The 60948-nt window shown below is 38.4% G+C and overlaps 1 long non-coding RNA gene across 1 annotated transcript; it reads left to right on the plus strand.

The window, feature by feature from the left end:
* Nucleotides 1-24196: 24196 nt before the first annotated feature.
* On the plus strand, nucleotides 24197-60477 carry LOC136170833 (uncharacterized). Its single transcript, XR_010663694.1, has 3 exons — nucleotides 24197-24303; nucleotides 32003-32108; nucleotides 60345-60477. It is a non-coding gene; the product is annotated as an uncharacterized lncRNA (long non-coding RNA).
* The last annotated feature ends 471 nt before the right edge of the window (nucleotides 60478-60948 follow it).

The following is a 60948-nucleotide window of genomic DNA, read 5'->3' on the forward strand; positions in this document are numbered from 1 at the left end:
CTGTGCATATAAGTTAAATAACCAGAGTGACAATCTACAGTCTTGATGTACTCCTTTCTATATTTGGAACCAGTCCATTGTTCCATGTCTGGTTGTATCTTGCTTCTTGACCTACATACAGATTTCTCAGGAGGCATGTAAGGTGGTTTGGTATTCCTGTCTCTTAAAACATGGTCCAGGTTGTTGTGATCCACACCTGAAAGCATGTGCATAGTCAATGAAGCAGAAGTCGATGGTTATCTGGAATTCTCTTGCTTTGTCTATGATTCAGTGGATGTTGGCATTTTGATGTCTGGTTCCTCTGCCTTTTCTAAATACAGCTAAAATATCTGGAAGTTTTGGATTCATGTATTGTTGAAGCCTAGCTTGGAGAGTTTTGAACATTATTTTGCTGGCATGTGAAATAAGTGCAATTGTGTCGTAGTTTGAACATCTTGGGGATTGCTTTCTTTGGGATGGAATGAAAGTTGACCTTTTCCAGTCCTGTGGCCACTGCTGAGTTTTCCAAATTTGCTGGCATATTGAGTTGAGCACTTGAACAGCCTCATCTTTTAGGATTTGAAATAGATCAGCTGGAATTCCATCACCTCCAGTAGCCTGGTTTGTAGTGATTCTTCCTCAGGCCCACTTGACTTCACACTCCAGGATGTCTGGCTCTAGGTGAGTGATCACACCATTGTGATTATCTGGGTCATTAAGATCTCTTTTGTGTAGTTCTTCTGTATATTCTTGCCATCTACTCTTAATATCTTCTGCTTCTGTTAGATCCATACCGTTTCTGTCCTTTATTGTTCTCCTCTTTGCATGAAATATTCCCTTGGTATCTTTAATTTTCATGAAGAGATCCATAGTCTTTCCCATTCAATGGTTTTCCTCTATTTCTTTGCACTGAACACTGAGGAAGGCTTTCTTATCTCTCCTTGCTGTTCTGAGGAAATCTGCATTCACCGGAGGATATCTTTCTTTTTCTCCTTTGCCTTTCACTTCTCTTCTTTTCTCAGCTATTTGTAAGGCCACCCCAGACAACCATTTTGTCTTTTTGCATTTCTTTTCTTGGATATAGTTCCACCTCCTATATAGTCTTACGAACTTCTGTTCATAGTTCTTCAGGCACTCTCTCTCTCAGATCTAATCCCTTAAATTTATTTGTCACTTTTACTGTAAAATTATAAGGGATTTGATTTAGGTCATACCTGAATGCTCTAGTGGTTTTCCTACTTTCTTCAATTTCGGTCTGAATTTGGCAATAAGGAGTTCATGGTCTGAGCCACAGTCAGCTCCTGGTCTTATTTTTGCTGACTGTATAGAGCTTCTTTATCTTTGGATGGAAAGAATATAATCAATTGGATTTCGGTATTGACCATCTGGTGACCTCCACATATAGATTCATCTCTTGTGTGGTTGGAAGAGGGTGTTTGTTATGACCAGTACATTCTCTTGACAAAACTTTGTTAGCCTGGTTCATTTTGTACTCTAAGCCAAACTTGCCTGTTACTCCAGGTATCTCTTGACTTCCTACTTTTGTATTTCAGTTCCCTGTGATGAAAAGGATATCTTTTTTTTTTTTTTGGTGTTAGTTCTAGAAACTCTTGTAGGTCTTCATAGAACTGTTCAATTTCAGCTTCTTTGGCATTAGTGGTTTGGGCACAGACTTGGATTACTATGATATTGAATGGTTTGCATTGGAAACAAACAAAGGTCATTCTGTCATTTTTTAGATCACCTCCAAGTACTGCATTTTGGACTCTTTTGTTGACTGTGAGGGCTACTCCGTTTCTACTAAGGGAGTCTTGGCCACAGTACTAGATACAATGGTCATCTGAGTTAATTTCACCCATTCCGGCCCATTTTCGTTTACTGAATCCTAAAATTTCACTGTTCTCTCTTGCCATCTCCTGTTTGACCACTTCCAATTTACCTGGATGTGTGGACCTAACATTCCAGGTTTCTGTTGCAATATTGTTCTTTACAGCATCAGAATTTACTTTCACCACCAGACACATCCACACCTGGCTGTTTCCACTTTGGCTCATCCTCTTTATTCCTTCTGGGGCTATTACTCCGCTCTTCTCCAGTAGCATATTGGGCGCCGAGCAAAATGGGGAGTTCATCTTTCAGTGTCATAGTTTTGGCTTTTCATATTGCTCATGGGGTTCTCAATGCAACAATCCTCAAGTGGCTTTCCGTTCCTTCAGGGACCACCTTTTGTCAGAATTCTTCACCATGACCCGTCCATCTTGGGTGCCCTACACTGCATGGCTAATAGTTTCATTGATTTAGACAAGGCTGTGATTCATGTAATCAGTTTGGTAAGTTTTCTGTGATTGTGCTTTCCATAAAGAGAACTTTACCTCCCCAAACTATATATTTACATTCCAAAAGGGAAGGAAACCTGGAACCTTGGGTGTATACCAGGATATATAAACCTGGAGACACTTGACTTACAGTTGGTCTAGAGACCACTACTTACTTCCCACAAGGGAACTTCCCTTTCTCTACCCTAGGAGAATTTGTTTGCATAAGGGAGAATCATTTCTCTTCTCAGGAAGGAAGGATGTTAACTGGACAGCATGTGTATTGAATCCCTGATTCTTAATTTCATGGCTTCTCTCCTGTTATGTGACACCCAAACACACCAGCTTGTCCATATAGCATCACCCCAGAAGAAGGTAGAAATTGTTGTGTAGTGAACTGACACAAGTATTACTGTCAGTAATAACAATCTGTCTTGATCCAGAAACCTCATGTTTGAATTGATGGTAACATAAACAAATATAGACATTAAAAACTTAATCGTCTTTTCCTTCTTTTTCATGAAAATCATGCCATTTTATTTACTACAGGGATAGTGAATAATTTTATTATCATTTCTTTTGTTTTTTTCTGGTATCGTTCTTCAAACACATAGAAAAGGGACATTTGAATCAGGGCAAACTTGAGTGCTCATGGGTTCCAGCTATATGACAGGTTCCCCCTGGTTACTCTGAGAGCTGAAAAGAATAAATTTCTGCCACTTGTAGTCTGCGTGCCACATCTAGATGAGTGCCAGCACACTGGCTGTAATCTTGGCTATAGAAACTCATCTCGAATCGTATTTATTTTCCCTTGTCGTATGGAAATTTCATAGCTCACGTCTTTGTTGTTATTGTCATTTTTCTTTGTGACACCAGATTCTTGAAGCAATCCATCCAGACCAAATGCTTTCCCATGGACAGAGTTATGTGTGTTCTCAGTCTGCTGTCTCCTGCCACAACTACAGTGCAGCCCTTGTTGATACATCCCTCAAAATGTATTGCACCAGTAGTGGCCACCGCTTTCCCCTTGAGTTTCTTCCTTTCTCCCTTCAGTCATTTCTACTTTGTTTCTTGTGTGTGTGTCCATGTCCATCTGTCTCTCTTTCTTGGGCAGAAAGTCAGAGCATCAAAGATCAGAGGAGAAGCATTAAACTTTAAGACAGGCATAGACAGCATTCTTCCCCCCTCAAGAAACTGACCATCACATGAAAGGATGACTTTCCTGTATTTTAGGAGAAATAGACTGAATGGTTCTAAACGAGGAAGAGAAAGTGAAGAGGAACATGGTAATTTTCCTGCTTTGATTAGTTTTTAAGCATTAGTAGACAAAAAACACAGAGAAGGGATGGGGATGTAACTCTTCAAACATTCTTTTATTCCAGTAAAATTATTCAATGAGTAGTTCCCTTATTTATTCTCTTCAAAACTACTTGACTGGAAGAATTCATATGGACCACCATCCTACCAATGTGGAGCTCCAGGTTCTTAACATCTCAGTGTTTCAAATAATCTAAATGTGGGATATATTTTGGCATGTTGTTTTCCCAACTACTTTGAAGCATAAATATTTCTAGTTGACATTCTACTATGCCTAAAATTAAATGTTAACTGATTTTATGCTCTGTAGGAAGGGTCTTGGAGGGTCTTAAAGAATTTTAATTTGTCACAATTTGTTTTGAAAGAATCCAGAATTGTACTTGAGTTATATCCCAATTTTCCAAGTATTGAATGAAGTATTTTAAAATCAAAATGCAGTCTTATTATTTTAAAATGTGTCCTCATCAAATTAAGAATAGATAATTTAATGATTCTGCTTAGTGTTGGTGGGGAATACGTGTAAGTCTATGGCTGATTCATATCAATGTATGACAAAACCCACTGAAATGTTGTGAAGTAATTAGCCTCCAACTAATAAAAAAAAAAAAAAATTTTTAATTTTTTTGAATGTCTTCAATATTAGAATTGGGGAGGACAATCTGTTAACAAAGAAAAAGAAGTTGTAATTATTTTATAGTAAGCATTTTTTCAGGTATATTTATTAAGTTACTACTCTGAGAAAGGCAGTATGCTAGCTCTTCTGGTATATCAAAATGAATATATAAGTCAAAAGGGAAATATGGGCTTCTCAGATGACTCAGTGGTAAAAAATCTGCCTGCCAATGCAGGAGATTCAGGAGATGCAGATTCGATGCTTGGGTCAGGAATATTCCCTGGAGAAAGGAATGATTATTCCCCTGAGTATTCTTGTCTGGAAAATCCCGTAGACAGAGGAGACTGGTGAGATACAGTCCATGGGGTCACAAAGAGTTGGACTAGACTGAGCACACATGTATGCAAAAGAGAAATATAATCTCAAATTATTTATTGAAAAACTACTTTGTGTGTGTTGTTACTTAATCTTAAGTTTATTTGAAGAAACTAAATATACACAAAGAATTCATATCCATTTAAAGTCACATAGGGGATTCCATGGCAGGATTTTGGCTGCTTTAAAATCAGGTCATGGTGGAGAATTTTGACAAAATGTGGCCCACTGGAGAAGAGAATAGCAAACCACTTCAGTATTCTTGCCTTGAGAACCCCATGAACAGTATGAAAAGGCAAAAAGATAGGACACTGAAAGACGAACTCCCCAAGTTGGTAGACGCCCAGTATGCTACTAGAGATCAGTGGAGAAATAACTCCAGAAGAATGAAGAGATGGAGCCACAGCAGAAACAACACCCAGTTGCGAATGTGACTCATGATGGAAGTCAAGTCCGATGCTGTGAAGGGTAATGCTGCATAGGAACCTGGAATGTTAGGTCCACGAATCAAGGCAAATTGGAAGTGGTCAAACAGGAGATGGCAAGAGTGAACACTGACATTTTAGGAATCAGTGAACTAAAACAGACTGGAATGGGGTAATTTAACTCAGATGACAATTATACCTACTACTGTGGGCAAGAATCCCTTAGAAGAAATGGAGTAGCCATCACAGTCAACAAGAAAGTCCAAAATGCAGGACTTGGATGTAATCTCAAAAACAACAAAATGATTTTGTTCCTTTCCAAGGCAAACCATTCAGTATCATGGTAATCCAAGTCTACGCCCCGACCAGTAATGCTGAAGAAGTTGAAGTTAAACAATTCTATGAAAACCTACAAGACTTTCAGGAACTAATACCCAAAAAAGATGTCCTTTTAATTATAGGGGACTGGAGTGCAAAAGTAGGAAGTCAAGAGATATCTAGAGTAACAGACAAGTTCGGCTTGGGTGTACAAAATGAAGCAGGCTAGTGGAGTTTTGTCAAGCGAACACACTGGTCATAACAAACACCCTCTTCCAACAAGACAAGAGGAGAGTCTACACATGGACATCACCAGGTGGTCAAAACTGAAATCAGATTGATTACATTCTTTGCAGCCAGAGATGGAGAAGCTCTTGTTAGCAAAAACAAGACCCGGAGCTTACTGTGGCTCAGATCATGAACTGCTTAATTCCAAATTCAGATTTAAATTAAAGAAAGTAGGGAAAACCTCTAGAACATTCAGGTAGGACCTAAATCAAATCCTTTAAAATTATACATTGGAAGTGAGAAGTAGATACAAGGAATTAGATCTAATAGACAAGAGTACCTGAAGAACTATGGATGGAGGTTCTTGACATTGTACAGGAGGCAGGGATCAAGAACTTCCCCAAGGAAAAGAAATGCAAAAAGGCAAAATGGTTGTCTGAGGAGGCCTTACAAATAGCTGTGAAAAGAAGAGATGCAAAAGGCAAAGGAGAAAAGGAAAAATATCCCCATTTGAATGCAGAGTTCCAAAGAATAGCAAGGAGAGATAAGAAAGCCTTCTTCAGTGATCAGTGCAAAGAAATAGAGGAAAACAATTGAATGGGAAAGACTATAGATCTCTTCAAGAAAATGAGAGCTACCAAGGGAATGTTTTGTGCAGAGATGGACACAAGAAAGGACAAAAATTCCATGGACCTACAGACACAGAAGATATTAATAAGAGGTGGCAACAATACACAGAAGAGCTATACAAAAACATCTTCATGACCCAGATAATCAGAATGGTGTGATCACTCACCTAGGGCCAGACATCCTGGGGTGTGATGTGAAGTGGGCCTTAGGAAGCATCATTATGAACAAAGCTAGTGGAGGTGATGGAATTCCAGTTGAGCTATTTCAAATCCTAAAAGATGATGCTGTGAAAGTGTTGCACTCAATATGCCAGCAAGTTTGGAAAACTCAGCAGTGGCCACAGGACTGGAAAAGGTTAGTTTTCATTCCAATCCCACAAAATGCTGACAGCCACACAATTGCACTCAGCTCATATGCTAGCAAAGAAATGCTCAAAATTCTCCAAGCCAGGCTTTAACACTACATGAACCTTGAACTTCCAGATGTTCCATCTGGATTTATAAAAGGAACAGGAACCAGGGACCAAATTGCCAACATCCGCTGAATCATCGAAAAAACAAGAGTTCCAGAAAAACATCTATTTCTGCTTTACTGACTGCACCAAAGCCTTTGACTATTTGGATCACAACAAACTGTGGAAAACTCTTAAAGAGATGGGAATACCAGACCACCTGACCTGCCTCCTGAGACGTCTCTATGCAGCTCAGGAAGCAACAGTTAGACCTGGACATGGAAAAAAAGACTGGCTCCAAATTGGGAAAGGAGTACATCGAGGCTATATATAGTCACTCTATTTATTGAACTTATATGCAGAGTACATCATGAGAAACACTGGGCTGGATGAAGCACAAGCTGGAATCAAGATTGCTGGGAGAAATATCAATAACCTCAGATATGCAGACGACACCACACTTATTGCAGAAAGTGAAGAAGAACTAAAGAGCCTCTTGATGAAAGTGTAGAGGAGAGTGAAAATGTTGGTGTAAAACTCAACATTCAGAAAACTAAGATCATGGCATCTGGTTCCATCACTTCATGGCAAATAGTTGGGGAAACAATGGAAACAGTGAGAGACTTTATTTTGGGGGGCTCCAAATTCACTGCAGATGGTGATTGCAGCCATGAAATTAAAAGATGCTTACTCCTTGGAAGAAAAGCTATGACCAACCTAATAAGCATATTAAAAAGCAGAGACATTACTTTGCCAACAAAGGTTCGTCTAGCCAAAGCTATGCTTTTTTCCCATCAGTTCAGTTTAGTTTAATCAGTCGGTTATGTCTGACCTACTCTTTGTGACCCCATGAACTTCAGCGCGCCAGGCCTCCCTGTCCATCACCAACTCCCGGAGTCCACTCAAACCCATGTCCATCGAGTCAGTGATGTCATCCAACCATCTCATCCTCTGTCGTTCCCTTCTCCTGCCCTCAATCTTTCCCAGCATCAGGGTCTTTTCCAATGAGTCAGCTCTTCGCAGACATGTATGGATGTGAAAGTTGGACTATAAAGAAAGCCGAGCACTGAAGAATTGCTGCTTTTGAACTATGGTGTTGGATAAGACTCTTGAGAGTCCCTTGGACTGCAAGGAGATCCAACCAGTCCATCCTGAAGGTAATCAGCCCTGAATAGTCATTGGAAAGACTGATGCTGTAGCTGAAACTCCAATACTTTGGCCATCTGATGCGAAGAACTGACTCATTGGAAAAGACCCTGATGCTGGGAAAGATTGAAGGCGGGAGGAGAAGAGGATGACAGAAGGTGAGATGGTTGGATGCCATCACTGATTCAATGGACATGAGTTTGAGGGAACTCCGGTGGTTGGTGGTGGACAGGGAGGCCTGGTTGCTGCAGTCGGTTGGTTCGCCAAGAGTCAGACATGACTGAGCGACTGCACTGAACTGAACTGACAATTCCTAATGAGGTAATTGTTATGGGAGTAGGAGACCACAGGGACCACAGGCGCCAGTGAAGCCTTTGTATGGAGGAAATAAAATGAATTAGACTTGAATAGGCTGAAAGGGTGGAGACAATCCAAAGAGGGCTGAGACTGATGTGAGAACAGAATTTTAAAAGCTCATTTGGAAACTTGCTGTGAGTAGAGGAATGAAAGTGGGAAATGGGGGACAGATTGACCATGAATGAATGAAAGAGTCTTGCTGGAGTGACTAATGGATAGAGTTTGCTTCCTGATGTTGACTGTTTTTAGAAAGGATGAGCCAAAATTCCAAAGAAAGAAAAATGTGGGCTTGATGCATCTATCTTTTAGGGATCATGGCTGCTGGAAATAACTAATTAAAAGTAAATTTTTATTCAAGCAATTTTGCATTTCAGCTTTTCTTCTATTTTCTACTTTAATATGATGCTAATAAATCCCACCTTCATTTAATTCTTTCTGTAGCAGCTCCCTCTTTCGTGTATTCTTTTAATATTGATTCCGTGAGCCACTCCTAATACCAGTTGAAAGATTTGAAAAGGAATAATTGGCTAAAGGCAGAATTAATGAAAGAGTATATTAAATAATCCCAGAAAGTAGTGATTACAGAGGTTGGAATATCTGGACAGCTTGAAATCCACAAAGATGATTTCAACATTTCATTTTTTACTGTGTGCCAGTTTAAAAAGTCTTCTATAGGTATTTACCTCTAATTTTCGTTAAACATTAAACCTTTTTTTTGTTCTAGATATTCCTTCCTAATCCTTTTTTATATTTCATTCCATTTTCTCCTCAATGCTTTAGTTTCTACTCCATACCTTTTCTAAATTTTCTAAATTGGAAATATTTAGTATTAGCCACTTCTGTAATTTCCTCCTGTTTCCCCTTTGACTTCCTTGTGTATGAAGTTTTTAATTAAGTTTCTTTTTCTCTCATCATTTTCTTTTGTTTGCAATTTTTAAATGTCTATTCCTGGTTATTTTTTCTGAGACAGTAAATTAAGTGAAAGTCTTTCTCTTAAAGGGAAGGCTCTTTATAATCTAAAATACACAAATACATTAGAAAATTATTAATACTGTATACATTCTCTTGATACTAAGAGCATGAGTATTATAGTGAGAAAAATTATACACAGTCATATATTATACTATTATTCTAGCAGATGTATATAGTTTTCATTAGACTGTTCTACCCATATCTTAAGCATTTGGTTCCATGATCCTCAACTGGGGGCAAGACTTGTTGCAAACAAATATCCCCTTTTTAATAAATTAATGCTAAGCCCTCTTTGCTCTTTGGGAATGTAGTTTTGTTCAGAAAGGAAATTGACCTTGTTTATTGCTTTCTTTCTTTTGCTGCCCCGAGTGGATTTTCATGCTTGTGAAAATGAGATACTGGCAGGGGCCAGATTAAAAGGAGGAGGATATTGGGCCCATTTCCTCCTCTGACTCTGCCAAACCAACTGCACTCTTATAAGTAACCGTCCTGCTCTTCCAGGCTTGAGCCTCTCCTGTGCAGAAAATTAAGACAGCATCTGAGGAGGTCTAGGACAAGGACAACCGTCCACCAGGGACCAAGCTAAGATTGGCAGACCAATTTTCACTTGTGAACAATGCCAGAATTCAACCCATACGTCTCCCATGGTGAAGCACTGTAGCATGTCATTAACCCACTGAGCCACTTAGCAGCTTCTCTCTGCTTGCTGTCTTGTGAATTAACATCTCAGCTGCCACCACACAAGACCCCGGGTTGATTTCTTTTAGGAGTGTGGCTGAATGAATAGCAGTTCTCTGTAACAAGTGATCAGGGCATAGCACTTTCAAATTTTCAACTGAAAGCAATAGCAATTTGCCATTCAGTCCTATCTTGTCATCATCATTAGGTTGGGAAATCGCAATCCTAAGGCTCCTTGCAATGTGCTGTCAACCTGATATCTTGTAATTTTAATATGTCTCTGGTTAATAATTAATTACTTTAACTCAGTAGGTGGGATCTGAATTTGGCTTCGAAAAAGAAATCCCTCTGAGCTGAAATATTCTTTGAGACTCCAACATCTTTTGAAGTTCCCCCTCAATCAGCCTCCTTGCCTTCTTATTTAAATGATCTGCCATATAATAAAATCTGCATCAAAAGCTCCAAGCTTAAAATATACAACAAAAAGCTGCTTCTGGGTGAAGAGTTTGGATCTAAATCAAAACGTTTCTGTGTGCTGGCCATTATCACATGCAGTTAACTGCTGGGAAATACTGATGTTCAAAAGATATGGGGGAAAAAGGCATCTGCTTTCTCACGCTGGTGTATATTTGTCGTCTTGATAAAAACGCAAGGCAGCATATGCAGAACTTGTGCGGAAACGCCATTCACAGGTCATTCCTTTGTATTTGAATAATTTCTTTCCAGGTGCTGGAATGAATAGCAGACTCGGGGAGGGTTTGAGCACCTCCCTGTCTTAAGTTCTTCCATGACCATATTTTAGTGTCTCATTCATTTTTTGATCAAAGTAAACCACTTTGTCAGGTCTTCAGAATGAAGGTACTGTCCCTTGACTTTCCTGGATCATAAGCTATAATGTAGAAAGGTTTCTCACATTTTTGTCTGATGAATTACTGAAAATATAGCCAAGGTAAGAACTTACTAACTCTTTCTCTCAGCCCAGATATTTGGTCTACTACATTTAACAAGTGGAAGGATATGTGGGTAAATTAAACGATGCCTACCATAAATCAAGCCTGTGATAAATCTGAGTGATATTTCCACTTGCAGGTTCCAACTGTGCTCTGCATTCCCATAATATTAGGTGCACTGGCTGCTTGCTCTCATATATACCTGCCCAATGTTGAAATTCAGGAACTCTGAGCATTATTTTATTTCTATCAAGAAAAGCTTAAGACTTTTCAAAAGTTATTCTGGAACTATACAAAATCCTTAAAAAGTCTACAGCATGTTGAAAACAGAAAAAAAGTCTATATGTAAATGTCTATGTGATATTATACCCAGAGATGGTCCCAAGGCTTAATCTCATATTCAGTTACAATTAAGTACTAGTGATGTGCTTGAGGATCCACGTTGAGGCGGACAGGCTATGACCAGCCTCTGAAAGTGCAAGTTCATTGGTAAACCAATGGTGTTTGTTATTTAATAGAAGGTGGAACTATAGCTCATACCCCACAGCCTTCACTCGGACCCTAGGAAACTGCTTGTGATAGACCTGTGGTGAAGTGCATATGGTAACCAGCTGGCAAAAAGAGAATTTCAAAGTCTCAATACATATTTTTTTTCTTAAATTCGTCAATACCTCCCCTCAACCAAGTCTTCTCAAATCTCAAAGACCCTTCAGAGGTAGCCAAATTGTTCTTTTTCTGCAAGAGGCACTTTTATGACTACGTATATTCTTTTTTTTTTTTTATTTTAATAAAGATATATTAAACATTAAAATATCTACATTAAACATTACATTAAAGTATCTTATGAACTCTGGTAAGAAACATGATTCATCATCATCCTAAAAATGCTGACATAAATATGACAGTAGTGATGATAAAAAAGATTAAGATGAAATTTCTTCTATAGAATTCCTTTACATATTTGATCTGTTGAGAAAAGATTAGAGATCAATTAGAATTACTCTGAGATTTAATTTATGACAATTTAACATTTTAATATCTTTGAACTTTAATTTTGTGAACAAAGTTTTAATTATACTGTTTGATCAATTTGCATTTATTGAACATCTACTATATAGCAAGTACTATACCAGGCTCCCACAAAAAGCTTAAAAGAAATGACCCCTGAAATCTTAACTCACATTAAAACATCCCACAAAGTAATTGACAAAGGCATAATATGGGGGGAAAAGTTTTCTACAATGGAATATTACTCAGCCATAAAAATAATGAAATAATGCCATTTTCAGTAACATGGACGGACTAGAATTTGTCACACGAAGTGAGGTAAGCCAGACAGACAAAGACAAAAAGTCATGTGATATTGCTTATATGTGGGGTCTAAAAAGAAGTGATACAAATGAACTAACTTACAAAACGGAAGTAGAACCACAGGCATAGACAACAAACTTTTGGTTACCACAGGAGAAAGTCGGGGGATAACTTAGGAGTTTGGGATTAACATATACACACTACTATTTAAAACAAAATACTGCTAAGCATCTTTTGCAGCACAAATACTGCCAAGATAATAACAAGAGGATATAACACAAGAAAATTAAATGCCTTTTTAAGTGGAAAAATTCAGAGAACTCACAGTAGCATATAAACTCTACACAGGGCTATTATGTTTTCTCCTGCAACGTATAATTTTTACAATGTGTACAAACCCACAAGTGATAGTTTAAGGCAGAGAAGCTGCTTCCAAAATGAGAATAGTAAACTGAACTGAGATTTACTACTTTGGTAGTCATAATGCTGAGGTTAATGCTGCCTGGGATGAAAGGAGTGTGCTCAGTGAACCTTCCAGGATACCCAGGATGCAACGCGGCTTTTTACAAGAATGTGCACAGTGCCTCTGATGCTAGGAAAAGACAGACTCACACCACGTGCTTTACCTATTGGCGCTGACACATTTACTGTTTTCCCAAGCACTCCATATTTATAAATACAAATGGTTTACAAGAAGACTCTCAATTAAATAAAACATTTCCTATCTGGAAGAGTAAATACTACAAACAATCTGAAGCCTTAACTCAAATGGGGACAAGCAGAGGTTACTTGCTGCAGTAGCAGCTAGAATTCTGGGGAGAGGCTCCAGAGCAAAACAGGAATACATGAAGAAGGCAGGAAATAGTAGGAAGGCAAAGAAAGGGATGTGGAGAGGTACTGAAATTCCATGGATGAGGCTGTACTGTTAGCTCTTCCTACTTCCCTGTTCTCTGACAAAGCCCTGCATGTGATGCAAGGCCCAGCAGAGATTTGGTGCTGCCAGGCTGCTCCAGCCACTGTGGCCTCATCTTTTCTCTGCCATCACTGTGGCCCTCACCCAGATTCCTTTCTTGTCAAACTTGTATCCAATCACCCAAGCCCTGTGAGTCTATGACCTCTTGGTCAAACTGTCTGTTACCCAGGACACAAATAGATTGACGGTGTCAGATAACTTGGTAATTTGGTGAGGGAGAAGACAGTTGGAGCACAGTAATGCCCCTTTCCCCCACCATATGCATCCTTTAAAGTATCAATAAATGTCCTTTATCCATCTATGTTTCTCTGTATCTCCAAGTCACCAGAGGGCAATTGAGTGTGATTCCTATCTTTTAAAAAATTCATTTCCTTTGATCTGTTCATTCTCTCTGGGAAGCTAATGGCTAGAACATTTGAGTCAATTCTCTTTGTCTTGGGGGAAGAGGAGTAACACAAAGCTGGGTGATGATAAAGTGGGCTGTATTGCTCGATGGGCATCACAAAGAATGTCGTGTGCGCTGAAGTTAGAGCTGTGACACTGCATGAAGCAATGGACATCCTGCAACCACATCTTAAATTCAAAACCATTTCTTCTGGAACTGATTAGTACCCAACTAATACATACACATAATAATACTCCCACATGCTTGATGCCTGCTGACTCTCTGAAAAACCTTGTTCACCCGTGTCTCAGCTGCCACCCTCCCCCACCCCTGGAAACTCTCGGGATCACTATGAACACACTGAAGGAGAAGCAGTGGCCTTTCACGAAGCTAGGACACGACCGTGAGAGTAATGGAATGATGCAGGGTTCACCCCAGACACCCAAACCACCACAGCCACTTTATCACACACCCAGACACAAAGATTTGGGTGAATGCTCTCAGTAAAAATTATGAGCTCATACGGTGGAGGTGGGGAGGGGAGGGAAGTTTACCTGTTCAAAAAATATTTTCTGAGAGGTTATTATGGGTCAGGCACTCTATTTTGAGTAAAGCAGCTATTTTACATAGAAATAAACCAATCTTCTTAAGAGGTTCAAGAACTGTTGTGCACGTTGGTTGGCGATTCCTGAAAGCTTTTGTAACATCACATCTTTCTCCTGCTTGTACCCACTTTATCTCTTTCCTTGAATCGGGGAGAGAGAAAGGAGTCAGAGAGTCAGAGACAGACATACAGAAAGGGAATCACCTTTGCATTCAGGGATTTGCTAACGTTTTCAGGTGAGGGCACAAGAACTCAGGAGGTGCACCGCTTCTCCAGCTCTTGTTATCTTCTTGCAAGTTCTGTACATTGGACTGGGCACGTGGATCTAACACGCAAGTCAGTACCCTTGTAACTTTCTATCATGTATGTTTAAAGAAACAAGAGGTCTGAGTAGGAAAACGGCAGGACCGGGCGAGTGCGGCTTGCGGTGGGACCTGAACTTGGGATTTCAGCCCGAAACCTCTGGCCAGGGCTTGCGCGGTTTCAAGACTCGGGACCGGACACCCGCCCCTTGCGCCGCCCACTGCACGCCTCCACTCGGGCCCAGCTCCCGCTCAGCTCCCTGCACACCCAGCCCTGCCTCCGGGGTCCACCTGGAGGCGCCGGAGCTGGGGCTTGATCTCCGGAATCAACCGCTCAGCCTGGGCGGTCCAGATCCCCTGGGCTGCGGCTCCTCCTGGAACCGTAGCTGCTCCCACTAACCTTTGGAAGAGAGAAAAAACTGTTCCAGACCTTTCTGTGTACCTCAAGTGTGGGAGGAAAGGACGTGAGCTTGTGTTAGAAGGTGTAGACATTGGGCTCCTCAAGGAGAGAGACTGATCCGGGAACTCTGAGCCCTGCAGCCCCCACTAGACCCCGGCCGCCGGCAGCCGTCCTTGGGGAAGTGGCCGCCAGGAGGGTCGGTGCGTCGGACCGGTAACATGGCCGAGGCAGCACTGGACGCCGAGCTCGCTATAGGTGCTCTTTCCCAGGATCTGATAGATGATTCATTTTTATACGTAATGTTTTACCCCACTCTATAGCTCCGACTGGTTAATGTTCAACCCCGGGGCTTCGAGGGGCAGCTTGGAGGGAGGCAGCCAGGGAAGACCCATTCAAGGAATTGGCCGCTTGGGAGGAAGGCGAAGAAGCCCCAGAGAGGGTGAGGGGGATGCGGTGTGGCGGGGTCGGGGGGCTCTCCTCCGGCCAGGGCCTCGCTAAGCCGCCTCCCAGAGGGCAGACAAGCAGGCGGATCCGCGGTCAGAGCCCAGCGCGCATCCCTGGAAGCGCAGCCGGGAGGCCGCGCCCTGGCCGGCCCGACCGCCCACGACGCCGCCGCCCAGGCCCTGAGCGGCGCGTGCAGGGGCGGCGGGCGCTTCGGCCCAGCGGGACTCTGAGGGCAAAGCTGCGGCTCCCGGGCCGCCTGGGTCCGACGCTCGCCCCGGGCGGCAGGCAGGCTAGGCACGCCGCGGGAGGCGGGGTGGGGGTGGGGGGCGGCGGCAGCTGCGGATTAGATTCCGGTTTTGTTGTCGGGAGGGAGCCGAGAAGAGTCCCCGGAGGTGCGTAGGTTGCCCTCTGGGCCGCCGCTTCTCCGGGTGCCTCTGAAAATACCGTCAGGGTCGTGCGAGGCGGCACGTCTGGCCACCGCCCTTCTCCCACGTCGCCGGCCAAAAAAGTGGAACATCAAGATAAAGCAGCTGTTGTGGTCAATAGCAAGTGGTGCCGGAGCCACAGTTCGGGCGGCAGGGAGGCCCAGGGTGATGCCGCCCCCCGGCGCGCGTTCGGGTGGAGCGGCGGCTCCGCGGGTCCCCCGCAGGGCTGGGCCGCGTGGCCCTGCAGAATCCAGGGGTCCAGAAGGCCCGGGCCAGCTGTCCAGGCTGGCACTCCGGGCGCGGGGCGCTTGAGGCAAGCAGGCTCCGGGCTGGGGAGGGGAGCTTCGCGCCGGGAGCTGCAGCCCTGAATTTGCAGACCGGAGTTTTTCGCCCCTGTCGGAGAATCTGACAACCAAGATCCTGCCTCATCAGATAAGAGTGGCTCCTGTGATTTCACGGGTTTTAGGCTGGGGTGGAGGCATTGAGGTTAGGAGAGCCCTGTGAATGAACATCCCCCGGAGGCCCAGCGCCCGCCTAAGAAGGGTTTTATTTTACTTTCTTTTGTTGGATATTATCTTATTTCCTAACAAAGTGACCTGTCCTCTGTCGCCCTGGGCTCTGGCAGTTGGCAAATCCCTTTCTGTGGCGCTGGGGACAGCCGGCAGGGTCTCCACCTCTGCCGTGCCCACATGCAGGGGTGTATCAGTCAGACTCACGGTCCATCCAACACGGGCGGCCGCGTGAAGTGACATTGGAGAAGGCTGTGCCAGTTCATCCGGGAGGACCGAGAAAGACGCCATCAAGTTGCATCTGGGTGCAGTAACCCCACCCAGATATCCGCCCAGAGAAGCAGGGTTGAGTGGGCTGGGTTGTTGATACTAACCAGAACGGAGAAAGGGCCCCCAAACCAGGTTACCATTAGTCGTGGTTCCAAGTCACGTTCCATATGCTGTTCCACCGACTTTTCAGGGACAGCACAAATGACTCCAGGTCTCATCTCCCCAAAGGAACGAAGATAAAGCTTCCTGCCCAGGACTGCCTGCAGGGGGGACTGCGGTAATAAATGTTGACCTGCAGCAAAAATCGATTGAGTGGGACCGAGGTGGTGGCAGTAACGATGGTTGGGGGAGTGGGGGGAGACCCGCGTGGAAGCGGGAGGGGCGAGGGAACCGACTCCGGCAGCTTGGGAACTAGACTTTTCTCACTTGAAGGGAAAAGGAGGTGCAGAAAGGGGCTGAAAGGCGAGCCAGGGTGGGTTGGGAAAGCGAGGTGAGGAGGGTCATTCTCCCTTCTGGGAGTCCTGGGAAAGGCCGACTACGTATATTCTTAAACTGTAATCAGACTGAAGTATTTGGGTTTTTTAATTTTTCTGTGTAAGGTTTAATGTTTGAGGCTATTAATTCATAGCTAGATTTCCAGACAATAAAATATACTATCAATAGGGCAGTGGTGTGTCTCCACTAGGGGCTCAAAATCAAAGCTCAAAGACTTCAGCTAAAAATATGGTTAGGGTGGAGAGGGAGGTGGGAGGGGGGATCGGGATGGGGAATACATGTAACTCCATGGCTGATTCATGTCAATGTATGACAAAACCCACTGCAATGTTGTGAAGTAATTAGCCTCCAACTAATAAAAAAAAAAAAAAAAAAAAAAAAGATACTCCTCATACATCATAAAAAAAAAAAAGATGGTTGGGGGATGAGAGAAGTGATGAACTGGAGCTACCTTATATCAGTCTTTGAAAGCACATTGTTAAATTCTCAGTACTCTCGTGAGCAAGTTGTTGCACAAAGCCATTACTAAAATTGTATAAACTTACAGTTAAATAATCTTAAAAGCAAAAGAAATGCATTCTTAAAATTCATCAATTCCTGATTTAACTACAATTTGCTATTATCTGTGCTGCGAAGTTACTTATAGGATTTATAACTATATAGTAAAAATAGAAACAGCAATGTGTGGATTTGCAGGTCTTTCCTGCTCTGACTTCAGTGATTATCACATTGGTGTCTTGTAGTTTGCATGATGTAGGCATTTACATCACAATAGTTGTCAAATGCTAAAATAAGAGCATGATCTATGAGGTTAGCTGCCTAGATCATGGAGCAACAAACTTTTCTGTAAAAGGCCAGATAGTATATATTAACAGCATGTAGAACTTTAAATATATACTTTATAGTTTATATGCAACTAGAGAATAATGACTGACCTTTAGGTTGATAATTATTGAAACACTTTTCTATGTGTATGTGTTTAAATATTCTATAATCAAACAGAAATAAAAGGAATGCAGACTCTAATGCTATAGTACAGTTAGGCTTCTTAAAATTCTCTCATCTTGAGAAAGGATTTTCTTTAACTAGAGGCAACTTTTTAAATAATGTTCAAACCAATTTGCTAGGCAGCCATAAAATATATGTCTAGTTCGTTAATTCTACTTTCTTCCAAAAATTTTTATACCTTATCCTCTTTCCTCCTTTCCCATGCTTACTCTCGGGTTAAAACATTTAGAGCAATCAGAACAGATTTTCATTGGCATCTGTCCTCATATTCCCCACCTACTCTTCCTTCCATGTTTCTAAATACAGTTCCTCAACTTGTAGCCTAGATAATCAAACCCCTTATGTCTACTCAGAGACATTTTCCCATCAGTTTTCTCCTTTCTTTCTTATATTATCGTCTTCCCTCTCTTCTTGATTACTCTTGTGCTATTATTTCTCTCATCTTAAACAAGAACTTCTCTTTTTTATATTTTTTAAATCGAAATATAGTTAATTTACAATATTGTGCTAGTTTTAGGTATAGCAAAGTGATTCAATTCTGTATATCCTTCAGATTATTTTGCATTACAGGTCATTACAAGATACTGAATATAGTATCCCCTACTAAGCAAAGTAAGTCAGGACAAAGACAAATATTATATGATAGCACTTTTATGTGGAATCTAAAAAGATAATGCAAATGAATCCGTGTATGAAACAGAAACAGATTCACAGACGTAGAAAACAAATTTATGGTTTGTTTTATGTTTATCAAAGGGGAAAGGGATGGGGGAGTGATCAACCAGGAGTTTGAGAATAACAGATAACAGACTACTGTGCATAAACAAGAACTTCTCTTAACCACACTTCCCCTGCCAGCTGCCATCACATTTCTTTGCTCCCCTTTATACTAAGACTCTTAAAAAGAGATGACTGTATGGGTTTCTCCAACTTCTATTAATATTTTACCAGTCTCCACTACTCCACCAAAAAAAAATGATATTATGGAGCTTACACATAACCTTCATTACAGCTAGATGAGTGGCTGGTTTGGGGTTCTCATGCCATTTAGTCTCACTGTATGACTTGACAGTGTTGATCACACCATCTTCCATGATTAGATGGTCTCATTTAGCTTATAAGTCACCACACAGTTTGCTTTCTCCTGCCACCTCACTCATTATTCTTTTCCCCGTCTCCTTTGCTGGCTTCTCCTTATCTCTTTGATTCTCATTGCTGTGGTCCTGAGTTCAAAATTTGATGTTCTGATTCTTTACTTACATTCACTCCCTTTAAGATCTCATCCAAATACTGGCTTAAATATCACCTACATGCTGACAGTATCCAAATTTATGTCTTTAATAGTCACCCAAATAAGAAAATGATTTAAAAAATAAATCTACATTTCATTGAAAATTTTATTATGTCTTTTCCCAGCAAAATTAAGTTTCTCAGGTAAGAATTTAGTCATTCATTAAAGATTTGGGTGTATTTTCTGTGTACCTAGTGGCTGGAAGTCAGAGAAGGGAGATCAGAAAAAATTTAAATTATTGGGGAAGACATGATTACAGAAAAATTATATGTCTTAGGTATTTGACAAGCAACAGTCTATGTAGGAGAGCCTTACGGTGCCCTTAAAAATAGGAGTGTTAGAGCCTGAATTAGAGAAACAAGGACAAAATGAATCTCTAAAGTCATTTCATCTGTCATCTCTCAATTCCTCTGGAGAAACTTCTGATTGCAATAGTTTTCAATGACTCAAGGGTTAGAAGTTCAAATACTTTTCTTGTAATGTTATGTCACAGTTATAAGTGACATAATCATTCATTTAATTTTAAAGCTCTCTTCAAAGTCTTTACATTACATTTTGCTAGAGAGTCTTATTTATCCCATAGTCAACTACTGCAAAAAAATAAAATAATAATAAGATCTCACTGGGAAACATTTTTTCAATCTTAAATAGGTTAGGACTAAATCTGAATACAGGAGTTATTTGATAGTCTAAATGAAGAGTGGAGTTGATTGTTTCAAGGTACTATCTATAATTGAAAATGGAGGCTGATACTAATACTGAAACAATTTTAATAAAAGTTCTAATACTTGTAAATTCTTTAGTGGGATATTTTCCCCTTACCATACATTTGTTATCTCTTTGGGATACTGGTCAGACAAGTTCTAAACAGGATACCCACATTTAACCACGTATCATTAGATCTTATACACTGTAAGAGATTTGTTGGATACCAAGCCACTTAGCAAGCGTGTGGTCAGCCAAGCTGAATCACTGAAGATGCTGTTTGGTAACCGCCGGGCCACTGTGGTCTGGGGACGGTTATTTAGGCTTTGGCTCTCCATTCCTAATCTCCTGGAGAAGTGTTTACCTTCTCTGTTTACACTTCTAGTTCTACACCAAGTTGTGGCTTGCATTTTAGATTTTAGTGTCTTCTGGAAATCGGTTGGTTTATCTTTTTCAAGGTTTGCCTTGAGAGTCTGTGTTTCATTGCCAATTAGATAGGTTTCTTAAACTATAGTCTAAAGGGGAGAAAAAATTTCTAAAAACATTAACCATAATAAATAGGTTTTATAAAAGTTTTAAATTCCACTATAGTTAATCAGTTTGAACAAGACATTTAAGCTCTAAATAGCATTTTAAAGTAAACAGAGCTTCATACAAAGTGACAGTTAGAATTATATTTTCCGCTTCTGAGTGTGAGAAAATTAATGTACCAAAATAGTGCCTACTGTTTAAAGATGTCTTGCTCCAGACATATTTAACAACTGAGATTCGCAGTGGGTAGACCACTGAAGTGTCTCGTCATTAAATTATGCACTGTACATTAGAAACAGATGTACTCCTGGAAGTCTTGCATGACAACATTGTTTTGCAATTTCCCGATTAAGACATTGCTAAAAGTGAAAATGGAACCGAACTAACAGGTCAGCTATCTTACTTTAATCATGGAGGAGAGCGGTTGGCTTTGAGAAGGCCTGGTGCCTTTCCTTGGCAGTTTGATATAAACTCTAAATGCTATTTCTTTACCTTGTTTTCCTCTAAAAGCTAAGGAATTAATGAAATTACTTATTTTAAATATTGCTTGACCTTAAAGTATTTAGATTTTAATAGGCCAATGTCACAACTACTTAATATATTGAGTCACAAAACAAATCTTACAAATCAAGTGGAAAAAAAAAACTGGGAAAAATGTTATAGTCATTCTTTCTAATCCATGGAAAAATAGCTATGTATCTCTCTGGAAATAAATTGTATTGAACAATATATAAAAGAAAGTGAAATTTCACTGAAGCATAGTTATGTGGATGGACTTGGACAAAGTCAAAAGATAAGAATGGAGGGTCGTACTTCTCTGGTGGGTCAGTGGTAAAGAATCCACATGCCAATTCAGGAAACACAGGTTCAGGGTCTGGTCTGGGAAGATCCCACCTGCCAGAGATCAGTTAAGTCCATGAGCCACAACCACTGAGCCTGTGCCCGAGGGCCCTGATGCTGCAACTACTGCATCCTGAGTGTCCAGGGCCCATGTTCTGCAACAAGAGGAGCTACCACAATGAGAACCCTGAACACCGCAATGAGAGAAAAGCCCGTCCAGCAGCGAAGACCCAGCACAGCCATATGTAAATCAATAGTAAGGTGTTCCCAAAATTAAAAAAAAAAAGAAGGGTTATTATCTGGCACTAAGAGGTAAAACTGAAAATCACTGACTGGTTCTAGTCTAGGAAGTATTTTTGAAAAGAATAGATGTTAACTATAAAAATCTATCAATTTATATTCCAATGTGTGATATATTTTCCATGGAAATTAATTTAGGAAAAAACTTCAAATTCAGGTCATATATGTGGAAATTCTTTCTTTTAAACTTAACCGTCCTCGAAAGTGTTAGTAATTACAACTTATAAAAGAGTCAGAGTTTGCTGGACAAATAAATTGAGATCAGTTTTGGAAATTTTATTTTATGAAATGTTATACAATGGAGGCTTCTGTTTGAAGTGTCGTAAAATTAACAAACCAAATATTTGACAGAACTGGGGGAAAAAAGGCTTCAAATTGTCTTTATCTGTGGTTGCCATTCTCGAATATGAAACAAGAACAGTAATTTTTCCCTATTTTTTTAAACTGTAGGCCACATATTTTTGACCACCATCTATTTATTCGCATATGTATTTCTTCACTAAAAACGTTTTGTTTCAAAAAGTAAATCTACAGTTGTTCTATATCCACAGTTAATTTTCTTGTGTCCAGATACACACATTTTTATTCCAACAAGATAAACATTCCAATGAGATAAACATTTTCACTAAAAGGTTGCGACACTTCAAAGTGGCCACAGATGACTGATTCTTTCTTAGTTACTGCCTCATTGTAAATCTTTGAGCAAGAAAGAATTTCTTCGTACATTTCTCATTCCTTACAAATACAGGTTAGAATAGTGTGACTCTAGGGAAAATAGCCCCAATTCATATTTTTCTAACCTTAATTTTTAAATAATGTCCAATGAAAAAATTACCCATTCAGTTAGTTTTTAGTAAGTTTGTAGTTGTCTCAATTTGTTTGGATGACTGCAATTTCATTAGTTAAAGATACTGTTATATATGTAGTGAGGTTTTACGGGGATGGGAAAAATGCATAATGTTATGAAAGACAGACACATGTTCAAAATGTTGCCATTTGTTTTACATGAATTAGAAAATGATGACACGGCTCTGTTTTGAAATCATCAGTCTTCATGAATTATTTTATAAATAATATAGTTGAAATAAAACCTCAAACTTATTTTTTTACCACATTTCCCCCTGTGATCTTTAAATCCAGGCATATATTTAGGAAAGTTAAATCCTTAAGTTTTAAAGTTATGTATACTTCATGCACCAAAAAGAAATTCGAAGGCTTTTTTTCCCCTCTTTTTTGGCTCCCTAAATCTTTTGAGTAGTTTATGTTTCTTTGTTATAGAGAGGGCTGTAAGTCCTTTTTTTTTTCCTGGTAGAAACTGGGAATTGTGCTTTGCTAAATGTAAACAATATCAAAAACTAAAGTATCTTCTGGATTTGGATTGGATCCCTAAGTCAATGCGATTCAGTAGCTTCTTATATTGGCAAACTATGCTCCCATCTACCAAAGATGAAAAATGGGTCAACAAGTAGCTTAAGGATTTTTGCCAGATATTTACATATGAATCAAAGGTGATGTCTCCTTAAATTGTACTTAATATAGGAAACAGTCTGTTTGATTTCAAACTTAAGTGGTATTTGATGTAGTCATTGCCTGTTCATGATTAAAATCTTACAGAAAGCCCACCAATGATGAGCAATCTAACATTTGCAGTCTCAGTTGTCAACTGTGCCAATTTCATGAAAATCATATTATCATAGTTGGATCCAGGCTAACCACAGAGAGCTCTTTCTCTATCCATAATTACATAATTAGATTATTTTTATCTTAAAGCTTACTTTAAGTAACATTTTCTCTATGGTATATTATTAAAGAATCATGCCTTCTTGAAGTCTCTTTGTAAGCCAAGAAACCCACATGTTACACATTATAGGGGGAAAAAAATAGCTTTCATGTGATTTCTGCCCAGCTTTGAATCAAGGTTCAGGAACTGTATTACAGTCTGCCAGTGACATTTTGGGAATGAAGAGAATACAGTTGCAGAGCAAACTTTACTAAAATAATTGATGAGACAAGATATTGGATGTTAAAAAAAATGCTATTACTCTTAGTGCCAAACCTATCTTTCTCAAGAGTTAGACTTGGACATTTGAGGTAAGATTTTAAAACTATGTTCTCTATATAGAAAGTGCATCTGCTATCGTAGGCTGAGGGGAGGAGGCAGTCTTGATCTGCAATAAGTCTATTTTGTTTTAATGTTTGGTTATTAATATATACAATATCGTTCATCCTCATTCTCAGTTTTATATAAGCCAAAGAGAGTGTAAATTCATCAATACTACACAAACCAGGCATACAGAGTTTGGTAACTGACTGTGAATTCTGGTAAATTGCTTATATTTCTCTAGAAATCTTGGTTTGCAGATCTCATGCTTGATACGCTAGAAATGTGTGACAAAGATATTGCTCAAGATAAGGACACAAAGCCTAGGGAAATAGAAATATGTGAGATGATAACCCCACTCAACCAAATAGACAATGTTAGTTAAGTAGTGAATGTTTTTATTTCATTTATTTTATTTTCTATAGATTTATAAATGAAAAAAAGATGAGCTTAAGAAAGAAGGCTGCTCTGAATCAAATATGGAAGACTGTCCATTTCAAGTCTTAGCTGAATCTGAGTCTGAAATTGCTTATCAACTTTTTTTTTTAATTACAGAATGCTGCCTTATGCAGATGTGCAGTGAATCCTTGAACAGGAGAGTTATTTGTCCTCCCAGTCTTCCCTGTATCAAAACCCATTGACAACACAACTAAAAGTAAGTTATTAAACTTGTCCTTAATTCTGCCTATAGTGATACAGCTCTTTGAGATTTCTCACAAAGCTTTTCTCCAGGTTGGGATTCTACTCTGAGGAATTATAAACTGGAGTAAATTTCAGTTTCCTATATCTAAAGTTTAAGATCACTGTCGCATCTTTGTTGTATCCTGTGATGCACTGCATCACTGATACATCATTGGATATCTTCCCAACTGTATTAGAAACTCATGGTTTCCTTCTACCTTTAGTAAATTTTCTTTCACTGGCTTTGTTATTTTTCCATGATGCTGAAATTTGAGCATGGATATTTGAGTACACTATAAAGCATCCAGGGCAAACTGGGTTTGGTTATGTCACAACCCACTCCAATGTTTTTGCCTGCAGAATTCTATGGACACAGGAGCCTGCCAGGCTACAGTCCATGGGAACGCAAAGAGTGGAACATGACTGAGCAACTAACACTTTCATTTTTCAACCCAAGAAGGTCTGTGGGTTCATGATGCAAATTCGCCTATCTCCATTCTAACAATATAGACCTATGTATCGATCATTAAAAAATAGTTCTCATCACTGAACTAAAATTATTAAAGACAATATGTATCCACTTTTAGATAGTTTACTACGCATTAGGGGGAAGTGTTGATTTAATGACACTTCTCCTCAGTTGTCTTGTATATTGTTGTTGTTGTCATTTAATCTCTCAGTTGTGTCCAACTCTTAGCGACCCAATGGACGTTAGCCCACCAGGCTCCTCTCTACATGAGATTTCCCAGACAAGAATACTGGAGTGGGTTGCCATTTCCTTCTCCATGGAACCTTCCTGACCCAGGGATCAAATCTCCATCGCCTGCATTGGCAGGTGGATTCTTTACCACTGAGCCACGAGGAAGCCCTGTTTTGTATATGATAACTGAAAAGGGAGAAAGACAGGACACTGAAAGATGAACTCCCCAGGTTGCTAGGTGCCCAGTATGCTACTGCTGATCGGTGGAGCTATATCTCCAAAAAGAATGAAGGGATGCAGCCAAAGCAAAAACAACACCCAGTTGTGGATGGGACTGGTGATGAAAGAAAGGTCTGAGGCTGTAAGAGCAATATTGTATAGGAACCTGGAATGTTAGGTCCATGAATCAAGGCAAGTTGGAAGTGGTGAAACAGGAGATGGCAAGAGTGAACATCAATACTTCAGGAATCAGTGAGCTAAAATGGACTGGAATGGGTGAATTTAACTCAGGTGACCATTAAATCTACTCCTGTGGGCCAGAATCCCTTAGAAGAGTGATAATCTCTAAGAGCAGAGGCACATGATGTGGTTGTACCAACATTACAGCTTAATGATTGGAAGGACAGCACAGGGATGGGGATCCCAAGTGGAGCCAGGTAATCAGGGTAAAGGAAGCAGAGATAAAAGCTCTGGAAGGCTGAAGTGGAATGAACAGTGAATGTGGGGCAGAATATGAGAGTGGAGGGGGCTGCATAATGAGAAAGTTCTGGAAAATTGCAGAAGGGTCACCTTGAGTCTTTGGTTAAGTACTGATCTACACAAACATTAGGGGAAACTCTGAAATTAGAGAAAGAACCTGGGAAAGGCCAGGAGTGACAAGTTTTTTGAGTTCACATAAGATGGAAGTAATTTCTGTTCTTGAAGTCAAAGTGGAAAGACCTCATGATACATCAGGTCTTAGCAGTGAAAGCAAGTGAAAGTAAGTTAGCCTTAAAATTCTCTGTGTGTGCCTGCTTCATCGCTTCAGTCGTGTCCAACTCTTTGCAACCCTATGGACTGTAGCCTACCAGTCCATGGGATTCTGCAGACAAGAATACTGGAGTGGGTTGCCATGCCCTCCTCCAGGGGATGATCTTCCCAACCCAGGGATCAATCTTAGGTCTCCCCCATTGCAAGCAGTTCTTTACTGCCTGAGCTACCAGGGAAGCCTTTTTAACCTTTTTTAACATGTTTAAAAAGTTAAAAAGAAAGTTTTGAAAAATTAATATGACCCACATGTAACCTAACTGTCTGCCTGGTGAAAATACAGTGCTCTTTAAAGGTATATATAAAAAAAAAAAGTCCTTTATTGTACAATATGAAATACACAGTGTCCAGCATCTAGTCAAAAATTACTAGGCAATCAAAGGAACAGAAAAATACAGATTTTAATCAGGAGAAATATAATTTGATAGAAATAAATGCAGAAATAGCACATAAAGGAATTAACAAATGAAGAGTTTGGAAAGCTGGGACAACTTCCAGTTTATGGTCTACAGTATAGAAATCTTAGAAATTTCACTTCATTTTCAGAAAAAGAAAAAGATGAACAAAGTAAAAATCAGCAATCATTTTTAGATATATGATATACATCAGAGAATTGAAGGTCACAGGGCAAACTACTGCCCCAACTGGAGACAGATTCATATACTGCAAGTCAAAGTGTTTTCTTCACTAGGAGCAGAAGTCTAAGAGCAGAAGTCTGTTAGAAATACTTAAACAGCAACTGCTGAATTGTTGGAAGTTCTGTTTGGATAAGCTTGAATGTTAAGAGACTCCAGGCAGGCCAGTCATACAAGTTGTCTCATGCTTATGAGAGTTTTACCCCCAATAGTCCCACTAGCTTTTGAGGATGAACATTAGAGAGAGATGTCCTCATGATTCCCACGGTGTGAGAAGAATGCAGCATTCTGAAATATTCCAAAAGCATCCTATTATCCTTAACAAAGAATACCCTCTAAAGTTACTATTTTACCAAAATCTGACTGACTTGTATTTTAATAAAGCCTATCTGACTTAGGAGAAGGGAAATATCAAACTCCAGCCCCATTTTACCTTTGATGTGGGGAAAGGGAAATAACCAACTTCAGAAACACCTCTTCATTTCTGTGTCACCCAAGGTGAGAAAACTAGAAAAATAGCAAATTAAATCCAAAGTAAGAACAAACGAATAATAAAAAATTAGGGTAGAAATCAGTGAAATTTAAAACAGAAATCAATAAAGGTGGCAAAACCAAAAGCTAGCTCTTGGAAAGTATCAACGAAGTTGATGAACCTCTAGTCAAATTAACTAAGAAAAATAGTGACCAGTGGTTGCCAGGGATTAGGGTGCTGGGAGTGAGGGATGAGCAGGTGGCACAAAGGCCTGGGAAGCTATCTGTATGTTACACTGTAATGGTGGAGACCTGACATTATGCACTTGTCAAAACCCATAGAAATATACACACAAAGAATGAAGGCTACTGAATGAAGGCTACTGTAATCTGTACACTTTAGCTAATGATAATGTGTATGTATAGGCTTATCAATTGCAAAAAATTTGCCACACTACTCTGAGATACTAAACATGGGGAAAACTGTCTAGTTTAGGGGAAATTGAGTATACATTGGAATTTTTGTACTTTCTGCTCACTTTTTTCTAGAAACTTACTGACTCTATATAGTGTGCTAATTTAAAAGGTAGCTGAGATAAACATTAGAACTTCTCTATAAAGGATATAAAAGAAAACCTGAACATGATGAGATCTTAGACACAATAATCATAATGAAGTTGTAAACAAAATTCAGATAGATTTTCTAGAGATTAAAAGTACAACATATACTTAAAAAAATACACTGAATGTTATTATAAGTATATAAGTCACAGGCAACCTCATTACATTTAAAGGCATGCTAATGAAAAGTATGTTAAAAAGTCATAGAAAAAGATGAAAATAAATTTCACTATTAGAGGGATATTATCAAGTATTATAACACATTAGTAACTGGAGTCCTAGAAGAAGAAAAAATAATGAGGCAGGAAAGAAATGTGATGAAATAGTCATGAAAAGTTTATAAATTTGATGACTGACAGACACATAAATTCAATAATTTAAATAATAACAAAAGCACAATGGTGGTAATGAAACCAACACTAAGGTTTATAATAAAATCACTGAAAACCAGAGACACTAAGAAAATCTTAAAAGAAGGTAGAGAAAAAAGACACATGACAAAGAGAAAAATATACATCAAAATGAAAGCAGACTTCAGAAACTATAAAACCAGAAGACAGTGGCATAAGATCTTTAAGATGCTAAATGAAAAATATTTCTTGACCTAGAATTATTGCATGTATCACAATATTCTTCAAACTTACAGGCAAAAATATGTTTCAGACCAAAAAAAAACTTGTGAGAATTAAGAAGATTCATACTAAAAGTAATACTTAAGGAAAATATTCAAACAGAAGTTAATTGGTACCAAACGTATATTTGAATCTGCAAAAAGAGTGAGAGTGCTGGAAATGGTAAATATTTGAATGCTGTTCAGTTGCTAAGTCATGTCTGACTCTGCAACCCCATGGTCTGCAGCCTGGCAGGCTCCTCTGTCGATGGAGATTCTCCAGGCAAGAATACTGGAGAGGGTTACCATTTCCTTCTCCAAAATATTTAAATAAACATTCAAATATTTAAAGAAGATATATGTTCTCACTTTAAAAAATTTCTGTAGCAGATCATTTCCTTGTCATTATTAACAAATATACTTGACATTTATTATTAAGAAGTAATAATGCATGGTTTCGTTTATAGAATTAGCAGAAATAAAACATATGACAACAATACAACCAAAGAGGAAAAGTGAATATGGAGTTACACTCTTATAAGATTTTTATACTGTATTTGAAGTGATAATAACATAATCTTAATTTAGACTGTGATAAGTTAAAGATGAATATGGTAAACTCTAAAGCGATTACTAATAAGAAAAAGGAACAAGGTGAGCTAACTAAGAGTAAAGATACAATAGAATCATATAATTAATCTCATAACATCATTAATATAAAAATGCAGAAATATTTGATAAGAGAAAGATGAGATGGAACAAATAGAAAATAGCTTTAACTTCAGTCTTATTGATAGCCACACTGAATATATTGTGTCATCCAATGCCAAAGTCACATTTAGGTATTAGGGACATATATGTTTAGGCCAAATTGAAATGTGGTATGAGTATAAAACATGCATTGGCTATCAAAAACTTAGTATGAGTTCATCTAATGTAAAATACTCAGTAATATATTTTTACATTGATTGTTTAAATGAGAATATTTTTGGATATATTTGAATAAATAAAGCAAAGTATTGAAAGAGTATTTTAACCCTTTTTGGTGTGTCTACTAAATTTTTTAAAAATTACATAAATGTGACTAATATTTGTGGCTCACATTTTATTTTCATTGGATAGCACTGGCCCAAATACCCCAATTAAAAGTCAATATTGTCAGATTGGATGAAAACCAAAACCTATATATACATGTTGTCTACAGGAAACCCACTTTAACTATTAAAATATAAATGCTAAAGAATGGAAAAAGTTATAATATGACAACACTACTTAGATGAAAGCTGGAGTGCTCATATTGTATCAAACCAAGTTGACCTCAGAACAAGGAAAAATGCCAGGACCAAGAGAGACGTTATATATTAATAAAGAGGCCAATTTATCAAGAAGCTATAATAATTCTAAATTCAGTAAGAGAAGTTTGAAATATGTGAATAAAAAATAACAGCAGACTGACATCTTAAGAAATGCTAAATCAAGCTAAAATGATTCATTCAGGCTGAAGAAATGATACCAAATTCAAATTGGATCCTCAGAAAGAAATGGTAAAAATAAGGGTAAATGGAAAACTGTATTTCTCTTTATATACTTTTACAGTAAAAAATGGAGTTCATTGAATTTATCATCTGTTTAGGCTCATTTATATATGTAGTTGTACTGTGTCTACAATTTACATGAAGTGGTCCAATTTTAACTCTATGTTGGTTAGGAAAAAACTAAATATGTGCACTGTAATCCATCAAGTTAAGAAAAAAAGAAAGGGAAAAAACTATAGTTATTAAGATAGTAGGTAAAATAAAATTTTTTACGTATTCAAAAATCAGAAACAAATGAGAAAAGGGGGAACAGAGTAACAAAAAAAGGGGGATAAATGAAAAAACTGCATGGCAGATCTAAATTGAATCATATCAATAATTATATTAAACACTAAGAAACTAAACACCCAAATTAAAAACTGTCCAAATGGATAAAAGACCCAACAATAAGTCATATAACAGATACAGTTTAAGTAATAATACATAGAAAAGTGCTGCAATTCTAAGATAAGCACAGCCCTGTTAATAAGAGATTTACTTAGTAAATGGCTAATGAGGAGAAATATATTTAGCATGCCAAGAGTAAGAAAAGAAGGCTGTAGTGGCAGTGTTAATAATAGATAAAACTGACCTTAACACAAATTGTATTCCTAAAAATAGAGATTTCACAATGATAACTCATTTCATTAGGAAGACAAAATTATCATAACTATGTGCTTAAGAATAAAGTTTAAAAATATGAAGCAAAAATGAACAGGATTAAAGAAACAGATAATTGGAAAAATAAAGATTTTGATAGAGACTTTCTCCTCTTTAAGAAATTGATAGAGAAACTAGACTTTAAGCAATCAAAATCAATTCACCTTCAAAGAAGATAAAGTATCAAATAATTCAATATATATACATGGAGATATGTATATAAAAGCGAAAATAAAAATTTAATCCTTAAAAAGTTTTGGCTCTCTACATTTTATGCTTCATATCAGAAGATAAAACAATGTCTTTTATATAAAACAATGAGAACTAGGTTTACTTTCTTTTATTCTGATGTCTTTGTAAAAAGTTATTTTCTATTTTGATTAACCTTGAAAACAAACATTCAGCTATTAGGGCAAACAATGGCAAATATATGACATTTTATTAAGCCCTGTTCTAAACTAAGTCAACACCACCTTTGCTTCACCTTCTTACTTAGAAGTTAATGGCAAAAAAGTCAACGGCTAAAACTGACAGTAGTTTTTGAAAATTTGATTTCTTTTTCTCTTAGCCATGTGAGTGATATGCATGTGCCCCCTCCCTCACCTGATAGCTCAGTTGGCAAAGAATCTGCCTGCAATGCAGGAGACCTGGGTTCAATCCCTGGGTTGGGAAGATAAGATCCCCTGGGGAAGGGAAAGGCTACCCACTCCAGCAGTCCATGGTGGGCCACAGAGAATCGAACAGGGCTGAGCGACTTTCACTTTCTCCCTTACAACAATTTCCCCCTCCTTTTACAACTGGCACTTTTGGTTGGTGATATGTGTAGAGTTTTCCTGTTGCTGGTCCCAAATCTGGCATTATTTCTGACAGTCATTTTCTTTGGATAAAATCCAAATATTTTAGAAGATTGAAGTAAATTAATTGTGTTATCTATTTCAATAAAAGAGCCACCACAGCCAAGCCAACATAAACAGGCTATAACAGTGATGGCCAATTTAAAGGTTCATTAACAAATACCAGTAGTAGCACTATAATTTCCAACCTTTTATCACTCAAATAGGCATTGAAGACACCAGAGAAGAAACTATGTCACACCACAGACTGTCGATCAGTTTTTTACTTATCATTATAAACTTCCAAAATGTAAGTTAAGTTCTAGCTGTCTTGCTAATTTTCAGATTTAATTGTGCCCCCAAAATGATGACAGTGTTTTAGTTGTTCTTTTTTGTGCTTCCTTTTCCATTTGTCTCCTCTGGCAAACACTTACTTTCTGATCATTTACCCTCCTTAACGAATCTCCTTGTTTAATTGTTTAAAATGATCTATATAGTTTTAAGTGAGTTTGGAGCCTCAATGTTTACTTCACTTGTTCACAGTGTGATGGCAGAAAGATGTAGAGGAAACAAAAATGACAGTGGTACCCTAGAATTGAGGTATGGTTTCTGCTCTCTCTTCTGGGCAGAAAAGAAGTCACAGTCACAGGTAAGTTGAACTCCACCTTACAAAAACACCTGGTTGTAACTTGTGTACAAGAAAAAGCTAAAAGTCAAAGTGACAAATTGGGAAAAGCTATTCACAAAACTCTGTAGATTAATAATATTTATTATTCATCTGCTATAAATTTGTGAATGTTTTGCCTAGTTTTAATAATAACATTAATCATTTCTCTGCAAAAGACTTTTAACCTTTCAAGTGGCAATTTTAAAACTCTTAAGAAATGAAAATTGATTAAAATTTATAAAAAATTATAGAGGAAGAAATCTAAACATAAAGATAGGAATGACTTTTCACTCTTATCTGTGCCTTCATTTGTAATAATAGTACAATAAAAGAGCACACAGTTTTCACTCATCCTCTTAGTAATGAAAATTGAGGAATAGTGTTGGGTACTGTTGAGGGTGGAATGAGACAGGAAAAGTAAGTGTGGATGGTGCTCAGGGCCGATGGGACATTTATGCACTCTCTCCTTTGACATTCAGCTGCAGGGAACTAGACATTGTAAAATTCAGTGAGATAGTCACGTTTATGAACTAATTGTTTGAAGTACAAATAAGTATAATATTTTTGATATGTATTTGGTATGTGCTGTGATAATTTTAAAAGTGAATCAACTCTGATATTCTAGTGTGAGGAAACAATCACATGTTTAGACAAAAACTTAACTACTAAGTTGATTCATAACATAATACCATATAGTAATGGAAAGTCAGATATAATCTAGATAGCCAAAAGCATGGCTTAAAAGAACCTGACAATCTTTATGATGACATGTCATGCAAACAGTGAAAGAGAATATCAGGCAATATTTATTAACACGAGAAAACATCTATATTGTGTTGGTTGTTAAAATCAGAGGCAAAATTGTTTATAATATAAGCACGATCTTGTCAAAAGATATGTATAATGTCATTACATACATATTCATGTAATTATATAAAATTATATAAAAATTTAGTTTTATATATTCATATTTAAGGTCAAAAGGAAATGATGGTCTCTATCATCACTTATATTCGTCCACTCAAACTGTTAAAACACCATAGACTGGGTGGATTAAACAACAGAAATATATTTCTCACAGTTCTGGAGGCTGGAAGTCTGAGCTGAGGGTACTGGAAGGGTAGGTGTCTGGTGAGAAGTCTCTCTGGACTGCAGATGGCTACTTTCTCACTGTGTCTTCACATGGAGGAAAGAGAGAGCTCTTCTTATAAGGACACTAATTCCACCATGAGGGTCTTACCCCATCCCCCATGATCTCATCCTAACCTAATTCCCTGCCTATGTCCATACATTCAGATATCATCACCATGGGATTTAGGACTTTAATGTATAAATTTAGGGGATACACATACAGTGTAACTGAACACTTCACAGATGACTTATAATTTCTTCTTAAACAAAGCAATTAATCATATTCCATAGATTCTAAATAGGTTAATTTTTATATTAAACAGTATTAAAAACAGTTGAAACATTAAAATTCTAAATGGCAGGATGATGAATCTGGTTTCATTGTATGCTTCTGAGCATTTCACAAAGCTTCCCTTGATCACTTCTCTCATATTCAGTAACTTTTTGAGATCAGAATGACAATCATTAGGCATCCTATTTCTTAGTTATGCACATTAGTATTTCAAATAAGAGTCATAATTTAATCAGGGTGCATAGTTGCTACTAGGGCAAAATTGGGAAAGGAATAGTTTTAGATTCCTAATGTTTTACACACTATAGCAGTCCTGCTGTGTTTCCAGTAAAATACCTTGGAACATAGTCCATGACAAAAACAGATCAGGCTTTTCCTTCAAACATTAATTACTCAAGTACGAAAGTGCCAGTGAGGAAATAGTGCCAACTACAGGGATCACATGGGGGCAAGAATGAGCCTGCCGGGAACCCCTTCTTAAAACTTTACAGCCCAGTTCTATTTTTCCTAATGTATGGCAAACAAAACCATGAAGAAAAAGAGTAAGGAAGAAAGAGTAGGAGAGGAAGGAAGCAAAGAAGGAAGAAGATGAGAAAGGAAGACAGGGAAGGGAAGAAGGAAAGACAGCAGGAAGGAGAGAAAAGAGGAAACAAGTGATACGAGGTTTGGCCCGCAATCCAAAAGTTAATCCTGTTAGGGGAAGAACTATATAAGCCAAATTTCACTGGTTGAAATTTTCGCTTAATTCGTTACAAAATTGTATGAGAAGATGCTTTGGACTTACTTAGCTTTCTGGTTTGTTTTTGTTGGCTTAATAAACATACTTTGGAAAGAGAATGTACATTTGGAGCCCTAATATACCTCTACCCTCCCCAGGATACTCTACCCACTCCTGCCTCTAAGGAGGCAGAAGCCTTTGGTGCTGAAGCGCTGGCAGCACACTCGGGGCAGACAGTATCCTTAAAGACCACAGCCTGCTGGAAAGCAGAGTTGCTGCAAAAAGCAAGCTCCTAGTAGCTATCTCAAAACACTTTTCTTCTTTTTCTCCCTATTTTGGTCACCCTGGGAAACACTTTAAAAAAAAAAAAATCAACTCTATTGAAATGTAATTTACATAAAATAAATATTACTCTTTTAAGTGTATAGCTTGGTGAATTTTGACAGATGTAATTATCCAGGTAGCTCCTGGAACAAACAAGATGTTATTTCCTTCACTCCAAAACTTTCCCTTATACCCCTTCCCAGTTATCTTTCCTATCTCCAACACCATTCTGTTACTCTGAATTAGATTTGTCTCTTAGGAACTTTCATATAAATAGACTGGACTGTTTTGTGCTTAGCGTTTTGTAGTTAGAAAGTTTTTGAGATTCATTCATACTGTTGGACATATCACTAGTTTATTCCTCTATATTGTAGTAGATATAGTTTTACCGCTCTTTCCTGTATAGTCGATACATTTTCTATTTTTTGTCTAGTCTTACTGCTCAAGGCCTTTAGTCAAATAAGTGATAAGAACATCCTTGCCTTATCTCCAATTTCAGGGGGAAATCATTAATTCTTTCAGCACTAAATGCTTGGCACAGGGTTTTTAGACATGCTCTTTATTAGGCTGAGGAACTTACTTTCTATTTTTAGCTAGATAATTTTAACATATTGAGTGTTTAAGTGTTTTAATTTTTTCTTACATCTGTTGAACTGATCATATAATTTTTCTGTTCAAATAATGAATAAGGTGAACAAAATTGATTTTTTTTTTTTTTCAAAATTGATTTTTATGAGCTATTATTCAACCTTGCAATTCTATTAGAAACTCCAGTTGCTCATTTTACATATTCTCTAGCTCAATTTGTTATTATGTTTTAAGGGAGTTTTGATCTATGTTTATAAAGAATATTAGTCTGCAGTTTGATTGCTTATAAATGTCTTTGTCTTGGTTTAACAGAGTAATACTGGCCCTGTAACATCAGTTAGGAAGTGTTTCTTTCACTTCTATTTTCCAAAACATTTTGTTTGGGATTATTGCTCTACTTCCTTAAAGTTGAGCAGAACTCATCAGAGAAATTATGTAGTCTAGAATTTTATTTGTAGGGAACTTTTAAAGTAAAATTCAAATATTCTTAGTAGTTAAAAACTAGGGTTTTACAAAGAATTTGGCATGTCATCTAGTCTGCCAAATGTACTTGCCTAAAGATTTCATAACATCCCTATTATCAGATTAATGTCTGTAGGTTCTGTAGTTATATTCTTTCTGTTTCATTCCTGATAGCTAAAATCTGTGACTTTTCCATTTTCTTCTTGATAAATCTAGCCAGACATTTTTCAGATTCATTTTTTTCCTTCAAATTACCGATTTATGTTTCTGTTAATTTTCTCTATGATCTGAGCCACCAAGGATGCTCTTATCTTTTAAAATGTTCTTCCTTATACTTAATTTGGGTTTACTTTATGCTTCATTTTTTAGCTTCTTAAGGTAGAACCTTAATCTATTATCTTAAGATAATAGATTCTATATGTTCAATATAAGAATATTAAATCTATACATTTTCCCGTAAGAAATATTTTAGCTGCACCACACAATTTTTATTATATTTTCATTTTCTAAAACTATTTTCCAATTTCCCTTGTGCTTTTCTTTTTCCTTTGACTCATGGGTTATTCTGCAACACTTTGCATCCTGCCAAATGATAGAGTATTCTTCTATATATCCTACTAATGTCCTTTTTCTGGTCCATAATATAAATTAGGTTCTCTCATTTCATTTAGTTGTCATGTCACCATGTCTTCTGACAGTTCCTTAGTCTTATTCAGACATTTGAAAAATGAAAAAAAAAAAAAAAAAGAGTACCAAAATTGGGCAGGTCATTTATTTTTGTAGAATATCTCTCAACTTTAATTCTTCTGGCGTTTTCTCACAATTACATTAAAATTAAATATTTTTTTGGTAAAAAAACACCACAGAATGGATGTTATGACCTGCTCAGCGCATCATATAAGAAACTCCATGTCTTTGATGTATCTTGTGACGAGTAGCATTCAATGTGATCACATGGCTAAGGCGGCACCTCCACTGTAAGTGTGCCATTTCATAATGACGCGTATTGTGGGAGATGCTTCACACTGTGCAGACAGCTTCTCAATGTGCCTGTGTCACACTGATTTTAATATTTCTCAAAGGTTCTGCCTTGTGATGATTATTACTGAAAATGAATGATTTTCTATTTTCTTTACTCCTTCTATATTCAGTGATGAAAGTTTTACTGTAAGAAAGAGCTGGCCCTTGTGATTCTTCCCCTTTTTTGTTGACATATTCAATTATTTATATTAGTATGGACTCGTGGATATCTTATCTTCTTCTCGAGGTTATAAATCTAACTATCTTTATTATTTTACAGCTCAAAATTTCCCAGATTTGGCTATGAGAGCTCCTTCGGGTTGGGTTTTGTGTCTTCTTCAAAAATCTCCATCATCATTCTGGGAGCACTTTCTTACTTTCTGGCATCAAAATATCCCCGACTCATCTTACATTTTCCTTGCCCGATCCTGATGCCAAATGTTTCTCCAAGGATCTTGACTCCTCTAATTAGGAACAATATTCTCATTGTTACTTCAGTGGTATTGCTTCTAGGCCCTTTTGCTGGAGGAGGTAGGAAATATATATATATATCAACTCATACACTCATATACATCTATGTTTCTACATTTATCTACTTGTCTGAGTACTAAAAACATACCATATGCTTTTCCCCCTAGTCTAACACTACAGCATTCATTCTGGCCTTCCCTTTTCCCTCATTTGTATCAATAACTATTTTCTGAGAGTAGACGCCCAGGCTTTCATTATCCACCATATATTTACTTTTTGCTCAATCCTAGCACACACACAAAGTAATTTCATATCTACAAACTCATAACCTTGTGAAAAGCACATTTACAAACTGGAGTCTAATATTGTTCACACAGTTCTTTTTTGTCTTTAGCCTTACAGATACAGTCAATTTGTGTGTGTGTTTAAGACTTCTTTGGCTGGTTTTTTCTGCCCCAGTCTAATCAATGTGATTATATTTATCATTTTGTAATAGAGTCAAGTTTGTTACCTTTTGAATTTTATTTTGTATATACCGTATTCTGACAGGTTTTAATCGCTTGAGACTATGGGAAACATTATCACCATTCTAAGAGTCATAGCTCAAAATATACTCAACAAAGTGTCATTTCTTCCTCTTCTGTCATGTTTCATTTCCAGCTGGGCTCTGAGGGTGAACTGTCTCAAAGGTTTCAAAATTACATTTCCTGCGTATTAATATCTTTTGCACAGAAGATCATGCATACATATTTCTTAAATCCTATTTTTTCTTATTGTATACTAAGGAGAGTCTTTTGCACTTTGTTTTTTATTGCTTGCTAGTTTATTATGTTCAATATCAAAATAGTTAAATATTGGTATAAGAGCTCCAATAACATCCTTTTTCCTGAGTTCCCAGAGAAAACCCTTCTCATTTCTGAATTTGTTTCAGTTGTCTGATTTACTCCTGATTGTGGCTCATGTTGTCTTGCTTCTTGCCATGCTCAGTACTTTTATGTTGGAGTCATGTCTGCACTGTTGTTTTCCTTGAAAGAGTCTGTCCTTTCATCTGGCAGCAGTTTAAGCTACTAGCAGATCTGCTTGATCTCTTTAAGGCCTCTTGTTAAGCTTTGTTATGGTTGGCCTAGAGTAGGCTTCACTCCAGATAGAGTTTAGCTCTAGTAGTAATGCATGACCCAGTGGATTATCACCAGGGAACCTCAGTGGCCTGATCAAATGTCTTTCTACTTTCTCTGATCTCTGGGATTGTTCAGCTTACAAGTTACGGACTATCCTTTGTTCAGCCTCACGCACTTGAACTCTATACATAGACTGATTAGTTCTCAGCAAAAATGCAAGAGTACCCCGAGCACGTTTCTGAAGCTTTTTCCCCTTGTACTTCTTTGTCTGCAACTTTGCTGTGCAATCTCAGCATGCTCCTCCATGGTTTCTGTATCCTCAACTCAGCAAGACCTGGAGGATTTGCTTGGACTCCCTCTTCCAGTGCCCATGATTCAATAACGCAGCCAAGCAGAACATGGGTCCTCATGTGCTAATCTTGTTTCCTTTCTCTCAAGGTTCCCTGTTTCTTCTGTACAATGACTGTCCATTGTACAATGACTGAAAACAATCGATGCCTATATCTTGTTCAGCTAAGTTTTTACCTCACTAAAGCAACTTTGGTTTCTGTTTTTACATCAGGCTTGAAGGCTGAAGTTTGCCCTTTCTGAGTCAGTGATAATCAGATTATAAGCAGCACCCACTAGCCAGCATGCCACCTTTGTGCATCGTGGGATTAGTTGTCCATTCTTTAAGATGCTTAGTCACCATTCACTAATTGTGACAATAAATAGTATGCCAGTCTCTGAGGACTGTGATATGAACAGTGCTTCTGTGGCCGTGAGATGTATAACCTAAACCTGCACAAGTAATGAATTTTGACTCTGAAAGGATTCTAGAAAGAGAGAAGAATTACTGATACCACATCCTGAGAATGTATTATGGAATTCTACTTACAGAATAAAATGGGCACTGTGATCTTATGTTTTTGTTAGAGGCTATGATGACTTGAAAGAATTCTTAAAACAGATTAGAAATATTTTGACTACTAAAAGAAATAGGTATATAGGTCAAGAAATAAGACAAGCTAATAAATATAAACTTTGAGAGGAACGTTGTGAAAAACCAGTCAAATGGTTGGATGCTGGAAACTAAACTGCAGGGTGTGATGCAATGAAGACATTAGGGATTCCCAGGATGTATATAATTATACACACACACACAAACACACACACACACATTATAGGTGTATATATGTGTGTGTGTGTGTGTGTGTATACACCTGTATACACACAAAGATTATGTATATTATGTGTGTGCCTACAGAATCACACATAATAGTTAGTCCTTGAGTCATTTTTATTTATGAGAAATCAGTTTAAGTAAGCAACAGAAAGACTGCCTTAACTGGGAACAAAAGGCAAAAATTAGATCTGAAACTGTGGACAACCTGTCTCTCTTGATGCTCACTTGTTGACAAGTGAACTATGGGATTGAGACCTTTTTTAAAACCACTAGCAGATTAAATAATTCTCTGTCCTTAGCATCTTCTTGATTTACTGCCTAGGCATTTATATTATGGAAGTTCTCTAACTTCATCCACTAGTTTATTGACCCATCTAATAGCCATTATGATATATAGTGCCATGACAAATAAGACAAATAAAATATGACCTTTGTCTTTGAGCATTTTATAATATTGCAGGAGGGATAGACAAAAGAAAAGTCATTTCAATGGAAGTGATAGCTTTCCAAAATGAACCGCATATGGAAGATGAAATTTTAAGGCGTATTAGTTGTGTAGAAGCATCCTCCCAAATCATTATAATCTACAGACCTCTCTCACTGCATATATGTCTCCATGCGACTACATGTATATATTTATATGCTCATTTAGAGCACAGTGTTTGTGAATCCTTGTAAATAATTAACATAAGGTGTATTAAAGTTTTTGCTTCAAATCATATATTCTCTAGCATCAAAGGTAGATATTTATTGCTCTGACAAATATAATTTCAGTAATTAATGTGTTTCATGTAACACTGTCATATCCATCAGGCTGTATTTGGTGAGAATAATGCAGTTGCAATTGCATGAGAGCTAATATCATCTACTGCTATCTTTTGGGCTTCCCTGGTGGTTCAGAAAGTAAAGAATCTACCTGCAGTGTGGGAGATCCAGATTGGATCTCTGGGTCAGAAAGATCCCAAAGAAAGGAATGGCTACCCACTTGCTAGTAGTAAAGAAACTGCCTGCCAATGCAGATGTTTAAGAGACACAGGTTCGATCCGTGTGTCAGGTAGATCCCCTGAAGAAGGGAATGGCAATCCACTCCAGTATTCTTGCCTAGAGAATCCCATGGACAGAGGAGCCTGGTGGGCTACAGTATGGGGGATCACAAAGAGTCAGACATGACTGAAGCAGCTTACCAAGCATGCATACTACTGGTTTTTGCAATGGAACTCAGTGAGCTTGCTACATTTCCAGTGAAATTTAGCAGACAGGTTGCTAAGCTGAATGAGGAGCATTAACATCTAGTGCATTTGTATGGAAATACAAAAAACCTCGAATAGCCAAAGTAATCTTGAGAAAGAAGAATGGAACTGGAGGAATCAACCTGCCTGACTTCAGACTCTACTACAAAGCCACAGTCATCAAGACAGTATGGTACTGGCACAAAGACAGAAATATAGATCAATGGAACAGAATAGAAAGCCCAGATATAAATCCACGATCCTATGGACACCTTATCTTTGACAAAGAAGGCAAGGATATACAATGGAAAAAAGACAACCTCTTTAACAAGTGGTGCTGGGAAAACTGGTCAACCACTTGTAAAAGAATGAAACTAAAACACTTTCTAACACCATACACAAAAATAAACTCAAAATGGATTAAAGATCTAAATATAAGACCAGAAACTATAAAACTCCTAGAGGAGAACATAGGCAAAACCCTCTCCGACATAAATCTCAGCAAGATCCTCTATGACCCACCTCCCCGAATATTGGAAATAAAAGCAAAACTAAACAAATGGCACCTAATGAAACTTAAAACCTTCTGCACTACAAAGGAAACTATAAGTAAGGTGAAAAGACAGCCCTCAGATTGGGAGAAAATAATAGCAAATGAAGAAACAGATAAAGGATTAATCTCAAAAATATACAAGCAACTCCTGAAGCTCAATTCCAGAAAAATAAATGACCCAATCATAAAATGGGCCAAAGAACTAAACAGACATTTTTCCAAAGAAGACATACAGATGGCTAACAAACACATGAAAAGATGCTCAACATCACTCATTATTAGAGAAATGCAAATCAAAACCACAATGAGGTACCATTACACGCCAGTCAGGATGGCTGCTATCCAAAAGTCTACAAGCAATAAATGCTGGAGAGGGTGTGGAGAAAAGGGAACCCTCTTACACTGTTGGTGGGAATGCAAACTAGTACAGCCACTATGGAAAACAGTGTGGAGATTTCTTAAAAAACTGGAAATAGAACTGTCATATGACCCAGCAATCCCACTTCTGGGCTTACACACTGAAGAAACCAGATCTGAAAGAGACACGTGCACCCCAATGTTCATCGCATCACTGTTTATAATAGCCAGGACATGGAAGCAACCAAGATGCCCATCAGCAGATGAATGGATAAGGAAGCTGTGGTACATATACACCATGGAATATTACTCAGCCATTAAAAAGAATTCATTTGAATCAGTTCTAATGAGATGGATGAAACTGGAGCCCATTATACAGAGTGAAGTAAGCCAGAAAGATAAAGAACATTACAGTATACTAACACATATATACAGAATTTAGAAAGATGGTAACGATGGCCCTATATGCAAAACAGAAAAAGAGACACAGAAGTACAAAACAGACTTTTGAACTCTGTGGGAGAAGGTGAGGGTGGGATGTTTTGAAAGAACAGCATGTATATTATCTATGGTGAAACAGATCACCAGCCAGGTGGGATGCATGAGTCAAGTGCTCGGGCCTGGTGCACTGGGAGGACCCAGAGGAGTCGGGTGGAGAGGGAGGTGGGAGGGGGTATCGGGATGGGGAATACGTGTAACTCTATGGCTGATTCGTGTCAACGTATGACAAAACTCACTGAAATGTTGTGAAGTAATTAGCCTCCAACTAATAAAAAAAATAGATTAAAAAAAAAAAGATCCAGTGCAATACCTGATCCTAAGGATTTCCAAATGGATCACACCCATGGTCCCAGTGAGCAGCCAAACTGATGTCCTACTAGAAAAGATGAGACAGTACTTAACACTGAGAAATAGAAAGATAGATCTTGTGGCATATAATCAGTGGGGAAATCTTAGAGCTGTGTTAAAATATAATTTACTAAAAGGATAGTTTGCCCATTGTATTAGCTCTATTGTTGCTGGAACAAATTACTACAATCTTAGTGTCTTAAAACAACCACTGTATTACCTTACAGTTCTAAAGTTCAGACATCTGAAATAGTCTTGTGTGGTTAAAACCAAAGTCTCTACAGGCCTTTCTGAAGACTCTAGGGAAGTGTTTAGTTCCTTGCCTTTTCCAGTTTTCAGAGGCTTCCTCGGCTCAAGGTCTCTTTCTAATTTCAAAGTCAGCAATCTCATCATTCTGACCTTGGCTTTGGTTGTCATATTTTCTTCTCCTCCTGTTCTCTTCCCCTTATGCCTGTTTCACTTATAAGGACCTTTGGAATTACACCAGAGGCCACCTGGATAATCTTCCCATCTCAGTGACATCTGCAAAGTTTCTCCTGCCATGAAGGTATCATAGTCTCAGGGCCAGGACTTAGTCCATATACTTCTTTAGGGGGCCATGATTATGCCTACCACACCCAGACTGTCATTTTTTTTTTTTTAATTTCACCATGTTATTAATTTTGGTAGGTTATATTAGTTAGCTGATAATATTAAAAAAGTAATTCTGAGTTGCTGACTTAAATTAGGCATAGGAAACAATTTGATATTCAAGGTAAATTTAACTAACTGTAGAAAATCTCTTTGAGATGATACAATAGCTTTTCGTGTTGAATCTGTTACTAGAAATGCCTGGAAGCAAGGAGGCCTTGCATATTTAAAATATTTGATTTATATTTCTGTAAAAGAAGATGTCCAGTGTCTGCAAACCAGCTTGCTCTCTCTGTACTCCTGGTGCTTGTCTATCCGTTGGTTATTGCTGAGCATGGATACCACAGAGTACTTGGTCAAAACCTCCTTGTTGCTCTATTAGAGAACTTAATTGATTCTGCGTTATACTGGTGGCTGAGCAGAGAATCAAGTTTTCTGAGGACACATATTTTGGCTCTGAGAGTAGATTTTGGGGAAAAACAAACAAACAAAAAGCCTAAGCTACATCCTATCTGCTAAATACCTCCCAGGCATCAGAAAATGTACTTGTCAGTAGCCATTATACCTAACTGCAAGGGGGAATACTGAAGGCAAATAGTCTAGGGACCTGGTTTTTGTTGCGAATATTTTTTGCAAAATTCCTATTTACCCTGGACCCTCCCTTACCTCTTACAAGCAGTCCCTCAGAGCTGAGAGGCTGTCTTCTGGGTTTACATCCTCAGAAATTCCTTCAAATAAAACATAATTCTAAAACAAACAAACAAAGAAACAAAACAGCCTGTGTGTTTTTCCTTTGCTGAAGCATTCCTGCCAGGGCAGTGTCCTCTTCTGACTTTGAACAGAAACCGAGTCCCTTGAATCTCTGTTACCAGGGGTCTTATTTCTCTTCCTCTGCATCCCTCAGCACTGACTTGGAAGTTAGAGAAGGAAATGTGTGTTGTGTGCTGTGCAGAGATCCTCACATCATTGGATGGGATGAGACTTAGTGGTAGTGGGTGTTAGCTATATTGGGCACATGTTATTGACAACTGACTCTTATTTCCTGTTAATTATTATCTTATGGTGTCGTCTCATTAAGTAGCAGGATGATCGGATTTTGAATAAAGGAGATAACCATGCTTTAATTTTCGTTTTCGGGGGGGAATCCTAAAATTTGATTATATTATTATAAAATTTTATTATATTAAATAATTTACATGGATACATTTATTTAAATCTTCACCAGTTATTGAAAATCTGCTTACTCCAGGAGTCCCTGTGCTTATTAATATGTGATTAATATATGATTCAACCATTTAATAAATACTGCTTATTTATATTTTTATAGGGTCTAGAAGAGGCATCTTGTGAATGAAGAGAATAAAAATACATTTTGAAAATGATAAATACCCTAGATAATTTTTAAATTTTGTCTTCTGCTTCATATCAGCAGAGATAATAAAGTAGTTTGGTAGCAGTGAGTTAAGTGGTTATATATTTACTCCTTGGAAGGAAAGTTATAACCAACCTAGACAGCATATTAAAAAGCAGAGACATTACTTTGTCAACAAAGGTCCGTCTAGTCAAGGCTATGGTTTTCCCAGTAGTCATATATGGATGTGAGAGTTGGACTACAAAGAAAGCTGAGTACAGAAGAATTGATGTTTTTGAACTATGGTGTTGGAGAAGACTCTTGAGAGTCCCTTGGACTGCAAGGAGATCCAACCAGTCCATCCTGAAGGAGATCAGTTCTGGGTGTTCATTGCAAGGACTGATGTTGAAGCTGAAACTCCAATACTTTGGCCACCTGATGCGAAGAACTGACTCATTGGAAAAGACCCTGGTCCTGGGAAAGATTGAGGGCAGGAGGAGAAGGGGACGACAGAGGATGAGATGGTTGGATGGCATCACTGACTCAATGGACATGAGTTTGGGTAATCTCCGGGAGATGGTGATGGACAGGGCGGCCTGGTGTGCTGTGGTTCATGGGGTCACACAGAGTCAGACACAACTGAGAGACTGAAATGAAAGATAACTTCATGTAAAAAATTGGAAATTTCTGAAAATTAATTATCTTGTTAACTTTATTGTTGGTTTCAAAGGTAGCTTTAAAGATGTTAAGAATATAATGAAATGTTCAAGTGTCCTGTCTGTATGATGTGCACCCATCAGATGTTGAATTTGATGAGCATCTCCCAAGAAATATCTCCAATGAGTGGAGCCCAGATTATAATCCCTGGAACCTCTGATTATGTTTACATGCATGGAAACGGGATTTTGCAGATTCAGTTAGGTCAAGGACATTTAGATGAGGAGATTATCATAGATTATCCAGGGAGAGTCAGTATACTCACAAGTGTCCTTACAAATGGAAGGAATCAGAAGAGAGTCAGAGGGAAGGATGACTGTGGAGGAAAGCTTGAAGTGATGTGGTGTAGTCAGTCAATCAGTTCAGTCGCTCAGTCGTGTCCGACTCTGCGACCGCATGAATCGCAGCACACCGAGCCTCCCTGTCCATCATCAACTCCTGGAGTTTACACAAACTCATGTCCATCGAGTCGATGACTCCATCCAGCCATTTCATCTTCTGTCGTCCCCTTCTCCCCCTGCCCCCAATCCCTCCCAGCATCAGGGTCTTTGCCAGTGAGTCAACTCTTCGCATGAGGTGGCCAAAGTATTGGACTTTCAGCTTCAGCATCAATCCTTCCAATGAGCACCCAGGACTGCTCTCCTTTAGGATGGACTGGTTGGATTTCCTTGCAGTCCAAGGGACTCTCAAGAGTCTTCTCCAACACCACAGCTCAAAAGCAGCAATTCTTCTGCTCTCAGCTTTCTTATAGTCCAACTCTCACCTCCATACATGACTACTGGAAAAAACATAGCCTTGACTAGACGGACCTTTGTTGGCAAAATAATATCTCTGCTTTTTAATATGCTGTCTAGGTTGGTCATAACTTTCCTTCCAAGGAGTAAGTGTCTTTCAATTTCATGGCTGCAATCACCATCTGCAGTGAATTTGGAGCCCCCCAAAATAAAGTCTGTCACTGTTTCCACTGTTTCCCCATCTATTTCCCACGAAGTGCTGCGACCAGATGCCATGATCTCAGTTTTCTGAATGTTGAGCTTTAAGCCAACTTTTTCACTCTCCTCTTTCACTTTCATCAAGAGGCTCTTTAGTTCTTCACTTTCTGCCATAAGGGTGGTGTTATCTGCATATCTGACGTTATTGGTATTTCTCCCGGCAACGTTGATTCCAGCTTGTGCTTCTTCCAGCCCAGCGTTTCTCATGATGTACTCTGCATATAAGTTAAATAAGCAGGGTGACAATATACAGCCTTGAGATACTCCTTTTCCTATTTGGAACCAGTCTGTTGTTCCATGTCCAGTTCTAACTGTTGCTTCCTGACATGCATATAGGTTTCTCAAGAGGCAGGTCAGGTGGTCTGGTATTTCCATCTCTTTCAGAATTTTCCACAGTTTATTGTGATCCACACAGTCAAAGGCTTTGGCATAGTCAATAAAGCAGAAATAGATGTTTTTCTGGAACTCTCTTGCTTTTTCAGTGATCCAGCAGATGTTGGCAATTTGATCTCTGGTTCCTCTGCCTTTTCTAAAATCAGCTTGAACATCTGGAAGTTCACGGTTCATGTACTGCTGAAGCCTGGCTTGGAGAATTTTGAGCATAATGATGTGGTTTAAGAAGGGCTCAATTTTCTTTTGCTCATTTAAAGATGTAGAAAGGGGCCATGTGCCAAGGAATGTGGGCAGTCTCTAAAATCTGGAAAAGGCAAGGGAATGGATTACCCTCTATAGAGTCCAGAAAAAAAATGTAGTCTTTTGGACACTTCTGTTTAATCTCATAAGGGACTTTTGACTCCTGACCTTAAGAATTATAAGATATTAATTTTGCATTAGGCCACTAAGTTTGTAGGGATTTGTTATAGCAGCAATAGAAAACTATGCACATGAACCAGAGAATATTAGAATTATTACTATTGGTTTACATGCTACAAGCAGGTAAAATCATCTGTAGTTTAAAGTGAATTACAGAACTTTCAGATTGTTCCAAGAGAGAAAAAATGAAGAACTCTAAAAATTATTAGCTTTAATTAAAAAAAAAAAGATATTCATGCAAGCCAAGTTTTGAAGCCAACTTAAATTTAGAAAGTTATGATTTTTTAAAAAATATTGAATAGTTGATTTATTATGTTATGTTAATTTCTCTTCTATATAGGAAAGTGGCTCAATTATCCAATATATTCTTTTTCATATTTTTTCCATTATAGCTTATTACAGGGTATTGGATATAGTTCCATGTGCTATATAGTAGGACACTGTTTATCCATCCTATATATACTAGCTTGCACCCACTAATTCCAATTAACTCTCAGTCTTTGGGAGTTTGACCCTCCCTTGGCCAACAGTTTGTTCTCTATATCTGTGTGTCTTTTCCGTTTTGTAGGTAAGTTCATTTGTGTCGTAGTTCAGATTCCACATCTAAGTGTTGTCATATGTATTTGTCTTTCTCTTTCTGACTTATTTTACTTAGTGTGATGATCTCTGGGCTCATCCATGTTGCTACAAATGGCATTATTTCATTTTGGATGGCTAAGTAAATACTCCATTGTATGTATTTGCCATACTTTCTTTATCCATTCATCTGTTGATAGACATTTAGGTTCTTTCCATGATTTGGCTATTGTAAACAGTGCCGCTATGGACATAGGGGAACATGGATCTTTTCAAATTACTGTTTTGTCTGGGTAAATGCCCAGAAGTGGGATTGCTGGATCATATGGTAATTTTATTTTTACTACTATTTTTATTTTTACTACTTTCTACAGTGTCTGCACCAATGTACATTCCCATCAACAGTATAGGAGGGCTCCCTTTTCTCCACTCTTTCTCGAGGGGTCTTCCTTGGTGGCTCAGATGGTAAAGAATCTGCCTGCAATGTGCGAGACCAGGGTTCAATCCCTGGGTCAGAAAGATCTCCTTGAGAAGGAAATGGCAACCCACTCCAGTATTTTGCCTTGAGAATTCCATGGACAGAGGAGCCTGGGGAGTTACAGTCCATGGGGTCACAAAGAGTTGGACAGGACTGAAGAACTCCTTATTGCCCAATTCAGACTTAAATTGAAGAAAGTAGGGAAAACCACTAGACCATTCAGGTAGGACCTAAATCAAATCCCTTACAATTATACAGTGGAAGTGAGAAATATATTTAAGGGGCTAGATCTGATAGACAGAGTGCCTGATGAACTATGGACAGAGGTTCATGACATTATACAGGAGACAGAGATCAAGACCATCACCAAGAAAAAGAAATGCAAAAAAGCAAAATGGGTGTCTGAGGAAGCCTTGCAAATAGCTGTGAAAAGAAGAGAAGTGAAAAGCGAAGGAGAAAAGGAAAGATATCCCCATGTGAATGCAGAGTTCCAAGAAAAGCAAGGAGAGATAAGAAAGCGTTCTTCAGTGATCAGTGCAAAGAAATAGAGGAAAACAAGAGAATGGGAAAGACTAGAGATCTCTTCAAGAAAATTAGAGATACCAAGGGAAATTTTCATGCAAAGATGGGTACAGTAAAGGACAGAAATGGTATATGTCTAACAGAAGCAGAAGATATTAAGAAGAGGTTGCAAGAATACACAGAAAAACTATACGAAAAAGATCTTCATGATGGAGATAATCATGATGGTGTGATCACTCACCTAGAGCCAGACATCCTGGAATGAGAAGTCAAGTGGGCCTTAGGAAGCATCTCTAAGAAAAAAGCTAGTGGATGTGATGGAATTCCAGTTGAGCTATTTCAAATCCTGAAAGATGATGCTGTGAAAGTGCTGCACTCGATATGCCAGCAGATTTGGAAAACTCAGCAGTGGCCACAGGACTGGAAATGTCAGTTTTCATTCCAATCCCTAAAAAAGGCAATCCCAAAGAATGCTCAGACTACCACACAATTGCACTCATCTCAAATGCTAGTAAAGTAATGTTTAAAATTCTCCAAGCCAGGCTTCAGCAATACATGAACTGTGAACTTCCAGATATTCAAGCTGGTTTTAGAAAAGGCAGAGGAACCAGAGATCAAATTGCCAATATCCACTGGCAAGAGAGTTCCAGAAAAACACCTATTTCTGATTTATTGACTATGCCAAACATTTGACTGTGTAGATCACAATAAACTGGAAAATTCTGAAGGAGTTGGGCATACCAGACCACCTGACCTGCCTCTTGAGAAACCTGTATGCAGGTCAAGAAGCAACAGCTAGAACTGGACATGGAACAACAGACTGGTTCCAAATAGGAAAAAGAGTACGTCAAGGCTGTATATTGTCACTCTGCTCATTCAGCTTATATGCAGAGTACATCATGAGAAACTCTAGGCTGGATGATGCACAAGCTGGAATCAAGATTGCCGGGAGAAATATCAATAACGTCAGATATGCAGATAACACCACCCTTATGGCAGAAAGTGAAGAAGAACTAAAGAGCCTCTTGATGAAAGTGAAAGAGGAGAGTGAAAAAGTTGGCTTAAAGCTCAACATTCAGAAAATGAAGATCATGGCATCTGGTTTCATCACTTCATGGGAAATAGATGGGGAAACAGTGGAAACAGTGTCAGACTTTATTTTTGGGGCTTCAAAATCACTGCAGATAGTGACTGCAGCCATGAAATTAAAAGACGCTTACTCCTTGGAAAGAAAATTATGACCAACCTAGAAAGCATTTAAAAAGCAGAGACATTACATTGCCAACAAAGGTCTGTCTCGTCAAGGCTATGGTTTTTCCAGTAGTCATGTATGGAAGTGAGAGTTGGACTATAAAGAAAGCTGAGAGCAGAAGAATTGCTGCTTTTGAGCTGTGGTGTTAGAGAAAGCTCTTGAGAGTCCCTTGGACTGCAAGGTGATCCAATAGGTCCATCCTAAAGGAAATCAGTCCTGAGTCTTCATTGGAAGGACTGATGTTGAAGCTGAAACTCCAGTACTTTGGCCACCTGATGTGAAGAGCTGACTCATTTGAAGACCCCGAAGTTGGGAAAGATGGAGGGCAGGAGGTGAAGGGCACGACAGAGTATGAGCTGGCTGAATGGCATCATCGACTCAATGGACTTGAGTTTGGGTGGACCTTGGGAGTTGGTGATGGACAGGGAGGCCTGGCGTGCTGCGGTTCGTGGGGTCACAGAGTCGGTCAGACATAACCGAGTGATTAAACTGAACTGAACTGTTGGGAAAAACCATACATTTGACTAGACGAACCTTTGTTGGCAAAGTAATGTCTCTGCTTTTTAATATGCTTATTAGGTTGGTCATAGCTTTTCTTCCAAGGAGTAAGCATCTTTTAATTTCATGGCTGCAGTCACCATCTGCAGTGAATTTGGAGCCCCCCAAAATAAAGTCTCTCACTGTATCGATTGTTTCCCCAACTATTTGCCATGAAGTGATGGGACCAGATGCCATGATCTTAGTTTTCTGAATGTTGAGTTTTACACCAACATTTTCACTCTCCTCTTACACTTTCATCAAGAGGCTCTTTAGTTCTTCTTCAATTTCTGCAATAAGTGTGGTGTCGTCTGCATATCTGAGGTTATTGATATTTCTCCCAGCAATCTTGATTCCAGCTTGTGATTCATCCAGCTCAGTGTTTCTCATGATGTACTCTGCATATAAGTTCAATAAATAGAGTGACTATATACAGCCTCGATGTACTCCTTTCCCAATTTGGAGCCAGTCTTTTGTTCCATGTCCAGGTCTAACTGTTGGTCCCTGAGCTGCATAGAGACATCTCAGGAGGCAGGTCAGGTGGTCTGGTATTCCCATCTCTTTAAGAGTTTTCCACAGTTTGTTGTGATCCAAATAGTCAAAGGCTTTGGTGCAGTCAGTAAAGCAGAAATAGATGTTTTTCTGGAACTCTTGTTTTTTCAATGATTCAGCAGATATTGGCAATTTGATCCCTGGTTCCTGTTCCTTTTATAAATCCAGATGGAACATCTGGAAGTTCAAGGTTCATGTACTGTTGAAGCCTGGCTTGGAGAATTTTGAACATTTCTTTGCTAGCATAGGAGCTGAGTGCAGTTGTGTGGTTATCAGCATTTTGTGGGATTGGAATGAAAACTAACCTTTTCCTGTCCTGTGGCCACTGCTGAGTTTTCCAAATTTGTTGGCATACTGAGTGCAGCACTTTCACAGCATCATCTTTTAGGATTTGAAATAGCTCAACTGGAATTCCATCACCTCCACTAGCTTTGTTCATAATGACGCTTCCTAAGGCCCACTTCACCTCACACCCCAGGATGTCTGGCCTTAGGTGAGTGATCACACCATTCTGATTATCTGGGTCATGGAGCTGTTTTTGTATAGCCCTTCTGGCTATTGTTGACACCTCTTATTAATATCTTCTGTGTCTGCAGGTCCATGGAATTTTTGTCCTTTATTTTGTCCATCTTTGCACAAAACACTGCCTTGGTAGCTCTCATTTTCTTGAAGAGATCTATAGTCTTTCCCATTCAATTGTTTTCCTCTATTTCTTTGCACTGATCACTGAAGAAGGCTTTCTTATCTCTCCTTGCTATTCTTTGGAACTCTGCATTCAAATGGGGATATCTTTCCTTTTCTCCTTTGCCTTTTGCATCTCTTCTTTTCACAGCTATTTGTAAGGCCTCCTCAGACAACCATTTTGCTTTTTGCATTTCTTTTCCTTGGGGAAGTACTTGATCCCTGCCTCCTGTACAATGTCAAGAACCTCCATCCATAGTTCTTCAGGTACTCTTGTCTATCAGATCTAATTCCTTGCATCTATTTCTCACTTCCAATGTATAATTTTAAGGGATTTGATTTAGGTCATACCTGAATGTTCTAGAGGTTTTCCCTACTTTCTTTAATTTAAGTCTGAATTTGGAAATAAGTAGTTCATGATCTGAGCCACAGTAAGCTCCGGGTCTTGTTTTTGCTAACAAGAGCTTCTCCATCTCTGGCTGCAAAGAATGTAATCAATCTGATTTCAGTTTTGACCACCTGGTGATGTCCATGTGTAGACTCTCCTCTTGTCTTGTTGGAAGAGGGTGTTTGTTATGACCAGTGTGTTCGCTTGACAAAACTCCACTAGCCTGCTTCATTTTGTACACCCAAGCCGAACTTGTCTGTTACTCTAGATATCTCTTGACTTCCTACTTTTGCACTCCAGTCCCCTATAATTAAAAGGACATCTTTTTTGGGTATTAGTTCCTGAAAGTCTTGTAGGTTTTCATAGAATTGTTTAACTTCAGCTTCTTCAGCATTACTGGTCAGGGCGTAGACTTGGATTACCATGATACTGAATGGTTTGCCTTGGAAAGGAACAAAATCATTTTGTTGTTTTTGAGATTACATCCAAGTCCTGCATTTTGGACTTTCTTGTTGACTGTGATGGCTACTCCATTTCTTCTAAGGGATTCTTGCCCACAGTAGTAGGTATAATTGTCATCTGAGTTAAATTCCCCCATTCCAGTCTGTTTTAGTTCACTGATTCCTAAAATGTCAGTGTTCACTCTTGCCATCTCCTGTTTGACCACTTCCAATTTGCCTTGATTCGTGGACCTAACATTCCAGGTTCCTATGCAGCATTACCCTTCACAGCATCGGACTTGACTTCCATCATGAGTCACATTCGCAACTGGGTGTTGTTTTTGCTGTGGCTCCATCTCTTCATTCTTCTGGAGTTACTTCTCCACTGATCTCCAGTAGCATACTGGGCGTCTACCAACTTGGGGAGTTCATCTTTCAGTGTCCTATCTTTTTGCCTTTTCATACTGTTCATGGGGTTCTCAAGGCAAGAATACTGAAATGGTTTGCTATTCTCTTCTCCAGTGGACCACGTTTTGTCAGAATTCTCCACCATGACCTGATTTTAAAGCAGCCAAAATCCTGCCATGGAATCCCCTATGTGACTTTAAATGGATATGAATTGTTTGTGTATATTTAGTTTCTTCAAATAAACTTAAGATTAAGTAACACACACACAAAGTATTTTTTCAATAAACATTTTGAGATTATATTTCTCTTCTGCATACATGTGTGCTCAGTGTAGTCCGACTCTTTGTGACCCCGTGGACTGTATCTCACCAGTCTCCACTGTCTACGGAATTTTCCAGATAAGAATACTCAAGGGAATAGTCATTCCCTTCTCCAGGGGATATTCCTGACCCAAGCTTCGAACCTGCATCTCCTGAATCTCCTGCATTGGCAGGCAGATTTTTTACCACTGAGTCATCTGAGAAGCCCATATTTCTCTTTTGACTTAGATATTCACTTTGATATACCAGAAGAGCTAGCATACTGCCTTTCTCAGAGTAGTAATTTAATAAATATACCTGAAAAAATGCTCACTATAAAATAATTACAACTTCTTTTTCTTTGTTAACAGATTGTCCTCCCCAATTCTAATATTGAAGTAATTCAAAAAAATTAAATGTTTTTTTTTTTTTTATTAGTTGGAGGCTAATTACTTCACAACATTTCAGTGGGTTTTGTCATACATTGATATGAATCAGCCATAGAGTTACACGTATTCCCCATCAACACTAAGCAGAATGATTAAATTCTCTATTATTAATTTGATGATGACAGATTTAAAAATAATAAGACTGCATTTTGATTTTAAAATACTTCATTCAATACATGGAATATTAGAATATAACTCAAGTGCAATTTTGGATTCATTCAAAACAAATTGTGACAAATTAAAGTTCTTTAAGACCCTCCAAGACCCTTCCTACAGAGCATAAAATCAGTTAACATTTAATTTTAGGCATAGTAGAATGTCAACTAGAAATATTTATGCTTCAAAGTAGTTGGAAAGACAACATGCCAAAATATATCCCACATTTAGATTATTTGAAACACTGAGATGTTAAGAACCTGGAGGTCCACATTGGTGGGACGGTGGTCCATGTGAATTCTTCCAGTCAAGTAGTTTTGAAGAGAATAAAAAAGGGAACTACTCATTGAATAATTTTAATGGGATAAAAGAATGTTTGAAGAGCTACATACCCATCCCTTCTCTGTGTTTTTTGTCTACTAATGTTTAAAAACTAATCAAAGCAGGAAAGTTACCATGTTCCTCTTCACTTTCTCTTCCTCGTTTAGAACCATTCAGTCTATTTCTCCTAAAATACAGGGTAGTCATCCTTTCATGTGATGGTCAGTTTCTTGAGGGGGGAAGAATGCTGTCTATGCCTGTCTTAAAGTTTAATGCTTCTCCTCTGATCTTTGATGCTCTGACTTTCTGCACAAGAAAGAGAGACAGATGGACATGGACACACACACAAGAAACAAAGTAGAAATGACTGAAGGGAGAAAGGAAGAAACTCAAGGGGAAAGTGGTGGCCACTACTGGTGCAATACATTTTGAGGGATGTATCAACAAGGGCTGCACTGTAGTTGTGGCAGGAGACAGCAGACTGAGAACACACATAACTCTGTCCATGGGAAAGCATTTGGTCTGGATGGATTGCTTCAAGAATCTGGTGTCACAAAGAAAAATGACAATAACAACAAAGACGTGAGCTATGAAATTTCCATACGACAAGGGAAAATAAATACGATTCGAGATGAGTGTCTATAGCCAAGATTACAGCCAGTGTGCTGGCACTCATCTAGATGTGGCACGCAGACTACAAGTGGCAGAAATTTATTCTTTTCAGCTCTCAGAGTAACCAGGGGGAACCTGACATATAGCTGTAACCCATGAGCACTCAAGTTTGCCCTGATTCAAATGTCCCTTTTCTATGTGTTTGAAGAACGATACCAGAAAAAAACAAAAGAAATGATAATAAAATTATTCACTATCCCTGTAGTAAATAAAATGGCATGATTTTCATGAAAAAGAAGGAAAAGACGATTAAGTTTTTAATGTCTATATTTGTTTATGTTACCATCAATTCAAATATGAGGTTTCTGGATCAAGACAGATTGTTATTACTGACAGTAATACTTGTATCAGTTCACTACACAACAGTTTCTACCTTCTTCTGGGGTGATGCTATATGGACAAGCTGGCATGTTTGGGTGTCATATAACAGGAGAAAAGTCATGAAATTAAGAATCAGGGATTCAATACACATGCTGTCCAGTTAACATCCTTCCTTCCTGAGAAGAGAAATGATTCTCCCTTATGCAAACAAACTCTCCTAGGGTAGAGAAAGGGAAGTTCCCTTGTGGGAAGTAAGTAGTGGTCTCTAGATGAACTGTAAGTCAAGTGTCTCCAGGTTTATATATCCTGGTATACACCCAAGGTTCCAGGTTTCCTTCCCTTTTGGAATGTAAATATATAGTTTGGGGAGGTAAAGTTCTCTTTATGGAAAGCACAATCACAGAAAACTAACCAAACTGATTATATGAATCACAGCCTTGTCTAAATCAATGAAACTATTAGCCATGCAGTGTAGGGCACCCAAGATGGACGGGTCATGGTGAAGAATTCTGACAAAAGGTGGTCCACTGAAGGAACGGAAAGCCACTGAAGATTGTTGCGTTGAGAACCGCATGAACAACTTGAAAAGCCAAAACTATGACACTGAAAGATGAACTCCCCATTTTGCTCGGCGCCCAATATGCTACTGGAGAAGAGCGGAGTAATAGCCCCAGAAGGAATAAAGAGGATGAGCCAAAGTGGAAACAGCCAGGTGTGGATGTGTCTGGTGGTGAAAGTAAATTCTGATGCTGTAAAGAACAATATTGCAACAGAAACCTGGAATGTTAGGTCCACACATCCAGGTAAATTGGAAGTGGTCAAACAGGAGATGGCAAGAGAGAACAGTGAAATTTTAGGATTCAGTAAACGAAAATGGCCTGGAATGGGTGAAATTAACTCAGATGACCATTGTATCTAGTACTGTGGGCAAGACTCCCTTAGTAGAAACGGAGTAGCCCTCACAGTCAACAAAAGAGTCCAAAATGCAGGTCTTGGAGGTGATCTAAAAAATGACAGAATGACCCCTCTTTGTTTCCAATGCAAACCATTCAATATCACAGTAATCGAAGTCTGTGCCCCAACCACTAATGCCAAAGAAGCTGAAATTGAACAGTTCTTTGAAGACCTACAAGACTTTCTAGAACTAACACCAAAAAAAAAAAAAAAAAGATATCCTTTTCATCACAGGGAACTGAAATACAAAAGTAGGAAGTCAAGAGATACCTGGAGTAACAGGCAAGTTTGGCTTAGAGTACAAAATGAACCAGGCTAACAAAGTTTTGTCAAGAGAATGTACTGGTCATAACAAACACCCTCTTCCAACCACACAAGAGATGAATCTATATGTGGAGGTCACCAGATGGTCAATACCGAAATCCAATTGATTATATTCTTTCCATCCAAAGATGGAGAAGCTCTATACAGTCAGCAAAAATAAGACCAGGAGCTGACTGTGGCTCAGACCATGAACTCCTTATTGCCAAATTCAGACTGAAATTGAAGAAAGTAGGAAAACCACTAGAGCATTCAGGTATGACCTAAGTCAAATCCCTTACGATTATACAGTAAAAGCGACAAATAAATTTAAGGGATTAGATCTGAGAGAGAGAGAGTGCCTGAAGAACTATGAACAGAAGTTTGTAAGACTATATAGGAGATGGAACCATACCCAAGAAAAGAAATGCAAAAAGACAAAATGGTTGTCTGGGGTGGCCTTACAAATAGCTGAGAAAAGAAGAGAAGTGAAAGGCAAAGGAGAAAAGGAAAGATATCCCCAGGTGAATGCAGATTTCCACAGAGTAGCAAGGAGAAATAAGAAAGCCTTCCTCAGTGTTCAGTGCAAAGAAATAGAGGAAAACAATTGAATGGGAAAGACTATGGATCTCTTCATGAAAATTAGAGATACCAAGGGAATATTTCATGCAAAGAGGAGAACAAAAAAGGATAGAAATGGTATGGATCTAACAGAAGCAGCAGATATTAAGATTAGATGGCAAGAATATACAGAAGAACTACACAAAAGAGATCTTAATGACCCAGATAATCACAATTGTGTGATCACTCACCTAGAGCCAGACATCCTGGAGTGTGAAGTCAAGTGGGCCTGAGGAAGAATCACTACAAACCAGGCTACTGGAGGTGATGGAATTCCAGCTGATCTATTTCAAATCCTAAAAGATGAGGCTGTTCAAGTGCTCAACTCAATATGCCAGCAAATTTGGAAAACTCAGCAGTGGCCACAGGACTGGAAAATGTCAATTTTCATTCCATCCCAAAGAAAAGCAATCCCCAAGGTGTTCAAACTACCACACAATTGCACTTATTTCACATGCCAGCAAGATAATGTTCAAAATTCTCCAAGCTAGGCTTCAACAATACATGAATCCAAAACTTCCAGATATTTTAGCTGTATTTAGAAAAGGCAGAGGAACCAGACATCAAAATGCCAACATCCACTTAATCTTAGACAAAGCAAGAGAATTCCAGATAACCATCTACTTCTGCTTCAGTGACTATGCAAATCCTTTCAGTTGTGGATCACAACAAACTGGAAAATGTTTTAAGAGATAGGAATACCAAACCACCTTACCTGCCTCCTGAGAAATCTGTATGCAGGTCAAGAAGCAAGATACAACCAGACATGGAACAATGGACTGGTTCCAAATTTAGAAAGGAGTACATCAAGACTGTATATTGTCACCCTGCTTATTTAACTTATATGCACAGTACATCATGTGAAATGTCAGGCGGCTGGATGAAGTACAAGCTGGAATCAAGATTGCCAGGAGAAATATCAATAACCTCAGATATGCTGATGACACTACCATTATGGCAGAAAGCAAAGAGGAGCTAAAGAGCCTCTTGACGAAGGTGAAAGAGGAAAGTGAAAAAACTGGCTTAAAACTCAACATTTAAAATAAATGGATTAAAAAAAAAAAAACCTCAACATTCAAAAAAATGAAGATCATAGCATCCAGTCCTATCACTTCATGGCAAGTAGATGGGGAAACAATGGAAACAGTGACAGACTTTCTTTTCTTGGGCCCCAAAATCACTGCAGATGGTACTGCAGCCATGAAATTAAAAGACGCTTGCTCCTTGGAAGAAAAGCCATGACCAACCTAGATGGTCTATTAAAATGCAGAAACATTACTTTGCCAACGAAAGTCTGTCTCGTCAAAGCTGTGATTTTTCCAGTAGTCATGTTTGGATGTGAGAGTTGGACAATAAAGAAGGCTGAGTGTCAAAGATGTGATGCTTTTGAACTTTGGTGTTCGAGAAGACTCTTGAGAGTCATTTGGACAGCAAGGATATCCAACCAATCAGTCCTAAAGGAAATCAGTCCTGAATATTCATTGGAAGATCTGATACTGAAGCTGAAGCTACAGTACTTTGGCCACCTGATGTGAAGAGCTGACTCACTGGAAAAGACCTTGATGCTGGGAAAGCTGAAGGCAGGAGGAGCAGGTGACAACAGAGGATGAGATGGTTGGATGACATCACTGACTCAATGGACATGAGTTTGAGCAAGTTCTGGGAGATGGTGAAGGACAGGGAAGGCTGGCTTGTTACTGTCTGAGAGGTCACAAAGCATCGGACACAACTCATTGATGAACAACAAAAGCTTTCTAGATTTCTCACTAGAATGCCTGAAAGAACTATGGACAGGTTTATAAGACTATATAGGAGGTGGTAATCAAAACTATGTATTTTCACACATCTTTAACTTCCATGGCTTGTTTATTAACTTTTGTTCCATTTATTCCTTGCGTAGAGGGCCCTAACCTTGCAGAAAGATGAAAATATTTACTTGTTGGCAAAGAAAGAGAAAGAAAAAGCTGAGGTAAAAAGATGGCAGAATACAATAAAAAGGGTGGGGGAGGGTTACAACAAGTAATCAAATTCTAGGAACTAACAAAAATGTTAGTCTGAGCTAGACAACCTACAGAACTCATTCAAAACTGCGTGAATCAAGGTAGACCTGTGGGATTAAAAATGAGAAGGCAGCTAAAATAATACAAAAGATGAAAGTAATGAGCTGAGGCACTGTGAAGACAGTCCTGAGGAACATGAACTTGTACGAGACGAAGACCATTGCAAGGATCCCAAGAGAGAATATCCATAGGACTAGAATAAAATCAAAGGAATCTGTAGTGTTACAAAAAGGAGAAAACTTTAAGATGAGCAGGAATGTCAAATATTATTTTAAGCAATTTAACAGAGGAAAAATATTGTTACGAAGTATAATAAATAAGAAGATATTGGCTAAAGATGTTCGTAGGAACACAAAATGTGTTCAGACTCTGTGAGGAATGATTGGATGGCACTGAAGGGGTGATACAAATTTAATTTTTGAAAGTATATAAGCTCTTAAGAGACAGGAAAGAGTAAATAAATAACTGGAAAAAGAAACTGTGTTATGCTGACATGTTTGAAACTTCATAAATGTTGTTAACTATATAATTCATAGAGTAAGGGTCCTGAGAAGGGTTGGAGATGGCATAGACAGAAGCTATCAATGGACAGGCAGAAGAGTCCTTCTTTAATAATATAAAAAGAGGAAATGTCAGGCAGATATGTTCTTAGGTTCCAGGACAGAAATTTGAGAGACTTATCTTCTGATGCTTTGATTTTCTCCGTGAATTAGAAGGTGGGTGATGAGGGACGAAATGGAATCATAATAAGAGTGGGTAACTATTTCAACAGATGCTATAGAGAATTGAAGAGTGAAGAGTAAAGAAACAAGGACACTTGGCTAGGCAGCGATAAATGTTGAAACCATTGTGTGACTGTTTTTTTAAGCATCACTCAGAAACCCAGCAATGGGAATAAAGAAGATAAAATGTTGAGTGTTCAGGATTGGTGTGTCTCAGGGTGTCTGTGACAGATGGACAATGGGTAAACAGACATAAGGATATCGGCAAGAAAAAAGGTTGACATTACACATTTTCATGAGGCAATTTTGTTCCCCAAAGGACATCTGATAATCTTGGAGACATTATTGATTGTCATAAGAATAGGCTATGGGTGAAATAGCAGTTATTTTAAATTATAGCTCTGATATAAACTTTAGTACAAAGAACTAGTGGTCACTGTTGGCAGAATTGCCAGAAGCCCAACTTTAGGCTTGCCCTGACATTCAAAAGGAATTCCTTAGCTAAAGTAGATCTAGGACCTTCCAAAATTGGTCTAGAAGTTCAGTAAGGAAGAAATAAACATGAACACACTTATCAATATGATTTTCCCACCCTCTGCGGGGCTCCCTTCTGGCTTCACTCTTTGTAGAAAGACTTGTACTTTTACAGAACTGTGGAGCTTTTGATGAATTTCTTCACCACCAAGGATCATGACTTTTTTTGTTGGTTTTTTTTTTTTTTTTTTTCAGATTAAAAGCTCATCGATCATTTCTGTTGGATGAACCTCTCTGGTATACCATCTGAAGGGTATTAGGGAAAAAAATGTCATATTCCTCTAAAGACTGAAAAAGAAACATAATATTACTGATTCAACATGATAGCTGTTTCGAAGGCAGAATTAAAGGAACATAATTTCAGCAGCTTCCTCTTTTCCTCTAATCCCAGAGTTCATTGTTATTTTATACACTGAGGCACTTTGGAACCTCTCAGATGCTTTTAATCTGGCACTTCCTAGTTGGCAATTACTACTTCATCCTCGGTCTTTATGCTCTCAAGAATTTGAGCTCATAAAACAACATTGTTCTTATAATTGTGGAAAAACCACAGGAAAAGAAAAATTCCCTGTCTTGATCAAGCCCCACTTGTGAACATTTTTATATTTATTATACTTATTATACTTTAACATGTTTTAAATTTAAGGTGGAATTGCACTCTCTTTTTGAAAAAGGGGGAGAAATCAAGAAATCATTCTCACTGAACTACACTGGGAACATACATTAAGGGGTGTAAAAAAATTAAAGCGACTCCCCATGTTGCAAAATGAAGTTTAAAAGGCGTCTGAACTAAAGCTAA

This window comes from Muntiacus reevesi, chromosome 6 (genome assembly GCF_963930625.1).
Source record: "Muntiacus reevesi chromosome 6, mMunRee1.1, whole genome shotgun sequence".
Classification (NCBI taxonomy): Eukaryota; Metazoa; Chordata; class Mammalia; order Artiodactyla; family Cervidae; genus Muntiacus; species Muntiacus reevesi.